The sequence below is a fragment of the Carassius carassius genome, chromosome 9 (assembly GCF_963082965.1).
Source record: "Carassius carassius chromosome 9, fCarCar2.1, whole genome shotgun sequence".
In the NCBI taxonomy this organism is placed as follows: Eukaryota; Metazoa; Chordata; class Actinopteri; order Cypriniformes; family Cyprinidae; genus Carassius; species Carassius carassius.
The window spans coordinates 14,363,648-14,435,736 of NC_081763.1; the positions used below are offsets into that span (position 1 = coordinate 14,363,648).

Sequence of the window (72,089 nt, forward strand, 5' to 3'; positions counted from 1 at the left end):
ACCTTCCAGAGGCTAGTCAGGTGCCTGTGGACCCTCCAGCGTCAGGGCCAGTCACCGCTGACCCTCCAGAGTCGAGTCAGGTGCCAGTGGACCCTCCAGAGTCGAGTCAGGTGCCAGTGGACCCTCCAGAGTCGAGTCAGGTGCCAGTGGACCCTCCAGAGTCGAGTCAGGTGCCAGTGGACCCTCCGGAGTCGAGTCAGGTGATTGTTGAATTTTCAGAGGCTAGTCAGGTGCCAGTGGACCTTCCAGAGGCTAGTCAGGTGCCTGTGGACCCTCCAGCGTCAGGGCCAGTCACCGCTGACCCTACGGAGTCGAGTCAGGTGCCAGTTGACCCTCCGGAGTCGAGTCAGGTGCCAGTTGACCCTCCGGAGTCGAGTCAGGTGCCAGTTGACCCTCCGGAGTCGAGTCAGGTGCCAGTTGACCCTCCGGAGTCGAGTCAGGTGCCAGTTGACCCTCCAGAGGCTAGTCAGGTGCTTGTGGACCCTCCAGCGTCAGGGCCAGTCACCGCTGACCCTCCAGAGTCGAGTCAGGTGCCAGTGCCACCATGGACCCTCCAGAGTCGAGTCAGGTGCCAGTGGACCCTCCAGCGTCAGGGCCAGTCACCGCTGACCCTCCAGAGTCGAGTCAGGTGCCAGTGGACCCTCCAGAGTCGAGTCAGGTGCCAGTGGACCCTCCAGCGTCAGGGCCAGTCACCGCTGACCCTCCAGAGTCGAGTCAGGGGCCAGTCACCGCTGACCCTCCAGAGTCGAGTCAGGTGCCAGTGGACCCTCCAGAGTCGAGTCAGGTGCCAGTGGACCCTCCAGAGTCGAGTCAGGTGATTGTTGAATTTTCAGAGTCGAGTGAGGTTCCGGTTGACCTTCCAGAGGCTAGTCAGGTGCTTGTGGACCCTCCAGCGTCAGGGCCAGTCACCGCTGACCCTCCAGAGTCGAGTCAGGTTCCAGTGGACCCTCCAGAGTCGAGTCAGGTGCCAGTGGACCCTCCAGCGTCAGGGCCAGTCACCGCTGACCCTCCAGAGTCGAGTCAGGGGCCAGTCACCGCCCCTGGTGCCAGTGGTCGAGTCAGGTGCCAGTTGACCCTCCGGAGTCGAGTCAGGTGCCAGTTGACCCTCCGGAGTCGAGTCAGGTGCCAGTTGACCCTCCGGAGTCGAGTCGACCCTCCGGAGGGTCAACTGGCACCTGACTCGACTCCGGAGGTGCCAGTGGACCCTCCAGAGTCGAGTCAGGTGCCAGTGGACCCTCCAGAGTCGAGTCAGGTGCCAGTGGACCCTCCAGAGTCGAGTCAGGTGCCAGTGGACCCTCCAGAGTCGAGTCCGGTGCCAGTGGACCCTCCAGAGTCGAGTCAGGTGATTGTTGAATTTTCAGAGTCGAGTCAGGTGCCTGTGGACCCTCCAGCGTCAGGGCCAGTCACCGCTGACCCTCCAGAGTCGAGTCAGGTGCCAGTGGACCCTCCAGAGTCGAGTCAGGTGATTGTTGAATTTTCAGAGTCGAGTCAGGTGATTGTTGAATTTTCAGAGTCGAGTCAGGTGATTGTTGAATTTTCAGAGTCGAGTGAGGTTCCGGTTGACCTTCCAGAGGCTAGTCAGGTGCTTGTGGACCCTCCAGCGTCAGGGCCAGTCACCGCTGACCCTCCAGAGTCTAGTCAGGTTCCAGTGGACCCTCCAGAGTCGAGTCAGGTGCCAGTGGACCCTCCAGAGTCGAGTCAGGTGCCAGTGGACCCTCCAGAGTCGAGTCAGGTGATTGTTGAATTTTCAGAGTCGAGTGAGGTTCCGGTTGACCTTCCAGAGGATAGTCAGGTGCTTGTGGACCGTCCAGCGTCAGGGCCAGTCACCGATGACCGTCCAGCGTCAGGGCCAGTCACCGATGACCTTCCAGAGTCAGGTCCAATCACTGGGTGGCCTTCTGCTCCGCCCTGTTGGACTCCGGCATCGACCACAGGGGCGTGGTGGTCATCTGCTCCTCCCTGGGGGACTCCGGCGTCGACCACGAGAAGGTGGTGGTCTTCTGCTCCGCCCTGGGGGGCTTCCGCTCTGACCACACGGACGTGGTGGTCTTCTGCTCCGCCCTGGGGGGCTTCCGCTCTGACCACACGGACGTGGTGGTCATCTGCTCCGCCCTGGGGGGCGCTTGCCCTGACCACACGGTTGTGGTGGTCTTCCACTCCGCCCTGGAGGACTCTGGCCTTGACCACAAGGGTGTGGTGGTCTTCTGCTCCGCCCTGGGGGGCTTCATGTTGTTTTTTCCTTTTGTTTTTGGGTTGATTTCTGTCCCTGTTCCTTTCTGGTAGTCTGGCCCTCCGTCCCTCCCCCTGGACCTCCTCCGATCCTCCTCCCTCCTGGTCTCTGTTTTGTGTCATGTCGTGGAGAGTCTGGGAGCCGCTCCGTAGAGGGGGGGTACTGTCACAGTGTCTGGGTTGTGTTCCCTGGGTTTCCACTAGATGTCCTCCTTTCCCACGGTGTCTGTCACTTTATGAACTGTCTGTTCCCTTATTTGGTCACCTTCCTCCTTGTTTGGGTTAATTGATTGGTCCCCACCTGTCTCCAGTTCCCTCATTACCTTCTGTGTATTTATACCCGGTCTGTCTGAGTATGTGTCACGGAGTCCTTGTTTAATGTTTGAAACTCATGTACGTCAGCTCTTGTCCTTGCCTTGTGTTCGTGTCTTGTTTATGTTTGGATTTGGATATTCTGGTTTTGACCCTGCCTGGACTGTTTACCCCTTTTGGATTATCCCTAAATAAACACCTTACCTGCAATTGGTTCCCTCTCCTGTGTGTTCTGTAACACCGATCGTGACACTCTCCCAATAAAACCAATACTATGTGAGCTGCAGGCATGCCTAAATTTAAATTTATTCCTGTGATATCAATTATGGGTGACGTTTGTAGTGTGTATTCTTCTGCAACGATACTTTGAATTGCCACTTGAATATTAGAGTACGCTTGTTTGTTAATTTTCTGCTATTAATGCGATTTTGCCTCTGCAACAATACTTGAACCCTTATTTATGATCGATCAAATTTGTTTTGTTAACATTTTAAGTCTCTTTCTCTCCACAGTAATGTAATCCCACAGCCCTCATATAGGATTTCTCAAAAAAGGTCAGAAAAAACAATGTTTTGGAGAATTGGGTAAGGACTGTATTTGTGCTAGAATAGGTGATTTTGTATCCGCACTGGCGTGTTGGTAAGAACACATAAGACTCAGTTGAACAGTTGAAGTTAGGAGTTTACTGTTGATTAGTTTGAGTGCAGTGAGTGGTCTGAAAATATCAAAGAATAATAAGAAATATTAGATTTAGAGCTGATTAAATAACATCCGCTCAATCAATAATACAGGTTATTAAAGTTGTTGCAGTACACAGTTGTTCACAAGATAACATGAGCTTACTCATGGTATTGGATATGATAGACGCCATTACAACGTGTCAGAGTAACTGCGCATCACATAATATATATACAAATATAAACAGATCATAATATAAATCGCAATCCAGAGATGTTACTCATATTATAATGGCACTCAGACTCAAACTTTGGCGCTAACTTGGACTGCAGCGATGACAAGTAAACAAGCTTGTAACCCAAAGACCTCAAAGCTGCTTTCAAACACAGTGAAATGATCATATGATAACTGGATATAAACAACTTACTTTCTAGGCATTAACTCGCTCACATAAGACCACTAATAAAAGCAAAGGAGAGCATATATTGCCTGTACTTTTTTTTTCATGGCAGACATTTTAATTTACCTTCATATTTTCATTTAATTGAATAATTTCAGTCATTTTAGAAATAATATAGTTTTATCAAGGTTTTTTTGCCTATTAATTCATTGTTCATGTTTACATTTCAGTCATTTGTCTTATAGAATTAAACAATTAAATCTGACACATTTTGAGATTTTAAAATACAAAATGAAATCATTTTATGTTTCTCATAAAGCATATGTTTGTGAATCACCACAGTATGTCATTTAATTCTTTCAGAGACGATGTAGTAATTGCCAAGGCACTGGAAAACTACTCAGACAAATGGAAAAAACACAAGGCAAACTTTACAAGATTCAGGTAAAACAGTAGCCTGGACCATGGGATGTTCTCCTTGTAAGGTTAAACTGAGACATCTGTGGTAAATCTTTGCTGGATAAGAATAAAAGTACTGATATGGATCACACAAACCAGAAAAATACCCTGTAGAAATGCTTATTTGATTCACTCAAAAATGAAAACTATTATCAAAAGATCTGTTCCTTTGAGGTTAGATTTTTTGTCTTTATTACACAAAAACATATTGGGATTTTCTGGCCTATAAACTAAGGGTTCTTCTTGTCTATTTGTTAGTTTTTTACATGACTGCAACACATCAGACTGAGCATCTGTTTCCTTCCAGGTCATTACTTAGTAGCAAATGCCATGCTGTGTCAAAGGCTGTGGTCACACAGAATAACACCAAACTCGGGTCAAATGTTAATTATGATGGACAGAGCAGAAAGCCACTAAAGGTGACACAAGAACTGTTCAACATTTTGCCTAAGGTAGCGTACCAGCATTAAAGTATTGGGTGAATTACCAGTTTGTTTAGTTTGTCTAATGAATTTGGAGTAACATTGTGTGTGTGTTTGTAGGAGCAGCCCTTTGGAAATGCAACCTGGGAGTCATGTGCTGTGGTGGGGAATGGAGGTATTCTGACCAATAGCAGCTGTGGAGAAGAAATAAATTCAGCCCAGTTTGTCATTCGGTTAGTGTTAGATCAAATATAGGTACTAGCCATAATATAGGGCATAATGGAACCTCATTTTATTTCTATCACCAGCAATGCCTAATGCTGGCCTAATCAATCTCTGTCCACCCCTACATTCAGATGTAACCTTCCACCACTGGATAAGAGATATGAGAAAGATGTGGGCAACAAAACCAACCTGGTGACTGCAAATCCCAGCATCCTTCATGAGAAGTGAGTCTGTGATTGGCTGTAGAATCAGTTTTCTTGCTGCTATAAATGCAGCAGTGCCTAATACATCATAAACAGGATGAAGGATTATCAGGTTGTGATTAAAAGGCACTCAAAGAAGGGTTTTCCATGCATCATTGAATTGCAATGCAATTTGTTATGTGGACAGATGAATTACTGGAAGTAAGGCTGGGGGATAAATCAGACAGGCTACGGTTTGTTGGACGTGTATTTTTCTCTGATGCAGACAGACAATGCTATTTAAATGAATTCAAATTTAAAAATTACATTTTAGACAAACTTTCTTATTTGAATAAACTTTACATAAAACAAAATAAACTTTAAAATAAATAAATATTTTTTATTTACTTTTTATTTTTGTAGTTTTGTATTTCCTACAGGTCAGGGGAAGGGAAGAGGTATGTAAAATGGAAACGGAAGTTTCTAAGCAGTTTTTTTTTTCTAAACACTTTTTTTTTCATTTAGAATAGGTCCAACGAGAATTCAGCCTATAGGGATGCCTACATTGGATGGCCAATTTCACATGTATTTTGTGTATTTTCAGAATACAAAAACTGTATTTGTATTTCAATACATTTTTGAAACCCTATTTTGTATTTTTATTTTAAATAAAGTTTTATGTATTTATGCCCATCTCTGGTAACTGCCAACATTCTAATTTTCAAACTGTCCATAGCTGCGCCTCGATAGGCTAACCGATTATAATCACTGAATTCCAAAATCGCATTCCAATGATATACCTGAATTACCTGAAAAAATATATGAAAATAAATAAGTTATTAATAAAGCCTATATTATGAAATTATAAAAACAGTGTTCTTGTTTAGTATGTAGTTAAGGCCAATTATCAGACATCACAAAGTCTTTAAAAAGTTTCTGTAAACACAACTTGCAAGAATAGATTTAATGTATTTATTATTGATATATTCTTTGGCAATGGAATTGCATTTCCTTTTTCACAGATATTTATTCCTTACTAAACATAACTACTACACACATTGTTAATGATCTGGAATCACTGAGAGGAATATTCAGGCTTTTCTTTCTGCACCTCTTCTTTTACAGGTACAGTGGACTTATGGAGCGTCGTCGTCCATTTTTGGAAAGCCTTCGTCCTTATGGACAAGCCTTATTGCTGTTGCCAGCCTTCTCCTACAGTCAGAACACACCTGTATCCTTGCGTGCCTTTTACACACTCGAGGACTTTGGCAGCAACAGCCATCTGCCAGTTTTCCTGAATCCGGAATACTTGAGGATGTTGTCAAAGTTTTGGCGTGAACGAGGCCTTAACTCAGTTCGTCCAAGCACAGGACTCATCGTGGCCAGCTTAGCACTAGAAATCTGTTCAAATGTCCATTTGTATGGTTTTTGGCCTTTTAGTAAACATCCATATGACAGTCAGCGGATCACCAACCATTACTATGATAATCGAGAGAGCAATAAGAATGTGCATTCGATGCCAACCGAATTTGAACATTTAATGAAACTTCACAAGCAAGGCGTGATTCGCATACACCTTGGCGAATGTCAACCCACTCACAATTAAAACATGAGACTGGCTGGAAACTAGGCCTTGCCTGTAATGTACTGTACACCTCTCAGTTTAAGGAGTACTACAGACTACAACAGGCCCCTTGGATGGGTGTCTAGAAAGACACAGCTGTGAATGCGCACTGAATTTATATAGACTATGTAGCTGTGAACATTTGCTCATAGAGGCAGCCATGACCATGCACAACAAAATCATGTTTGGTTATTATTCTTATGGGTTATAATGAAAATTATTTGTTTTTACCATGGGCGAGGCTAGCCCCTTTTTAGGGGTGCTGAAGCACCCCTAAAAAGGAGCTCAGCACCCCTAAAACTTGGCGTGAGAAATGTTGTTATTCTAAAAGTTTTGTTCGTCTTTTCACCAGTATCCTGAATCACCATGGTGGTTCTATACATCTATAATCTATGGTACATCTATAATAAGTGTTTATTTTCGGACTATTTTAGGCCGGCGGGTCCCCGCCGCTGTGGAGTGAGTAGCACAGGACCTGGGTGACTCGTCCATAGTCATAAACGGAGAGAAGTAACGCCGGTTACAATGTTCTTCCGCAAGACGCATGCAGTTCTGTTTATTAACTGCTAGAGCGTGAAACAAAAACAGAAGCGCGACAAATAAACTGCGTACCTGTGTAGTGCGTACGTGTGTCTCTGTTGTTAAAGTTTATCGTTAATTTAATACTCGGGAGTCATGTAAACATGACGTCACGTGCGTCTTTTCTCGTCAGTCGTCATGGAAACATGAAGCGCTGGCGTTTTGAGTGAAAACAAACGACGTATCACTGAAAACACTCACTGTGGCTTTTTAAAAGAATTGTTATTAATTCCTAGATTTATATCTGTTATTTTTCAGTTGTGGCTGACTATCAAACTAGACAATAAAATAAAGTTTCATGTTTTTCTTTTGCTGTATTTATTCATTCATCACACACAGGATTTAACCTGAACCAGGCTTAACTCCTGAACTCCTAGCATTACTCTCTCTCTCTCTCTCTCTCTCTCTCTCTCTCTCTCTCTCTCTCTCTGTGTGTGTGTGTGTGTGTGTCTGTGGCCTGGCAGTGAGCAATGGACATACGACAATTCTTTAAAAGAAAAAAGACAGATTCAGGTGAGAGAGTAGGGACAGTCCATAATGACCTCTGTCTTGTTTTTTTTTCTGCTGAAAAGAGTTAAGTTAAAGTAACAGATAATGCAAACCCGCTGCTGTTGTATCAAATTACTTATCAAGTCAATGGTCCCCTGCTTTTATTTTTTATTTATTTATTTCAAACTCACAAGCTTCTCTTGTGAAAGGAATTTGTCATTTAAAAAAGTTTCTAAGCCCAATAATAATAATAATAATAACATATTGTAACATATGACATATTGGTTTATGAAAGTTCAGACAGGCGTGCATCCAGATATGTTAGAGATGGCCATTTGTAAATAATTTACAGAAGATGAATTACATTTTGTTGTCGTACCTGTTACTTTGTTCAATGACAATAAAGTTGAATCTAATGTAACCAATCTGATGACTGTTGATACAAAAGGAGGCACATGGAGTTAACGGTCAGGAAAACCAGCTGAGTGAAGAAGGTTTTGTGTTTGTTACAGGGGGCTGTCTGTGTGAACTCTCACAATTAAGCTGTTGTTTTGAAAAGGTCTCAAAAAAAGAAAAATTTTTGGAGTTAGTTGAATCAATGTTAAAATTATAAAGTTATTTTTCAATAGACATATTTTTTGTTTTTGTGTGAAAAGAGGGTGAGTGGAGGCATTGGGGCTCATTGGGTGCTCAGCACCCCTAAAGCTCTGACCCTAGAATCGCCCCTGATTTTCGGCACAAATTCTCAGTCATTCTTCTAAATTATTTTTTTAAAACTTTGGCCATGTTTAGCATGAGAATCTATCTCTTTAACACTGTGAACAACTCTGAATACATGAAACACCATTGTACCCCCCCCCCCCCAATACATCCATTACTTTATTGTGCTTTATGCTGTAGCATTACAAAAGAAAATAGAGAACTGAATTCATAACAACAAATCAAAGCAGGGATCATGAGTCATGACAATATTGAAACAAAAAGAAACAAGCATCCTAGTTGGTCCTGGCTGCATGGCCTCTGTAACCATTGACAGTTGATCTGAAACAAAACAGAGGGGAAATGTGTGAGAAATGGTCATGAGTTTATCTCAAGATAAATATTGAAGATTTAGATTCCGCTTTTGCCAGTCTTAGTGCTTCAACTGAGAGCAAGACAGTCTCAGTTGAATGTCTATTTCTGAAGCCAGTAATAATAATTAAAGGAATAGTTTGCCCAAAAATGTATTTAAAAATCTACTGAAAATTTCCTCACCCTCAGGCCATCCAAGATGCTGACGAGTCCGTTCCTCACCAGATCAGATTTGGATCGATTTAGCATTACATCACCTGCACACCAGCGGACCTCCGCAGCGAATGGGCACCACCAGAATGAGAAAAGCTGATCATAACATTAGTAACCAACATGGCTAAAGTCCATCATTTAATGTCTTGTGAGATGAAAAGCTGCACATTTTAAATATATAAATCCATCATTAAGGCGTTTTAACTTCAAACCATTGATTCCATAACTCCATAATTATGGATTATAAACTCATGTTTTGGCTAGAAATTATGGTTTAAATGCCTTAGTACCATAGTCCCACAGATTACAGGTGGATTACTGTAATGTTTTTCTCAACTGTTTGAACTCTAATTCTGATGGCACCCATTCACAGCAGAGGACCCACCCAAGAGCAAGTGATGCAATGCCAAATTTCTCTTCCGATTAATAAACAAACTCCTCCAAATCCAGGATGGACCTCCAACAAATTGTAGTTTTTTGGATGAACAATTCATTCAATGTACTGTTAAATACACAGTTAGATATTTATAGCCACTCACTGTTTAAACAGTATTGCTTTTTTTCCTTGTCAGGGAACATTAATTGTCTGAATGTACAATCACATTAAAGAGTAACTTCATGGTCATTCAAGCTTAAATTTATTTATTTTTGGCAGTTTTAAAGTATATTTTTTAATTGTGACAGTTCTTGATCCAAGGAATATCAGTGTGTATCAGCTACTGTAACATTTGTATTGTTTGTAAATATTAGAGCAAAGCAGGCTTTTGAGTCAATCCAGAAGTACTTTTGAAGAATTCAGGATTATAACCAAAATGCATACTAAATCAAAGTACATAAATGGCTATCATCAAATTCTCAGAAATATTTTAATCCAAATAAATTTTATGGAAACTGGAATCAGAAAAAGAGAATAAGAATAATTGTTGATCAAACTGAATTGAATCAAGATCAGAACTAAATTAAGTAGGGATTCATCGATCCGATACTCAGGATCGGTATCGGCTCCGATACTGGTATTTTCTGCAGATCGGGTATTGGTCAGACGAGATCCATCCAAATAAGACATTGTGCTTATACTATTCTATGTTATTGTTGAGCCCCATGAAAGGCACAAAAACATTATAAAGAACCAAAACGTTTTTGTGCACATATTTCAAGTGTTCTGAAGCAGTTCCATAGTCCAGTGTGAGGTACAGATTAATACTGAAGTCATTAAATTCAAGTTCACATAAACTCTTCTTTCCGCTGCAGCTGTCTGTCATTCTCCATTCAGCAATCAAACTGCATGTCTTTAGTAACTACAGTCAAAACGATGAAACTCTCTTCAAGAGCACACAGTATCTGAGTTTAAAAACTGGTCAAAGAAAAGGCTCAATAAACTAACGCACTGAGTTAATACACTACGTATCAATATCTTTTCTCTTTGTACTAGTGATGTTCGATTTAACTGGTGACTCCGTGTTGTTTCAAGCTCATCATTCTGTGCACGAGATGCACATAAGCGCTTGGTGCTGCTCTGTATGGGCCCTTTTAGTATTATAATACTTTTTTGCGCAATTAAAGAATATTAATAGTCTTTCTTGTTCTGTCCTATTTATCATATGTTGCTTTCTTTATTACTGTGCTGTAGATTTCTATATAAATGTATATACTTGTTTTTTCACGAATGTATTTTACAACAATACAAAGAGCAATGTGCAACATTTTACCAAAATTTAGACTTATGTCACTTATTTGTAAATAAAATATTTCCCTAGATTTTATACAATTATTGTGCATCTGTGATTTTTTGCTGCTGAATTATCCACGAACCTAGTTTATAATAGTGTTTTTATCATAGATTATGATCAAATATTTTTTCATTTGCTCTTTTTCATTAAAATGAAGTTTATATGCAATAGATTGTTTAACACACAGGTTGTGTGATCAGGTCAACACAGAGAAGAATAGAAATTCTAGAATGTGGGATGCTTGATCATATATATATATATATATATATATATATATATATACACACACAAACATATATACACAGTAAAAAACGTTGGGTTATTTGTGTAACCCAACCGTTGGTTTATGCATGTTGGGTCATTATGTTGGGTTATATTAAAATTTGTTGGGTTATTTGTTTATGCCGTTGGGTTATTTTTAGTGATAACCTAACCGTTGGGTTAAAGTTCGCGCCGCTTCGATGGTTCAAATATTAACGGATCAGTCAGTGACGGACAGTCAACGGACATCAGCGACAGCCTGATTGTGAAAGGTGATTAATTTGAGGTTTTATGATGTATATATATAACTTTTATATGAAATAATGTGTACTGAAACGTTAAATATATCTTAGAACTATTTTTTTATGTTTTGGTTTACTTTTGTCTTTTTTTTCCTATTCTCCTGATCAGAGCGATTGTTGTTAGCTATCCCAGTTTATTAGGCTAAGTTACCATTGAAACATTAGCCGAAAAATTAGCGAAACCGTTCAGAAATGTATTAACCTAACGTTAATAAAAATGCCTGGTGAAATATACAGATAAACTAAAGTAACGTTAGGTAAGTTAACGTTAATCAGTTATTACGCTGCACGGACGATTTATCAGCTCGGACCGGCACATAGCGCAGCTCACACCTCAAATTATCACATGACGGACACCACAACAATGCTGTGAGATTCAGTGAGAAACGTTTGATACACTGTATTCTCTTTTATAAAAACAAGTTACAAAAAAACCCACTCGAAAGCGCCCTGCTGTCACCCCAATCACATGACGGACACCACAACAATGCTGTGAGATTCAGTGAGAAACGTTTGATACACTGTATTCTCTTTTATAAAAACAAGTTACAAAAAAACCCACTCGAAAGCGCCCTGCTGTCACCCCAATCACATGACGGACACCACAACAATGCTGTGAGATTCAGTGAGAAACGTTTGATACACTGAATTCGCTGTTATAAAAGTAATTTGCAAAAAACCAAAAACCCACTCGAAAGCGGCGCTGCTGTAAAGCAATCTGCTCTTTCTGCGGATTTTCGTACCAATGCCACACCACTCAAACATAACATTAACATATACATTATGTTAGCTATAACAGACGTTTTTGGGGTCAGGTCAGTTAACCATCATGTTTGTATAAGTTAGGTAAGTTAAGTTAGTCAGTTTACCATCAGAATGAGTTTGAAACGGATGTTTCAAGGTACAGCTGCTTTAATATATTAATGCATGTTGTATTAAATGTAATAAAGGAGTAAGTTAATGGAATAGCATCTAATTATAGTATATGTTATGACAATTTTGCATTTGTATTAAATGTTTTGTACTAAACGTGTTTATACTTGTTTTAGATAAATGGATTCATTTGTTAGGGACAAACTACAACAGTGGAACCTCTGCAATTTAATAGAAACATTTCAAGGTAAGTTAATCTATTTAATTCAGTGATGCTTGATTTATATATATATATATATATATATATATAAGTAATATATATAATATATATACGTTTTTGTTTGTTAATGGTAATGAACTGGTTCCCTCTTGCTCGGACACTTGCCCAAGTCACTGATATATGTTCTAAACAACACTCATATGGCTTGATCTAAATTCAGAGGATATTGTCATATTGCCCAGCCTTAAAATCCTGCTCTATTGTAAATCATTATTAACATAACATTATTGCTCAGAGACATGGATTAAGCCTAGTCCCAGACTAAAATCTTAATCTGTGTCTGTGAAACTGAGTCTATGACTTTCTGCAAATCTGCATTGAAACAATATATATTATGAAAAAGCACTATACAAATTACAACCCGAATCCCGGAAAAGTTGGGACGTTTTTTAAATTTTAATAAAATGAAAACTAAAAGACTTTCAAATCACATGAGCCAATATTTTATTCACAATAGAACATAGATAACGTAGCAAAAGTTTAAACTGAGAAAGTTTACAATTTTATGCACAAAATGAGCTCATTTCAATTTTGATTTCTGCTACAGGTCTCAAAATAGTTGGGACGGGGCATGTTTACCATGGTGTAGCATCTCCTTTTCTTTTCAAACAGTTTGAAGATGTCTGGGCATTGAGGCTATGAGTTGCTGGAGTTTTGCTGTTGGAATTTGGTCCCATTCTTGCCTTATATAGATTTCCAGCTGCTGAAGAGTTCGTGGTCGTCTTTGACGTATTTTACGTTTAATGATGCGCCAAATGTTCTCTATAGGTGAAAGATCTGGACTGCAGGCAGGCCAGGTTAGCACCCGGACTTTTCTACGACGAAGCCATGCTGTTGTTATAGCTGCAGTATGTGGTTTTGCATTGTCCTGCTGAAATAAACAAGGCCTTCCCTGAAATAGACTTTGTTTGGAGGGAAGCATATGTTGCTCTAAAACCTTTATATACCTTTCAGCATTCACAGAGCCTTCCAAAACATGCAAGCTGCCCATACCGTATGCACTTATGCACCCCCATACCATCAGAGATGCTGGCTTTTGAACTGAACGCTGATAACATGCTGGAAGGTCTCCCTCCTCTTTAGCCCGGAGGACACAGCTTCCGTGATTTCCAACAAGAATGTCAAATTTGGACTCGTCTGACCATAAAACACTATTCCACTTTGAAATAGTCCATTTTAAATGAGCCTTGGCCCACAGGACACGACGGCGCTTCTGGACCATGTTCACATATGGCTTCCTTTTTGCATGATAGAGCTTTAGTTGGCATCTGCTGATGGCACGGCGGATTGTGTTTACCGACAGTGGTTTCTGAAAGTATTCCTGGGCCCATTTAGTAATGTCATTGACACAATCATGCCGATGAGTGATGCAGTGTCGTCTGAGAGCCCGAAGACCACGGGCATCCAATAAAGGTCTCCGGCCTTGTCCCTTACGCACAGAGACTTCTCCAGTTTCTCTGAATCTTTTGATGATGTTATGCACTGTAGATGATGAGATTTGCAAAGCCTTTGCAATTTGACGTTGAGGAACATTGTTTTTAAAGTTTTCCACAATTTTTTTACGCAGTCTTTCACAGATTGGAGAGCCTCTGCCCATCTTTACTTCTGAGAGACTCTGCTTCTCTAAGACAAAGCTTTTATAGTTAATCATGTTACAGACCTGATATCAATTAACTTAATTAATCACTAGATGTTCTCCCAGCTGAATCTTTTCAAAACTGCTTGCTTTTTTAGCCATTTGTTGCCCCTGTGCCAACTTTTTTGAGACCTGTAGCAGGCATTAAATTTTAAATGAGCTAATTAAGTGGATAAAAGTGTAAAATTTCTCAGTTTAAACATTTTCTACGTTATCTATGTTCTATTGTGAATAAAATATTGGCTCATGTGATTTGAAATTCCTTTAGTTTTCATTTTATTAAAATTAAAAAAACGTCCCAACTTTTCCGGAATTCGGGTTGTAAATTAATTTGATTTAATATAAAAAAAGATAATTAAAGACTAGTTTACTTTTCATGGACTAAATGATTATTTTTCTGCTTCATTTTAACACAGAGGAAGAAGTCGATGAAGATAGCTTTATGCTACTGGATGACGCAAGCATTGCTGCGCTAATTCCGCGAATTGGTCTCAGGGTTAAATTCAAGAAATTTCTTTCGGAATTTTTGGGAGTAAGTTTACACTAGCTAAACAATGACTGCGTGTTTTCTGACATGTTTTAAGTGCAATAAGGCAATTTCAGGGAAAACAAAAGATCTTTTTGCACATCTTAGATTGATTCATGGCATTAACAATGCTAGCTCCTCCTTCATATGTAGTGGAAATGGCTGTAACCGAACATTCAGTTACTTATGGTCATATAAGAGACACATATTAAAAGAACACATTTGTCAAACAGTATCATCTACAACAGATACAGATTTGCACAACCAACATATTCCAACGCTCTCACCATCAGAAAACATGACTATATCAACAACACTTGATGATTCTGGGGGTGATGAGGAAACCGAGGACTGGGATGATTTAGCAGAGGAAGATATAACCTTCAGAGTGGCATGCTTCCTTGCAAAGCTTAAAGCCCAATCAAATCAAACCTACTCTGCAATTAATTATATGGTGAAGCAAACATCTTCTTTGATCACTGATATTGTAGTTAACTTGCAGACCAAGACAATGGCTCTTTTGCATCGACTTGGTCACTCAGATCACCCTGATGTTAGTACCTTGAGTAATCACTTTGAGAGAGCTGCTGAACCATTGTTGGACCTGGATTCAGACTTTAAACAGATGAAATATTTTTCTCAAACAGGGTTTTTCATTAATTCAGAGACTAAGCATTTTCCAGGCAATTCATATGTCCAGCGTTTGGATGCACTGACTGGCAGTGTGAGACAGATAGCAGTGCAGGACACCTCTCAATATGTTCCTTTGCAGCCTGTCCTTAAAAAAATACTAGAAAGTCCTGGTACCATGGAAAAAATCCTTTCTCAGCAGCAAAATAAAGATGGTGCCCTCATTGATTACATTGATGGTGAGCAGTACAAAACCAGCCACTTGTTTTCAAAAGATCTCTCCATTCCGCTGTCCCTGTATAACGATGATTGTGAAATTGTAAATCCCATCGGTTCCAAGACTTCAATTCACAAACTGGGGCTAATTTACTTCCAAATGAGATGTCTACCACCTGGGCTGCTGTCTTCATTGTCAGCATGCTTTCTGTTAGCGGTGTACAAGTCAGATGACGTCAAGACATATGGCATTGATGCAGTTCTTGAATGCATAGTTAAAGATTTGAGGGATTTAGAACAAAATGGCATTCAAATTGAAACTGAACAATTCAGTGGTACCATAAAAGTTGGTGTTGCACAGGTGTGTGGGGACAATCTTGCCCTGAATTCTCTTCTTGGTTTTTCAGAAAGTTTTGTAGCAAATAGTGTCTGTCGTTTGTGCAAAATTCACATACCAGTTCTCCACAGCCAGACAACAGAGGATCCAAATTTGCTGCGCAATGCACTGAATTATAGTCAGGATTTACAGACTAACAATCCTACAGAAACTGGCTTAAAACGGAGATGTATCCTAGACGAGCTTGCATTTTTCAGTGTTGTTGACAATGTTACACCTGATATCATGCATGATATTTTGGAGGGTGTTGGCCCTCTGGAGGTGAAACTAGTGCTGTCTGAACTTATAGCTGAAGGCCACATTAGCCTGGATACTGTAAACTACAGGTTAACAAGCTTTGATTATGGTTTTGTTGATAAGTGCAATAAACCATCAGTCCTGTCAAGTCATGAACTTAAGAACCACAGCAGTGCCATGCGTCAGACTGCAGCACAAATGTGGTGTCTGTTGCGATTTCTTCCCCTTCTAATAGGTGACTTAATACCACATGGCAACAAGTACTGGGAACTGCTGCTTCTACTGTTGTCTTGTATGGAAATGATATTTTCCCCATCCATGACTGCTGAGGCCACAATATACCTCCGAAGTCTCATTCAAGACCATCATACACTATTCCTAGAGTTGTTCCCTCACTTGCATTTACGACCAAAACACCATTTCATGGTTCACTATCCATCTGCTTTCAGAAAGATAGGCCCACTTGTCAACTTCTGGGCAATGCGATTTGAAGCTAAACATAGCTTTTTTAAAAGACTAAGCCATGTCATTTGTAATTTTAAAAATGTCACAAAAACCATGGCATACAGGCACCAAATGATGCTGTGTTTTCAGCTGATGACAGGCAGGTTGTTCAAGAAGGAAATCGAGATTGGTTCAGGTCAAAAGTCCGTTCTTCAGTCAGTCGAGGGTGTTCAAGATATTACTGGTAGCTTGGAAGATTTTCCTCATTCCAGTGAGGTTTATATCCCCTCATGGGTCAAGGTTAATGGCACTGTATATAGGCCAGGTATGACTGTTTTCATGTCCTGCAATACAGATGGAGATGCTCAGTTTGGGTGTATTAAGAAAATAGTCACTCATGATGAGAAAATGAAGCTAATAGTTCAGAGATGGACAACAGTTTGTTTCAGTCACCATTACTTTGCCTATGTTGTTGATCCTGACCAAGTTTTGGAAGCACTTAGTGTCAGTGAACTGTTTGATTTTCACCCATTACACGCAGTCAGGTCATTTGACTGTGATGATGACCATTAATATATTCTTCTACGTTATCGCCGTTTTTAAGTGTTCCATGCACTTTAAATGAGGGTTTTTTATTTTTTTTATGATCTTTTCTTTTCTTTAAATACACATGTATGGGAATTAGAAAGGGTGAGACCAATTCTGCATAGCTGCACCCATAGAATCTTCAATACAGGTAAAAGATAATTGTCAGGTAAAGGATACTTGCTGATACCATCTGATATTTACCTCTATTTTTTTTTTTTTTTTTTTACAGTCTCTGGGTCAAAGCCCTGTTAACAATTAGTCATGTCACAATCAGTCACCTATAAGGATAAACCCAATAACCCCAACTCAGACAATAGTGGAAAGCTGCCAGACAAGAACAACAAGCAACTCAACCTTTGTAATAACATGTCTTTTAATACACTCGAACTTGAGTTTTTGGCAATTATTTTATGATATATATTTTTAAGAATGAATTGAATGGAATGTTTTAGTTCATGCATTCTCCTTTTCACAGGATATACGAGAAATACTCAGAAAATCTGAAGGATTAACATTAATAACATCCTTAGACCGAGACGGGCACCTAAGCCTCAAGGAGCGACGTCAGATGGTGCGGTTATTGGTTTCTCATTTGATGGAACGTTTTGGGGAAACGTGAGTACAATTAAAATCACTTGACCAATACATTTAAATAAATAAACTAGCCTATTTAAATTATTGTTTATTTGTAAAGCCCATCAGCTGAGATCAAAAAGGAGATGGCTTTGGCACTAAGTGCCCAGTTTCCTTGCCTGAAGAACAATGAGGGACATGGATATGTAAGTTGTGCTGATTCTGATCAGAAGATAATTGAGAGCTGATAAAGAGTATCAGTCCCCACTTTTTTTTTAAGAGTGATTTATTTATATTTCTTTGCCGCAGGAGTCATGGTATACACCTGGTCGTTATCGTCACCCTGCAACAGGTTACCTGGAAGAAAGACTACGCAATGTGAGGAAACGTCTTAGAGCCCCACACAGTCAGAGACAGCACAGCCATCCACAGCCATCACAGAATTCCTCTTCCCGACCAAGTTTTCCACTGCCAGGTAAGAACTAGGGATGTGTCATGATTGTCCGAATCAAGTGCATTTTTGAAGGAACAAGTGAGTGAGATTTTTACTTGCAACTGGACAAGTAGCAGGGCTCAGCAAGAAGGACTGCTCGATGATGCTGAGGACAGCTGATTCATACGCAAGTGTTATCATTTCATATAAATCCAAAGAGTCATGCTTAAAGATGGCCATCTTTAAATATCTGCAAAGAACAGAGCATTAAAATTACATAAATGTAGGCCTATATTACATGTATAGTCTCTCACTTTATTTGCTTCTATTTTAGAACACTTGATGATTATCTAATAAAATCCTCAGAACTGAAGCAATGCTCTTATGGCTACACGTGCTTGAATGGGATGGATTACTCAAATAAGCAAATTCAGTAATTTACATCCTAAATTTTAGCTTCCTAAATTACTTGCCTATATGTTTACAACAACTTTCAACATGGTTCTGTCAATCATAAACAAGGGCCAGAACTGTTATTTTAGGTTAGTAAATGATAAACATGATTTAAATTTTTTTTTTTTGTAAATTATTAATTTAATTGGTGTGTGCCTAAAAAGCTGATCATTTGAATCGGGTGTTTTTGATCAGAGAGAGAAACCATTTGCACTGCTAGGGGTACCCCAGAACCAGGTTTGGGAAACACTAAGATAGATTATTATCACTCAAGTTTTTTTTAGATGTTTTCCCTAATTTTAGTGTTTTATCTACTGTAGATTCTGAGTCATCTTTGACTGAACTTCACACAATGACTGAGTGGCTAAAGAACAACAGAAGCCCTCACAGCCAAGTCGAGGAGTTAATGATACGTACAGCACCTCATCGTGCTGTGTGGATTCGATCCTCTGGTACAAAAACTGTTGAGGAAATAAACAGAGAATATCCCAGACTTTATGATTTTCCTGGAATGGTGAGTATAATTATATGCATTTTGGGGAATTTACTGAAGGGTTGTCTTGGCCTGTAGTAGAAATCCTACATTATTTAGAAAAGTAAAATGCTTCAATTTATATGTTTTGTTTTTGTTTAGATATCACAGGACTTTGGAGTTTTATTCCCTGACAATGCAAACCGCCTTTATGAGTTTTGGGTTCCTGTCTTCACTGACCGGATTTCACTTTTTGCAAGAAAAGAACCCAGGGCTGCTGATGTCCTTCTAGAAAGTCTGGAAACATTGTCAAATGGTAGGGCATCCTATTAAAATCACATAAAGTATACCATTTCTAGTATCTGCACATGTAGTTTTAGATCTGTTGACCAAATTATAGTTTCATATCACTTTATGAAATTTCCAAAATTACTTTTAATATCTAAATATCTATGGTAAGCACTCTCTTTCTGGCATGTTATTGAATAAAAAAGGTACATTTCCTCAGGAATACTGTAATTATTTAAACAAGAAAAACGTAGGGTGAGACTTGATTTGATCCATTGGTTTTTGAAAACTGTAAGCATTCTTTCTGTAAACTTGTCGTTCAAGATGTTCGTGGTGAAGTTGCCTTTAAAACCCTTCCTGCTGTTCTGCCATCATCGCCATACCACACAGATGGGAAAATGGTCCGTCCAACTTATGCTGAAATAAAGCGCAGCTTCATTGACATTAAACCAGTAAGTTAACCCTCTGAGGTCTGAGCTGTTTGCTGGCAGGTGCACAGAATATGTGACATAGTAACATAGTAAAGTCACACTAATGACAGGACTATAAATGTGGTGTTGCAGGCGGTTCAGGAACAGTGTTTTCTGTTAAATAGAAAGTCCTTTGACATGGACTTTATACTTTGTAACTTTACAAATAGTTTACGTGCACAAACAGCTTATGTTAATAATATACACAATACGTAATTACTTAAAATCCAAATAGGCCCATTAAACTGCATTGCTCTGTATTACTCTTTCCTTCAGTGATTCTGGTTATCCACAGGTGTCATGACTAACCATGAGTTAACCTACTTATAGGGTTAGTTCACCCAAAAATCATTAATTCCTCACCCTCAATTTTATTTATGGGTGAACTAACCCTTTAACTACAATACTGCTTCAGTGTTACTTTTACACAGTAAACGCTGCTGAATTTTTCTGCGATTCATTTGTAAATAAATATATTGTATCCATGGAATGTTCGTCACTATATATGCCAACTAATGTATATTTATCTTTTAAGGTTGGAACTAATATGGTATATTACCTAATTAGTGAGACAAGCCCGGATCCACACATCTTGGTCCTCGGAGACAAAGAGAACTCCTCCCAAGTTTTCATCATTTTCAACGGGGAGGCAGTTGAAAAAGAGACCTTACTTCAAGTAGTGGATGTATGCTTCAAAATATTTTACATCGATGACAGTAACTACCCAAAGCCTTCTGCTCCCATTTGGGAGTTTTTACAGCATGCTGTCTATAATATTTCTGGAGGAGTTCCTTCAACACATTGCAACCTCCTTAAAAGCTTTGTTTTCAATGTTACTGATCATCAGTAAGTCTAGTAGCCAAACAACATATAAAGGTGTTTACAATGCATAAAGTGTACAGTATAGCTGTAATGATAAAAACTTCCTAATCATCGGGAAGAAGGAGGCGGGAACCGGCGGACAATCAAATAACATTTAATTATTCAAAATAAACACAAAACAGCGCACCAGCCCCTCACGGACGACTGGTGCGCACAAAATAAAACCAAAACACAACTAAAATCCCAGGCCTGGTCCTCTCTCGTCCTTCACTGTCGTCGCTCCAGTTTTATATCCTTCCATCTCCTCCGTGGGCCTCGAGACCGGTGGGTCGAACAGGTGTAGCTCATCTCCAATCACTCCACCGGCCTCGCTCCCATGTCCCTCGGCCCCGCCCCACTCGTCACATACCCCCATCGCCCCTCGCAGGCCGGGGGGTACTCCCGAGACTGCGCTCTACTCCCCCCCCCTCCCTCCGGGGGGGACCGCTCACGGGGACCTGCGGGAACCTGGGGGTAGGACAGGCGAGGCGAGAGAAAAGGAGATGGAAGGAGGAGCGACAGAGACGAGAGAGGGAAGAGAGGAGAAAAAAAAAAAAAATTTCGGTTCCCAGACGCACCGCTGCTCGGCCCTCCACCAGCTGGGTGATCTCCTCCGCGGTGCCTGGCGGTGGCACTGGACGGCCCTCGGCAGACGGCACGACACTCCTCCGCCGCCCGGTGGACGGCGACGGTTGCTCCGGTTTTGGGCAGCCGGCAGGAGTCCCCCGTTCCCTGCTCCTCCCCGTTCCGGCGGATGGCAGCAGGCTCCGGCCACCTGGCGAACGGCGCCGACTCCTCCGCTCCCTCACGGACGGCAGCCGTCTCTCCACATCGTGGGCGGCCGGTAGCGAGCTCGCCCGTCCCCGGCAACTCGCTCCAGCCCACCGCCTCGAGCGTCCATGGCGGCACACTCCTCGCCTGCTCGTTGGCACCGCGGATTCACCACAGCGGCGAGGGATCTTCAGCAGCGCGTCCCTCCTTCTCCCGGGCTTCGGCACCACTGTAATGATAAAAACTTCCTAATCATCGGGAAGAAGGAGGCGGGAACCGGCGGACAATCAAATAACATTTAATTATTCAAAATAAACACAAAACAGCGCACCAGCCCCTCACGGACAACTGGTGCGCACAAAATAAAACCAAAACACAACTAAAATCCCAGGCCTGGTCCTCTCTCGTCCTTCACTGTCGTCGCTCCAGTTTTATATCCTTCCATCTCCTCCGTGGGCCTCGAGACCGGTGGGTCGAACAGGTGTAGCTCATCTCCAATCACTCCACCGGCCTCGCTCCCATGTCCCTCGGCCCCGCCCCACTCGTCACAATAGCCTTTTTTAATAAGCATGGTTATTTTTTATTAAATTTTTGTACTGTATGTACAGGTATTTTTTTGTGTAGGCACATCTATGTTATGTTTTTAATTTATTTAGATAATAGCCTTTTTTAATAAGTATGTTTATTTATTTTCATTGTAGCACATCTGTGTATGTTTTTAATTTATGAACAGTATAACTTTTTTAATAAGTATGTTTATTTATTTTTATTGTGGAACATCTGTGTATGTTTTTGAATTATGTACTGTATGTGCATGCATGTTTTAAATGTACGTTTTTAATCTATGTAGATAGCATTTTTTAATAAGTATGTTTTTGTTTATTTATTTTCATTGTGGCACATCTGTGTATGTTTTTAATTTATGAACAGTATAGCTTTTTTAACTAGTATGTTTATTTATTTTTTATTGTGGTGGCACATCTGTGTATGTTTTTGATTTATGTACTGTATGTGCACGCATGTTTTAAATTTAATATGCATATTTTAATATTTGCACATAATTGTTTGTTCTATTTACACGTGTATATTTATTATAATCATAATTTAATACTTAAAACATGTTAAAACATTTATTGTGTTTATACTCCAATAAAAAAAATCTATTTGAAAACAATGTCTATTTTATTTATTATAAAAAAGGTCATAAATAAAATAAAATAAACATTTACCCAACTGTTGGGTTATTTTAACCCAACTGGTATTTAACCCAATGCATTGGGTTAAAATAACCCACAGTTGGGAAGGTGCTATACCAATCAGGGACGTGCGGTCAGGGTAGGCAGGGTAGGCAGTGCCTCACCAAAGGAAATGTTGACATTACATTTATTAATTCCAAGAGCTTTATTAATTCACCACATTATTAATTGCATTAATTTTATTCCAAATATTATTTTTTGTAACAAAAAATTTCAGGAATACACATAATATACTCATTTTGCCATTGTTTGCTCCTAAAAACCGTTGTTTCATGCAGGAAATTCAAAAGCCATGGCCATTGAAGCAGAGGTGAGCGGTGCCTCTTTGGTCCATAGAACGTAGTTTATGTAGATTTGCGCATGCGCAGTCAGTTCTCATGCTGTCTTGAATTATCAACATTGAGGCAGAGACCGAGCTTGCTTCATGTCACGTGATCTACTCGCTCTCACTCAATCCGCGCGCTTCCCGAATACTAGCATCTAGTATACTTGCGTGTCGGTGTGTGCGCCTAGCAGTTTGTAGGAGCGAATAAGCTGTTTTTGTACTTTAAAGCTGTACTGCTGACGCAATGTTTTCTGACTGTAGCCTGTAGACCAAAAGTGTGTGTGTGTGTGCGCCGTGGCTGTCTGTGCGCGTTTGCGCATTTTGATGGAGTGACTAGGCTGCCGCGCCGCCTCCTTCTCTGTGTCCCGCACAAAACATTTGTTTGTTGTATAAGTCAAAAGATAGATGTGTCCATTAATTTGATTATTATATTTTATTGTGCATTAGCCTCACATGGCTGACTTTGCTGAATGCAGGCAGCGATCTGATGATGCCTGATATGAACTTGGGTTGCTAAATTAACTGAATGAATATATGAACATATACTCCACACATTGATAGTTCACAGCCTACCCATGACAAGATTTCACCGCACGTTACTGATACCAATCCACAGTTGGGTTATTTGTTGGGTTATTTTTAACCCAACATTTTTAAGTGAGTACACATTTGTGACAATTAATCTACAACTTCCAATTCAAAACACGGGTGTTTTGATCATTGTCTGTGTGTGCAAATTGAAAGATTCAACTTTTCACATCAGAGCTGTGAGTGTAAATTTTAACTTACAAATACAAATATTAATATGACAAGTTCTCACAATCAGATCTTCAACCTCTCGAGTTTAGCTACTGATTTACCTTTATAGAGGATCAGGTCAGGAGAGAGATGAGAAAGTGTAGAGCCTGCGGTAAGCATAACTACTTTCAAAACACTTAGGCCATGTCATGAGTGTAGATTATTTCCACATCTGCATAGTTGACGATTACCGCAATTCACTAGAAATTTAATAAGAGGCGTTTGTAAACCATGTTTTCCGCCAAAATAAAAGCTTGATGCAGTTTGCGTCAAAATAAAAGATCATGTGCTTATCTCTTTCAAGTATAGAAATTGGTACAACTAATTAAGAAAGTTTCCTTTATTTTTTTGTGCATTTGTTTTACAAAATATGGCTATTACTGTCATTGGATTAATATTATAACTATTTATAGGTGTAATGTAAATAGACACTGTAACTAAAAGAGGTTTGAATTTTTCTTTGTTTAATTTGCACACTGAATATGGGTTGGAGCTTATAATTTTGAACTCTCAAAGTGCACCAGATTAATGAATTTAACATTAAAATGCACAAAATTTTCTCACGGGGGAGCATGCCCCCGAAACCCCCTAGAAGGACCGAGGACACACCACCATAGTTGTAACAAAAATCCTGTAAGAAATACTGATATTGCTATGCCAGAGCCGCTTATAGCTTGTTTTAGGATTCACCGCTGTGAAGTATAGTTCAACTGTATTAATAAATATAACATTTTGACTTATTTCATCTGTTAATCTCACTCGTTCCTATACTCACTCATTACATGGCGTTAGTGGTTTTAATGAATAGGAGTTGGTATGCATGTAATTACGGGCGTGCAAAGATGGGTGGTGTTTATGATCATATAGTGGGCCGGTCTGGGCAAAAATGCCCGGGCCGATTTTTTGTCCCAGTCCAGCCCTGCAGCCCAGTTATCACTACGAGCTCAGAATAAAAGCATTTTTATATTTTTTAAGAGCAGATTTCAGGTGTTTTGCCTGTGTGCAAAATGAAATATAATTTGACAGCGTGATACAGCTTATGAATACTGTAAGGAAAAAAAGTCACGACAGCCTTTTAAAACCCTCTGGAGGCGATTAACGCATATACGCGTTTTGAGTCATTTTCTCCTGATATACCTGAAAATTACTTAAATTACACCTTCAGTTTTAATCGTACAGATAAGAGCAATACATCAATCGAATCTGTAAAGGGTCTACTTTTTTTGATACAAACATAATAACAACAAAACTTTGTGCACTTATAAAATAAAGATAACAAACAAGGTGTGCTGTCTGCAGCCTTTGTCTGCGCTGATCTTCATTTACAAACACGTCATTAAAATGAACTGTAACTCCATGAATACTCAACGAAGAGACATGAGAGATATATCTAGAGAAAGCTTGACATGTCTAGTTTTAAACTAAACAAGTGCTGCCGAACAAATATTCTGTGATAAAGTAATCCATATCAAAACAACACGATGTCCTTTTTTCACGTCTCCCTTCATTATATCTAATGTGTATGGAAGGCCAAGAGGGTCAAATACACGTGAATTTTAACGCGTCAACAACACGTTAAATACGTGTATTTCACGCGTAGACAACACCTATTTAACTCGTGTTGTTTACACGTGAAAAATCTGCGAGTATTTAACGTGTATTTGTGAAATAACGGGTCAATGTCATTGGCTGCTGACTTCTGTGAACTTAGAGGGGTGTACCATTCATAGACAGGCAACCACCATTTAACATGCTATAGATCAGCTTATTCAGCCTTATTATTTAGTTTTTTTTCTTTTCTTTTTTTGTATAGCCTATAGAAATAATATATTTAAATTTCAGTTTTATGAAATATTTATTTTTTAATAAATATAAATCAACATTTTGTGGTGATAGTGTTTAGCTCTTGACTCGCCGAAGTATACTATATATAGTGTCCCTTCTTTAATTTTTCAGTACTGTGTGTTAACTTAAAATATGTTGTCAGTACTATTAAAATAAGACCAAATTGAATGGTATTTAGGAGATTATAGTTTTTGCATGACTTATTTCGCATTCAGCTAGACAACCCTGTCCTTGCTGTTATCATAGCCTATGCTTTTTATTAAAAAGGAAAAAACAGCAAGGGACCATGGAAAACGACGTTGCAGGTGTATTTTGTTATGGTATTATTATATTTTTTTTTTGAAACTCAAGAATGTTGGGCACACAAGTACTGTGGCTCTTTTGCCCCATGGCCAAGATGGCCAAGCCAACATCAAAGTTAGTTCACTAACTTTTAATTCTAGTTTCATAATGATATTTCTCCCCATTTTAAAGGGATAGTTCACTCTCAAATTAAATTTCCGCAGTATTTCCCATTTTGAAATTTTTTCGGGTCAAACCGTTCTTGTCTGTGACTCATATAATGGAAGTCTATGGTCACCACCTCAAAGAGCAGGCACAGAGAAGTCCAAATTAAACAATTCCCCATCGTAAGAACACATTGATGACCTAAGACAAAAACAAGCAGTTTGTGTAAGAAAATGAACAGTATTTATATAGTTTTAACCTCTTGTACACAACCACGTCCAACTGATCTGAGTGTGCGAGTGCTTCCTGATGTGACGTGCACGCGCGCTCTGGCTTAGTCTGTGCAAGCGCAGAGAGTGCCGGAAGTGATCTCTCGCGCGTGTACATCACTCATTGTTTACACTTACTGTCTATGGTTTTGTAACGAATTAAACCTTCATAATCATCGGGAAGAAGGAGGCGGGAACCGGCGGACAATCAAATGAGATTTTAATAATCAAAATAAATACAAAACAGCGCGTCAGCCCCTCACGGACGACTGACGCGCACAAATAAAACCAAAACACAAACTAAAATCCAGGCCTGGTCCTCTCTCATCCTTCACTGTCGTTGCTCCTGTTTTATTTCCTTCCATCTCCTCCGTGGGACTTGAGACCGTTGGGTCAAGCAGGTGTCGCTCATTTCCAATCACTCCACCGGCCTCGCTCCTGTTCCCATGTCTCTCGGCCCCGCCCCACTCGTCACAGGTTTACACAGAGATTTCGGAAGTGTTACCTTTCACTTTGAAGATCTAAACATATTTAGACATACAGGAAATTGCAATGGAAGACGATTTCAATATATCCATAGACAACGTTTAATTTTTTTCACAACCATATTTATTTGAACCAGAATACACAGATCAAGTACTCAGGAGCGATCGAGTACTTGATCGTACATCCGCTGCAGCAGCACGTCTTCAAGCATCAGAGAGACAGAGATCTCTTCAAAATTGGTGGTGTTTTAGTAGCAAGTGTTGTGAGATGCCAACAGAAGTGGAGAGCATATGTTGTCACGAATGGAACATAGCAATGCCACAACTACAAGACAATGACGAGGACACACACCTGCCTGACTGAAGTTCCTGAGTTTTCTCCGCTCTTGAAACGCAGCGTTTTGCACGTTGTGTTTAGTTTGCCACGTATAAACTGGAGGTGACGTCCAATGCCAGAGGGACCCAATGGCACGCTGTCAATAGAGTGAGTTATGTGTTGTGTTGTGAATTCTTTATGGTTTTTCTCTTATTGTCCGTAATTTATTCTGCTAATGTGTTAAGTTACGGAAGATGCGCTATACGTAGTTTGAAGCAGATACGATTCTAATGTAAGTGAGGTATTCTCTGCTACGCAAGTGCAGCAGCCGGAGTTTTTGTAGCTGGAGTTTCATAGCGTGTGCAGACTTTCCACTCGTGTGCAGCATCCTTGAGTGCAAGTTAAAGTTACTGACAAAGTAAGTTCATAACACGATTCTATGTTTAATGCGGAATGTTTGTGTGCGCGGCAACTATTTCTGGCATTAAGCCAATACTGCCGCTGTTTTGTGATCTGTATAATTATCAGCGCACTCGCGCTAGCACGGATGCTAATACCACTAATATTTGCAATATGAATATGTTTAAATCTTCCCCTTATGTGTATAATCCTATACTTTACAGTTTGTTATCTGTTGTTATAATAATGCAGCATAATGTGATTTATGCTATTATATTTATTTCCATAGTTTATATTCTTTCTTTCTTAGTATTGTAAGTGGATATATTTGAGTTGTTGATAATGTTTCATTTGTAATTTACTGTTGAATCATAACAGTATGTAGACAAGTCATTTATTTTGTTTATTTTTTTATTACAGAAACTACCTCAGTTGTATACTGTCATGTGTACAAGGTTGAAACTTGCACAAAATAAAAGTGGAAACGAAATCTGATGACTCCTCCCTGATCAGAGTACTGAAGTGGTTAACACCATTAAAAAACTAGCAATCAGTGGGGCAATCCCCAACATGTTGTATTTTTATTATAATCGCAACGATTATAGGGTGCATTATAAACAAATTAATTAATTACAATTACTGCATTATATTTCAGACAGTGCAGATTGGTGGCATATCGTGTGGTAAACAGTAAACAATGAGTGACGTGCATGCGCGAGAGAGCACTTCCAGCACTCTCCGCCCTTGCACAGACTAAGCCAGAGCGTGCGCGCACGTCACACAACAGAAAGCACGTGCGCACTCAGATCAGTTGGTCATGGTTGTGTACAAGAGGTAAAAACTATATAAATACTGTTCGTTTTCTTACACAAACCGCTCGTTTCGTGTCTTAGGTCATCAGTGTGTACTTATGATGGGGAATTGTTTAATTTGGACTTCTCTGTGCCTGCTCTTTGAGGTGGTGACCATAGACCTCCATTATATGAGTCACAGACAAGAACGGTTTGACCTACAAAATATCAAAATGGGAAATTCTGCGGGAAAAAAAAGAAACCTACATCTTGGATGTCCTTGAGGTAAGCTAAAACATACCAAAATTTAATTTGAGAGTGAACTATCCCTTTAAATTATTATTATACAATGAAAGGTTAGATTTTTGTGAATTTTTTTAACAAAAGGATTAACAATGCAGATAAATTTTCACAGCTTCCTTTGATTATATTTACCAAGAGTGCCAATATTTTTGGCCATGACTGTATATATATATATATATATATATATATATATATATATATATATATATATATATATACAGGGGCGGTTTCTCCATTAGGGCGATGCACCACCAAAGCGCGAAAGGGAGGGATTTTTTTCTTTCACATTAAACCACAGTGTGATTCTAGACTGTTTGTGCTGCCTCTAAATAGTCCAATCAGCGTTGAGTCGCGTTTGGTGTAGTACCACCCCTTCGTGTAGTAGCACCCTAAGAGTGCTCTTATTGACTTCCATTCAAAGATATCATGCGTAACCTCAACTTGTGCAAGGATTGGTGGGAACAGTGGCGTCAAATAATATTTAAAAACTATTCTGAATGTTTTTTGAAAAGGAAAGGAAAAAAAAAAACGGGGAGAGGCGGGACAGCTAAGCCAACTCAAATCCAGTTGTCAGTTGAACTTGATCGACATCATGGCAAACGTTACTTCAGCGCAGATTAAGTGAGTAATTAAGTAAGTAGTTTATTTAAGTATGTTATATGCACTTAAGTATGTTAAGACCTATTGTTATTAAAGTGTAATCTCTTTAAGTACACTTAAGTGGCCTTTAATTTAAATTATATGATATTATCTGCAAATGCACTTTTAAAAAAGTATATTTTTAAGATTGGAAGTACACAACAAGTACACTTTTAATACAATTAAGCACATTTCTTTTTCAAAAGGGTTGCCATTTCAAATACTACATTTTAACAATACTACACTTCATTAAAATGTATGTGATCATTTAACCATTATCATGCAATATTTTATTTATCTTGTTTATCATGGGTCACATAATATGCTGCCAGATATTAGCCTGATTTGGGACACATATCACATGACTGATCTGGGCCACACTCCTCCCACCAACAATCGGCCCGGATATTGTTTGCCGGATCCCCGCCGTGCCGTCATTGCTACACATGGCCCAGCTCTGGCTGAAAGGGTACATGCAATTGCCGACAGGAGGCCAGCAGTGACTCCTTTAGGCCACATTTGGGCCTAGTCCGTTTGCTATGTGGGAAACAAAAAGCCATAATATAGAATGCATTTTCTTTCTTGAATTAATTGATTATAATTTTACTTTAATATATATATTTTTTCCTCTGGTATGCACTGACGTAAATGTTTGATTTACGAGAGAGAGACCGCGCGGCATATACAGAGCATAAGCGTTTTGGAGAATGGACTTTTGTTTTTGAAATGTTCTGCAAGCTGTTCTGTACACACATGGGTGTTTCCGCTCATGTTGGCCCAGCGATCCGTTTTTTCTACATCTGTGTTACACCCTTTTAAGGGAAAGACATTCCCATTGGGAACTACTATTGTTTTGTTTTTCTCTCTTGATCTGTTTATGGTTCGTGAGCCAATCTAATGCCTTATGGAATGCATTCTGAGAATGAACCTGCTTAGACCAATTACAAGAAATGGTTGATGTTCTGCACATGAGTTACAGCAACAAATGTGGCAAAAACATCCTCTGTCAAAAATAGGTCAAAAATAGACTCCTCCTTAAACCATAAAAATCTCCCCTTTCATGAACAAAGAAACAATTGACACAGGTGCCTTTAAATGCCAAATATTTATACTCTCTCTCAGACACATAGCACTCCAATTTTTTCTTTTTATTAACAAAATAGCTCTGAACATGCATTTCCAAATCCAAAGAGAGGGTTCTCCAAAACTGGAAATAACTGTACATCACTGGACAATCCAGCTTGGCACATTTTTTCTCCCTCATTTTCAAACATAGTGAAAATATTTATAGAAACACATACCAGTCAGGACAAACAAAGGTAATATTAAACACATTAGGGTTTAATGTGGCCTGATGATAACCAGGAAAGGGCAATAAATAGAAACGCATGCTTCAACATTCACAAACACTCGTCAGTAAGAGTGCCATCAGACTTCACTGTGGCCTGCTGAGAAACTTGCTTTCAAAGCAGTGTCAAACTCTGAAGTTAAGTAGCTTACTATATCAATTTCTTTTTCAGACAGCTGACAAAAGTACAAGAGGGGTTTTTCTTCAGGATCACCTCGGCTAACCCTAACTCCGCAAACGCTCACACAATAAATGTAAACACACAGTGGTGCTCAGATGTGGGGCAGAGGGGTCTCTTATACTCACTCCGTCTGGAGTGCTCCAATATACAGCTGTTACAGACTCCAACACACATCCACACAGTTAAGGTCAAAGTAGTTACATAGAAGAATCCATTTTGTTTAGAGTTTTCCATTGAAAAGAGCGCCTTGGAAATTCCCCTAAAACATTCCCTCCCATGCAAAATCGGATTCGATTTTGACTATGAAAGAAAAGGGAAGTGTATTTTCTCTGGTTGACTACATTACATAGTTTGTTTTGCTACTATTAAAGGCAACAAAATTATAAAAAATCCTACAAAACTTATTTCGTAATAAATCATATGGGCACTGTTGGATAGAATTCCATGTCTTAAAAAAGCTAATAAAAAAAGAAACCAAAATTGATGTTTAAAAATACAAACAAGTCAAGTCTCAAATAGAAACCACAAATCTAATAACACAATCTTCTGGATCAATAAATGCTCCTCAAATTATGATATATAAAGGGTTTTTTCTTTTTTTTAATTCTTTAATCAAATATTAGTCACATGCACTCATGCAATCATTCCTCCGCTGCCTCATCCTCAGCTACACGCAAGCGCACACACGCAGACACACACAACAGTGTTTTATGGTGTGTTCTCCTCAGTCCGCATGACTGCATAGTAGCTGGATGTCTTTGTGACAAACAGTAATTGGTCTCCCATGGCAAATGTCACAAATCGAAAGATCCTACATAAAGGCAAATGTCTCACAAGTTGGAATGTGGCAGTGAGAGAGAATGGAAGACTCTTCACACAGTGTTTATGTGTGTGCGTAACTTAGATATTTATGTTGAATGATCTGAAGAGTGTCACTGTTAAAAACTCAACCTTCATTTGAACCAAGTTAGACCTGCTACTCGGTTTGGCTATATCAAGTCTGTTAGAACCACAGGATGTTCCCATAAATACATGTTCACTAGAGCAGTAGCAACAATACTCAGTGACTTTCTGACAATTCAGTCTGAAAGACAATTAATTTCACATGTTTCTAAAGTACAGGATTCCCACACTTTAAGAGCAAATTAATTTCCATGATATTCTCCTTAATTTATTAATTCATCAATTAATTACTGGATAAAGTTTTTTATAATATCATAATGACTGAACTCACAAAGACATTTTTATCTAAAGAAATAAGCAAGAAAACTGAGCACTGAAATTAATTTACTTTTAATTTACTTTCCTTTTTTATTGAATTATTTTATTAATTTACTATTTTTTCAGGTCTGGATATCACACTTTTAAAAATCCCATGTTGTTTCTAGGACGGTGGGGACCCTGTACATATTTATATGGCTGATAATACTAGTCTGCAAATGCTTTCTTCACCAGTAGGGGATAGTACAAGAACAGAGTAGGAAGTGGATCCATCAACAGAATATCCCAAGTGCTAGAAATACTAGAGATCTCAAAACTATGAGAGAAAGACACTGTACTGCTTCCTCAAACACCCATAGCTATGAATATAAATTGTACTGGATGTGTTTGTGTGTTTGTAAATGTAGATTTACAGCTTATTTCACGGGACTGTTTGTTGGGTCTGGAAGATCACAGTATACCACCATTGCATTGGTGTATCATTGCATTGTTATAGCTTGGCATTGTGATGCAAAAGTTATTGTTTAACACTGGAAAAAGGAAGACAGCTGGTTTGGAATCGGATTGTAGTGTCATCACTCTCCTGAATGAATCCGATAGGAAGACTTTCTCAACTCACTGAATAGTTCCAACTTTGAAAACAGATGGGTATTTCTGGATTATGAGGGAATGTTCTTAGAGCATAACATAATCTTGAGTGCACAAGATTATTTTAGGAAGATCAAGAAATAGTAAGAAAAATCCATCCTATTCTTGGAGTTTCTTTAAGGCACTGAAAACACTTCAAAAAGATATACAGCATTTTTCCAATCGTTAATGTGCAGTCTTTGTAATCTGTGGGATACACAGGACATTTTATGTCTAAAAAAACTTGCAGAATTGGATGATAGTGTGCACCACTCAGTGTAAGGTCAAGTGTGTATGCAAATGTCAGATCCAGACAGATGGCTTGCCTTCTCCTGACTTGCTGCTGCTGCTGCTGCTGCTGCTGCTGCTCCCAACGCTCCCAGATTTTCCATGCTTGGACCGTTGCTTTCGCTCCTTCTGTGGTGCTTTGGTGATGTTGCTCTGAGGCTTCTCGTCTATGTCATTGGTGTTTATCTCATCGTGGTTATTGCTAGCATGGTGCTGCAAGGTATAGGCTTGAATCGCTGCCTCTAACTGTATCACATCTTTGTTGATGGGAGGGGGTCTCACCTCACCTGCAGATGGGAAGTTGTCCTCATTGGAGCCGTACTGCTGCTGCTCCTCCTGTGCGATGTTGGCACGGTTCTGCTTGCACGCCATCTTGGCATTGCTCAGGTCTGTGTATGGCATCGTCTCAGGCTTCACCACAATGTTGTAACCTGGTGGCGCAGAAGGGGTCTTCCAGGAGAAGGGATAACCAACGTAGTCTGCTTCTCGTCCGCAACCCACAACTCCGCCTCCTGGTTCCCCCTCACTGAGTGAAGGCCCACCTACTCCGACAGACACACCCCCTGCCGCAAGCAAGCCGAGCTGGTACTCATCATCAGTGGTTGATTCGTTTCGTTTGCGTAGTGCGTCACGGAGAGTTCCCACTGCGAGGTAAATCATTTCCCACAGGTTTAGCAGCAGGCAAAGGCAGCTGACACCGTACATGATTCGGAGGAAGATGGTCTTTTCGGTGGGACGTGAGATGAAGCAGTCCACATGGTGTGGGCAGGGTTTATCAGAGCACACAAAGATTGGTTCAACGCGAAAGCCATACAACAGGTACTGTCCCGCCAGAAAGCCTGCCTCCAATGCGGAGCGGGTCAGCAGCTGTAGCACATACACTCGCATCAGACCATCGTCTCGAATACGCCGGCGCCCATCATGGCGCACTTTGGATTTGGGTCGCGGTGGCACCAACCCACGACGCGTGTTGTCTATCTCAGGCACTTCGTAGATCATGGGGTCATCCTCGCGTTCCTCTTCCCCATCCTCATGTCCTGGCCGGTGCTGCCGTTCACCAAAGTACATCTTTCTCTGTCTGCGCTGAGTGTATCCGTCCCCTGCTGATTCACTTGCGGCTGGAGCCCCGGCCCCCGTGCCGCCCCGCAGTTCCTCATTGTGGGAGATCTTATTGGCCGCGTAGCCCATATAGAGCAGAGAGGGCATGGCGGACAGAATGATCTGAAAAACCCAGAATCGCACGTGTGAGAGCGGCGCGAAGGCATCGTAGCAGACGTTCTCACATCCTGGCTGGCCCGAGTTGCAGACAAACTTACTCTGCTCATCATAGTATATGGATTCGCCGCCCACCACAGTCAGTACGATGCGGAAGACAACTAGCGCAGTGAGCCAGAGTTTCCCCACCGACGTGGAGTGGTGCTGGATCTCCTCCAACAGACGTGTCAGAAAGCTCCAGCTCATGACGTCTGATGACAACGGGGCAGACAGCGTCCCACACTGCACAGCTCACAGACTCTGTGGACAAACACAGAGTTTATCAAATTAAAATCATACCTTAAAACAATTACATAAAGTATGTGAAGCATAATTATAATATTTTCAGTGTGGTTTTTGATGTGCATTGACACTTAATTAAAAATAGTGTGACTTTTCATAAAAATTTCTCAATATGGTAGACACAGGAATGAAAGTCCCATCTTTCAATGAAAACATCCAGTCAAATGAGCCAGATCTTTTAGCTATTAAGCTATGAAGGAAAAATGTATGATACAACCATTATCAGTTACTGATTTTTCATTAACATTTCAGTGATGATTTGACATTTTATTGAAACATTGTTCTGGATATTAAGCTCTGTCATTTTTGTAGTAGGTATCTGTATATGCATGATTAGAAATATGAATCGAAGAATACTTGAAAGAATAAAAAAAGGTAAAATGCTTCTTTGAACACTGTAGGGATGTGCCGATAATTATTTTCATTTCATTGATTAAAACCAATAAATGGGCACTATTACAATTACTACTTTTCTAAATATAAAAAAATAAAATCAACTGTTTTAAATGCTACATTTCAGGCCTCACAACATTAAAATATACATTACAAAATATAGATTTTCAATTTGAGATTCGCTGAAGATCATGTTTAACAGTGTTATTAAATTAAAGTGTATAAAATTAAAGTGTTTTTAAAAAATAACTAGGTGAACATTAGATGACGAGATAAACAAATGCAACTGATAACAGATATAGGGTACCAATATTCATCTATATATAGTTCATTGTGTATTCTGCTAGATATATTGCTCGATAAAATGTCAACCTAGGGTTAATAGACTCAATGAATGGAACGCTCTCTTTCACACACACATACGCACACACAGTTATCTTGAGCAGTGAGCCTGAACCACACAAATCTTCCCTGAGGGAGAACAGCTGTAGTGAGCGGGTGAGTGTGTGACCTCTCTGGTTTGTCCCTGCTTGTTCTTGGTTTGCTTTTTTTTTTTTATGAATGCTTTGTATTTCTTCTTAAAGATATAAAACAGTTCAAGCATGTAGTTTTAACGTTAAACCCAGATACATGTGCGCTATATCGAATATTTTGTGCGGAGAGTGCAAGATAAAGCACGCTTTTTTGGGACATATAAGTGCCAGGGCGATCATAATATAAAATAAAAAAAATATAAAATATAGGCCTATATATAAAATATAGAAAACAAACATGCTTTCTGCCGTCTCGTCTTGAACAGGAGAGCTTACAAAAATAAGCCGAAACTCAGCGAATACCTCACAGACATGATAAATAAATATATAGAAAGCTTTAAATTACTACTTAACGAAATAATAAAAACAAACAAACAAACAAAAATCTCAATACAATTAGCCTATAATCCGTATAGAAGGAGCGTCTAATGAGGAGATGATGAGTCAGGCAACTTCATCCTTGGCACACAGACTCAGAAAACACTAGTTTATTAGTAAATAATTCAAATATATTTTTACTATTTCCCTCTGTCACATTCATGGTAATTACTTTTTCCGGTGCTTTGCGACATCTTTTGAACTCAATTTGAATGCAGAACTGTTTATCTGCGCTGACGGACTATTTGATATGAATTTGCATCAGCATAGATTTGTGAAGGCACCTTTTCTGCAATGTCGCGCGTCTTACAGACTGCAATTTACAATCGCAACTTCATTGTGCTATTAATCCTTTCAAGACGATTTTCAATAAATTGGTCAGCTCCCGACAGCATCGGGTGTTTTATTAATGGTGATTATTTAAACCAGTCGTCTATTACGATGTCTCTCCATGACAAAAGCAGTTGCATGAATAGGCCTACTAAAGTTTGAAACAAAAATGAAACCATCAACAGAAATACTGAACACGTATTACCCTCCATGTTTAAAAATACAAGCACAGCTGTTTAGAGGTTAATGACGTCACATAATTTACCGGTATTTTGGAATGGATGTGTGAATGGTGCTTTTCCGGAAAAAAGATGGAATGTTGTTGACTGTGTGAACAGCGCATTTTTGAATTTACCGGTAAAGTCGTTCTGGTAATTTTACGGCAATTTACTGGTATTACTGTGTGAAAGAGCTGACTCATGCAGCCATTGGCGTGGTTGTGATTTTTTAAAAAGTGGAACGTAGGCCTATTTTTACGTTTGCACGTGACTGTTTTGAACCCGTGTTTAGACCCGTGTTTCCCCTGTGTCCGACCCGACCCGCACCCGTATCCGAAACAGTTGGATATTTTTCACCCGTTTCAGCCAAATTTGCGGGTCACCCGTCGGGTACCCGAACCCGTGCAGGACTCTAACAGACAGTGTTCAGATTCAGCAAAATGCCCCTGTGACCATGTCAAAGCCAATCTACACCCTTAATCCATGCATCCACACTCCTCTCTCTCTGTCTGCCATCTCATTTGATTACAGTGTGTCCCAACCTTTTTTAGCTTAACCCCCAAAACTGTATGTTTTTGACATCTCTCTTATCTGACACACATATGAGGTCTTGGATTTGTTACTAATGAGTTGAATCAGTTTTGTTTGATTAGGGAAACATCTAAAATGTGCAATGTTGGGGGTTCTCTAGGACCAGGACTAGGAACCACTGACCTAACATAAGGGCCTGCAATAATGCAGTTTGACAGTGGTGTTTGGCTGAATAAATACGTGCTGTGTGCTTTCCACGAAATAAACACAATAAAAAATGACAGCAGTGAGAAAACAGCAGTTAAGAAAGCATCTGATTACAGTGATGTTGATATTTGAACCAGATCTTCAATAAGCACTCCAGTCATGTCATGTTTATTTATATACCGCTTTATACAATAAATTGCCATAAATCAAGCCGCTTACAGTATTAAAAAAATGATTACATTAAAGTGATAGTTTGGTTTGCAGAGATTAAAGCTTTATTTAGCTCAGGAAAGATTTGATTATTGTAACCCAATAAGGTATTTTAAGAGAGATTATTAGGAGATGTCAGGCAGAAATGTTGTGTCACTCAGTTACTTTATCATATAGCTAACTGACTGGTGAATGAAAATTTCTTTATCTTGTCTGTCATCACATTTTATGTGACTTATATATTTCTTTGTATTGTAAAAAATAATTGTAAAATCATTTTAATTATATAATCTTAATATAATTTTCAAAAGCTGAAGTGAGTACCTTATTTTATATATTTGTTAGAATATGTATAGCTCATAATCGTTTGTTGCAGCCCTACATTCATCACATAATATAGTGAATATCATTTAGTATTTTCATTAATATTTTTACAGGATTAGTTCACAAACAAACAAATCCTTTTACAGCCCCAATATTACTAAAACTTAAAATGTTTATAATATTTGTTTTATAGGTTTGATACTGGTTTAATGTTTGATGAGGCTCAAACATTAAACCAGAAAAGTATTCCTTCTGCCTCATAATATAGTGGATATCACAGCAAAAACCATGCTAAACATTAAACAAAAAAAAACAAAGCAAAAAAAAATGTTCATTTTACCTCATAATATAATAGATCATTTAGCATTTCATTAGTATTATTACATACAGTTCACTCATAAATAAATAAATAAATAAATAAGCAAACAAACAAAAAAATAATCCTTTGACAGCCCTTATATTATTAAAACACTAATTTTAACAATACTGTTCTATAGGTTTGGAAAAGCAAAATGAATCCCCTGCCTGGGATTCACTGGTTCACAGCGAACAGTGTCACACAATACAACAAATGCCATGTCTACTGATACACCCAGTCCCATCCAGTTCACAGAAATACTTGATGTCAATTCAGGTCAAACAGCACTGATGTATTTGCCTGTTAAGTCACACAAGCACATGCCGTGAAAGTTGTACTCACACATACTCAACATTGTCTTTCCCTGCCTGCTTTTCCTCTTCTCATTTCTGTATCCTCCTCCTTTCTTCTCTTTTAAAGAGCAGCCCTGTAGATCAGAGACCACTGACCTTACCGCAACAGCAGAGACATACACACACATACTGTATGCGCACACAAAGCGTGTGTCTCCATGAAGAATGCGCAAGGGGGAGACTCTCAGAAAAGCGCACAATAGCCCTTTACCCCAAAAACTGGGTCAGAGGGGGTTGTGGTTTGAGGGGGGGAGTGTTATGGTTTTGATGTGGGAGGCTGCGTGGGTTAATATCCCTGACGGCAGGGGAACAGACAATGATGAGGGGAGAACAAGAGAGGAAAGGCAAAATCAGGGTTATGTTCAGCCTGTAACAAGAAATCAGATTTCCACAACCTCCCTCCTCCACACACACACACACACACACACAAAGACATGCACACTTGTCACAGATAAGTGAGTAAACAATATCTCTCCCATAACCTTATCGCCTACTTCCTCTCTAAAGCCCCTCTCTCTCTCGCACTTTCACAGCACACTGCTGGAAGGAAGGGAACTTCTTAATGCTTGCTCTTGTATTCATCTGCCCATCTTTGGTCATGGCTTAAATTAGAGCTTCCAGCGATCTCCAGCGCTCACATTCTTATCCAGACCCTGTTTTCTCCCTCGTTCTTATCTCCCCCCACTCTTTCTTTATGTGTTTCTCTCACAGTAAATAGTGAGATGAGATTACAGTCACAGGATTTTACAGATACTTCCACAGACAGTTAGAGGGAAAAATCTCATTAAAATTTCACACACATTCCCCAAGTGCGACAAGGAAACAATCATTTAATGTGACTACATTAGTTTGGAGAGAGAGGCGTTCTTGCACTGGAATGTGCAATGAAAACATTTTCCCAGTAATAATGATTTGTTACAAAAATCAGTTATTTGCTGTAGATTATGGCTTGGGAATCGATGTGAAAAAGTTCTCTGGTAAGTCCATATGAAATGTGATGAATTAATTTATGACAAAATCTGATAATGGCATGGAGGTATCTTCATTTCATCCTGCACAATAAAGATCTTAGGTTTTTCTCTATCATATAATCCCTTGGTCTGAGTGCTTGTAACTCTGGGTGAATGATCTCTTTAATTCTGAAGCTCCTAAAATAAACAGATGCAAAAAAACTTTAAAATGAAAATCCAGTTGCTAAATTCAAAGTTTAAGTTCACTTAAAACAATTCTTGCCCAGTGTAGAATTGCACAGACAGACAGCAGGGCTTTATGCTTTTCTTTTTAGGAGCACTTACAGTAAAAGTCCAAAATTTAGGAGCACCTTCTAGACAATAATTAAAAATTGGATAAAAACAATAGCCTTCTCATTACAAGGTGATATTTGAGTCCTTAAAGTGACTTACAATTAAATTTTTCTAAATAAACATGTCATCTTTTAGGTAAAATGTATATATATATATATATATATATATATATATATATATATATATATATATTAGAAGCTTTTCAAAAATTCTAACTAAAAAGACAGAATAAGGACAAGTAGAATAAAAAGAATAAGTTACCAATTAAATTAAATCAGTCTTAACAAAATTGGCACAGAAGAACACAGTGGCTTTTAAGTGTATTTTCAGACATTTAATGTGGTTCAGAGGTGGCATGAGTGCAATTAAATCCATAAATTCAAGTTCAGATTAATGTTTTAAATCAAAAATTTTGAATATAGAAATATTAAATTATTGAAATAAATGAAAAGATAGTTTAAAAATGAAACTAAAACTGCCAGCAGGTGGCGGCAAGACACTGATTTTATCACTGATTCATTTATTTATTTGATTCTTTCAAACGGCTGATTCATTCAGGAATGATGCAAGTGACTGAATAGCCTCTTTCACACAGTAATACCAGTAAATTGCCGTAAAATTACCGGAACGACTTTACCAGTAAATTCAAAAATGCTCTGTTCACACAGTCAACAACATTCCATCTTTTTTCCGGAAAAGCACCATTCACACATCCATTCCAAAATACCGGTAAATTCTGTGATGTCATTAACCTCTAAACAGCTGCGCTTTTAAACATATAGAGTAATACATGGTCAGTATTTCTGTTGATGGTTTCATTTTTTGTTTCAAAGTTTAGTATTCATGCAACTGCTTTTGTTACAGAGACATCGTAATAGACGACTGGTTTGAATAATTATACTCACCATTAATAAAACACCTGATGCTGTAGGAAGCTGACCAATTTAGTGAAAATCGTCTTGAAAGGATTAATAGCACAATGAAGTTGTGATTGTAAATTGCAGTCTGTAAGACGCGCGACATCGCAGAAAAGGTGCGTACACAAATGTAAACTATATGCTGATCCAAATTAATATCAAATAGTCTATCAGCGCAGATAAACAGTTCTGCATTCAAATTGAGTTAAAAATATGTTACAAAGTACCGGAAAAAAGTAATTACCATGAATGTGACAGAGGGAAATAGAATATATATATATATATATATATATATATATATATATATATATATATATATATATATATATATATATATTTGAATTATTTACTAATAAACTTGTGTTTTCTGAGTCTGTGTCCCAAGGAGTTGCCTGACTCATCATCTCCTTATTAGACGCGCCTTCTATAGGCTACGGATTATGATTGTAATAAAATAGTTTTTTTTGTTTGTTTGTTTGTTTTTATTATTATTTCGTTAAGTAATAATTTAAAGCTTTCTACTGATATATGTAACATGTCTGTGAGGCATGTATTCGCTGAGTTTCGGTTTATTTTTGTAAGCGCTCCTGTTCAAGACAAGACGGCAGAAAGCATGTTTATTTTCTTTATTTTATATTTCTTTATTTTATATTATTATCTCGCTGGCACCTATATGTCACAAAAAAGCGTGCTTTATCTTGCAATTTCCGCACAAAATATTCGATATAGTGTACATTTATATTGATGACCTGACTTTGTCCTGTGAATGCATTGCTCTCGGAGACAGTTAACAGTTATTTTATCATACGTCACTGCATCACTAACAGTTTCTCTCAGATGACGACAAATTTCTTCATCCGCCCGGATAAGGAGGAGCGCTTTAATTTCACTGTCGCTTCAGTTGGATGACATTTATTTAATTTTCTTAAACGGTGCGTGAATGCGTCACATTGTTATGATTGGCCCGGAGTAGACGTCTTACGTCACCGCGTTCTGAACTCGTACGTGCTCATACCGGTAATTTTCCTTCTGTGTTCACACAGAGCAGAATTCCGGCAACTTACTGGTAATGTTACAACTTCTCATACTGGTAAATTGCCAGAACGAATTTACCGGTATTTTTTTAAAAGATCCTGTTCACACATGATCTCTTTACGGCAATTTACCGGTAATTTTCCGGAAAAGTCTGATTGACTCACTATATTCATTTAAAATCACATTAATTCATAAACAAAATACATCTGTGTTTGAATGAAGATGCGCAGCGGCTCAGCTGTCTTTGTTTCAAACTATTTTCTACAACGAAACAGAGCAAAATCAGACAATGGTATTATAGTTAGACAACACCATGTAAGTCACTTAATTTTAACTTCTTGTTAAACTGTTGTATTAAATCAGTATCACATTTACAAATTCCATAAAAAATCATTAAAAGCTGTCACTCATCTTCATCGCAATCAATTATAGCTCTCTACACTGCACAATAAATCTCTTATTACACCGTTTACACTTTGCTTATGAAAGGATTCGTGAGATATGTCTGTGCAAAAACACGTAGAAACCTTTGAAGTTTTCCCGAGAACAATCACAAATATGATGATGATCTGGTCAGTCGCACTGGTGGTCCTAACGTCAAATATTTTTTCATAGTCGCACGCAATGTCCACACAGTATATATTATATGAACGCGATATAGATTAGCTTGTCAGTGACCTACGGCTCAGTGTATAAAATGTCACTCCATCTAAAAGCACGTGATGGAGATTTACCGGTACTATTAATCACAGAATCAACTTTACTGACGAGATGCCCTTGTTTGTTGATCAAATAGTACAAAGTAGATGAGTTAAACTAAGATGCAGAGTGTATTCAAAGTGCTGCCATTACTGTCTAGAGAGTGTGTGGAATGCTGTGCTGTGATTGGTTGAGCGGATATATCGCATTCTGCAAAAAAGGCACTGTCGCTTGTCACAGTTTGGAAAAAAGGGAGAAAACATGACCTAATAATTCTGCGAATATTGCATTTTGCATAAAATTTAAAATGTACTTTTCATACCGACCAGAAATTATAAAAAAAAATGTAATGCCATTTATCGCATTTTGGAACCAAACTAAAACATGGTTACATTTTTTTTTTTATAAAAAATTTCTGATATATATATCTGAACTACACATTGTTATATGATCTAAACTCATTGTCATTCACTGTAAACTCACTGTGATCTGACTGGATTGGCCACAGTCAGTGTGTCCGATTCAAAAAGTACCAACTCAAAAGAGTCATTTGTGTCAGAAATTTGACTACACTGGTTGTGGTGTAAGTTTTTGATTTAGTAACAACTCTGAGTCATTCTGTAATTGAACTGCCAAACTACATTGGATGTACTGTAGATTAAATAGCAGTGTTGTGGCGCCACTGAATAAGTAGTTCAGGAGGGATGCACCAATTATACATTTCTCAGCCAATACTGATATTCAAGAATGACATCTGCGATACCGATAGTTTGGTTTTCCTAAGGGATAAAAAATCTCTCCCAACTAATGCTGTAAACTATACAGGGAACCCTCTCATTTGGTACATTATTATGATATTACAGGTTAAAATTAACAACAGAGCCCAAACTATTATTCAACTGCTATTTATTTTCACACTCAAATAAAAACTGTGTACAATTCAATTGCTCATAAACATTGACTGAGAGATTACATGAGACATGAAAGATTTCAGGAAGTTATACCATATATTTCTTTCCATGTTCATGCATGTTTATTAACTTTATCAAATCTGTCACGCAACATCTCGGACTGTTAAAACTGCATTTATTGTTTAAATATTGTGATAAAATGCATAGAATTTCAGAGCTTAAACTTGAACTATCAGAAGTTACAAAGCTCTTTGCAATGCTGGATGGGGGTTGCCTAATGCGTTATCACGTAAACTTCCTATACACAAGAGATATTTTCCTCATACAAGTTGCAGTCCATTTTTTCACCATTGGTTGACAGGATATGTTGTGATTATCGGCTGTTTTTAAACAATCAGCCAATAGCTACTGTGTTCAAAATCACCCCATACCCTCATTCACTATTCCCAACATTTGTCCACTAATATACAGTATAAGTGAATGAAAATTATTGAATTCAGACACTGAGTGCACCAGACCGGCTGCCGTTTTTACATAGTTTGTGCTTGCTGTTTAATATTCCTTTAAAACTTTGCAAACTGGCAGCAAAAGCAGTAATAAAAGATTTATTACAAACTCTGTCAATGAAACTAGCATGTAAAAATCTTAATTAAACTATTTAATAATCAATTAAAATGAAATGTATACCTTTATAATATTACTCTGTGATATGCATGAATTAATTCGGCACGACCTTCACCATGCATTATGGGTATTCTCAAGCTGCTCAGTGCACATCGGTTGTACACTCGTTATTATGGTGCATTATGAGATAAATGAGTGCACTCGATAATGTTCTCTATGGTTTTGACAGCACTACAAATGTTTGTCCCCTTGAATAGTACCCTATTTAAGATTTTAGGGGATGATTTTAGGCACAGCCTAGGAGAATGTCAGTTCATAACTTACATATTAACTAACTAATATTTCTTCACACTGCACATAAGGTACTCCGAGTTACTACATTTGTATGCAGGCGGTTGAGTCCAGTTGTCTAGAGATTATGTATTTGATATGCATCAGTTTGAGTCAGCTGTAAATTTAACTGTACATCCTACTAAGCACTTAAACACAATGTAAAAGCCTTAATTTTGTGTTCAATCGTCCATGGTGAACCTTTAGCACATATGTTATTTTGTCAGATGACGACAGCAATGGCTGAATCAGGTTTAGATTAGTCTTGAATATACAATGCATGCTTATCAGGGGGAAATACTTTGCATATGATCATTTATGTATAGGGAGGTGTACTGGACTGGAAACATAATGTGTTGGAGCACAGCTTGAGGCATTTGTAAGTGTCATGAATACGCAGTTACTCACACATAAACCCTGCTAAATACATAACTAAGAGAAAGAGGGAAAGGTTGTCATACTTCTACTTCCCCAGGCATCCCAGCACCCGCCTGTGTACCTAACACTTTTTAATTAGTGGTGGGAGGGCAGATTTTTAATTAGTGTTAAGAAGGCAGACAGTGCTGTGAAGAACAAATTGGGAGGTTTAAAATGTTTAAAAGATTAAAATGTTTGCTGTTATGATATGAGCTAAATGAGGCATCTATTTTGCGATTATATCATGAATTGAAATGAATCTGAGGGAAAGCATTATATTCTTCCTGCAGAAGCTAAACAAATGTATTCATTGTAAATCTTAACATTGTGATATCTTCAATATAAAACTCTAAACCTGAGTTTACAATAAAAATATTTACGAGCATTTGTTGTGGTTGCTTGCTTGAACGGTGTGCTTATTAAAGGGACGTGAAAACAGCTGGAGGTTACTGCTAGAGCTCATTACCATGCACTACCTATTATGTCTGTAATCCCTGATAAAACCCACAGCACACAGCAGTTAATCGTATAAAGCATCTTACAGCTAAATTAGAGGCAGTATGTTAAATCTTTAGTGCCTAATTATAGACCATCAACGTATTCAATCATCAAATATTAATTTAATTATTAATTTAAAACATTAACATACATGCAGAAAAAACATTACAGACTTTCTCTTTTATGTATGCAAGAGGGATTTTTTTCTGTGCTTACAACCAGTTTGTTTATCAAACTAATGAAATGCTTCTTTACATACCACCGAAAACATACAATAATTCTATGTTAGTCTTTATAATATCCAGGTAAAATAAGACACTTTGTAATTGCTTGCCTTTTTATATATATATATGATCTGTCTGAATCTCATACTAGTTTGTTATTAACATAAGGTTTTAAATATAATGATAAATGATTAACCTTCAAGGGATCGTTCACTCTACAATGAAAATCTTGTCAGGTCATGCAAGATGTATGCAACTTTTTTCTTCAGTAGAACAGTAAAGATGATTTTTGGATGACCTGAGCGCAAGTAAATGAACAGCACATTTTCATTTTTGGTTGAACTATCCCTTTAAGTGTCCCACTCATTGCAACGTCTGCCCAAAACGACTGTATTGTGCATTAAATTCAAAATTGTCCCAAAGATGTATTCAAAAACACTCCAAATTAGCTTTCCAAATCACATTCTCTTCCATTCATCAATTTTGCCCTAAGTATATTGAGGTCTTTATACTCAAGAGTAAACACACACACACACACACACAGACACACACACACACACACACACACACACACATACGCGTGCACACACACACACACACACACACACACACACACACACACTCTCTATCTTCCTTTTCTTGCACATGATAGGTACATATTGAATAAAATTTGTACCTATCATGGTACATAATTTTGATAAAAGCGTCTGTTAAATGCATAAATTTAAATTTAATTTTACATTTAAATTTTCTCCCTTTTCTTGCTTTCTTTCTAACACACAGATGCGTGCAAATAATAATTTCTGTCATACACCAGAGTCAGTTTCAAACTTTTAGAAATTCATCAAAAAAAAAATGACGGTTAGAAAGTCAAAGATGTCATCTCAACATTTATTGATGACTTTAAAAGAAGTTCTTTACATTTAAACACTATGAAATGAGGTGAGATATTAGGTACATGCTGACTGTAGCAGGCACCTCCACACTGAAGCTAGAAGATTAATCAAAAAACCTTCAGGGGAAACATAGCTGTTGATTACATCATGAAAATACCATATAAATTGCAAAGCTTGAGTCAGCTAAATGCATTTTTCCTCAAGGAAGACCGTTTTTCATACTGACACCCTGACAGCTTTGATTGACAGAGGCTTTTAGGCAAAAAATACACATAGGAGATGGAATTATGAAGGTGATAAAGGGAGAAAGAGTGAGAGAATGAAAGGAGAGATATACTGAGCACAAGTGTGAATGGGAGGGGTAGGAATGTTGGAAAGGTGAGATAAAGAGGACTGCCAGGAGGGTACAATGCACAAAATTAAGAGAAGAAATATGAAGAAAAGAACGAGTGTCGAAGAGGATAGATTTTCTTTGATGCTTGAGGTTGCGTGGTCCACATTTAGAGTCCAACTTATAGGAAATATTCCTATAAATTTGGTGACTCATCTTTAGAAGCTTGTTTCTGCAGCAGAATAAAAAAATTATTGTGACATTTTAGCTCATAATTCAGACTTTTTTTTATATATATCTGTTTATATCCAGGGTTTTTGACCAGCCTACAAAAAATTGTTATGTAAAAATATGTTATAGTTATGCTATATTATTACCAAATACTGGAACTAATTGATCATTGGACTTATTGATCTAAGCTTATGCACCTCTGAGGTGCATAAGCTCAGTGATTAATGAGGCCTACAATCAATCAGTTCCAAAGAGAGATGCAAAACCTGTGTTAAATTAAAAAACAAGCTGACAAAAAGATTGAATCCAAGATCTGGTGATTTTTAAAAGGCCAGTCATATTTGACCAGGAACACCAAATTAGGTCTAGTATTTTCAGCAAAGCACAAGGGTTAAGTGAGGGCTGCAAATAAAAGATGAGATGTGTTGCAGTGGAAGCTCTCATTAAGGATAATTCAATAACTTTTTGTGTGCGAACATCTGCTCGGTTTTCCCTAATGTTGGGGTAAAGTGATTAGCGATCCCCTACAGGAGTTTTGCAAAATCATACACACACATACACACAAGTGTTTACACATGTCTGTTGTGTTTTGCGTTCCGCTGCTGTATGTCTAATATGCAGAATCCCCTAAGAGACACTGTTAATTAAACAGACAGACTGGCATGTCCTGCTGAAGCTTTGGGGGAAGCTGGAAGTGTACAATGTATCATTGCACAACTTTGTGAACGGAGTGCCGTTACCTGGAAAGAGATGCTGGATGCAAATCACACATAAGGCATAAAGCTGTGTTGACAACCCAAAGAGACTGGTTGTACCATCAGAGAAAGACAGCACCACAAAGGGAAAAAAAGAAATCAACACAACCATCTTTCACATTATTTTGGCTAAGTGCATGATAAACAAACATGTGGTTCTGAGGCCATTTCTTTTTAATGAATTTGATTCACAAATCTGTCCGAATCAAACTCATGATATTTCTTTCAAAAAGTAACAAAAATGAAAATGTATATTCTCTTAAATTAACCAATACTAATCTTTATTAAAAAAAATAATTATTAGGGGTGTCATGATTCCTCAATTCACGTACACGATTATAATAAAATCCGTGATTTCATTTTGGCGATGTCAGTTAACCGGCAAAATACTGGAAGTGGCACATTTCACGGATGGCAATCCATGAAAAGTATTATTAGACCATTTTGTAAGGCTGTACGAATTATTAAAACCATAAAAAATATGCATATATAAAAAAAAGCTGTGTTATTGTGAATTCACAAAGGCTGTGATTAAATTAAATGAATATATGCTCTGCAGGTTTACTATGCACTTAATTTATATGCATGTAGGTTACATTACAAACTCAATCTTTGTATATTTTGTGAGTCTGAGTTGCTTATAATGTTCATTTGGCAAAAATGTGCACCATTCTATCAGATTTATATGGTAAATCGTTTATAAATGTATGCCAACAGGAGAATGTTACAAATATTGCTACAAGTGTGATTGCATCATATAATAATTGCTGTTAATAATGTTCATCATCTGGCTGACTACGTCTTGTATTAATTTTTCTGAAAAATCCTGTCATATGCACACAAACTGACAGTCACCATTTATAAGCTTCTACTAAATATTGTAGAAACGTAATATTCTGTAAAGTTGCTTTGTAATGATTTGTATCGTAAAAAGCGCTATACAAATAAACCTGAATTGAATTGAATGCATCAACTTTCTAAATATGCTAACTGTTCATCATGACTTTGCATTATTTGATGTTCACATGTTCTTGTTCAAAAAATTACAGTGGCTTTGCATTTCTATCATAAAGAAGTGGACAAATATTAAAGATTAGGTGGACATTTTAATGAAATGTTATTTAGTCAATATTAAACAAGGATTAGGTAATCGTTAGGCCATTGGCATTCTCTGCAGGCATTTGATATAATACATAATGTACATAAGTTATGATTGTATTGTCTTATTACATTATGTATTTTTACCATTTTGTTAAATAAAACCATATGATTACTTGCTTCTGATATTTTATTTGAGCCTATTATCATTGACTCATTGCTATTATATATGTATTTTAAGTCATTTTATATTATTTTAAATAATTAAATTTTTATTACCACAAAAAAGGATCTGATGAATCAATTAATCATCAGAATAATCAGCCGATTACTTGATTACTCATCAGTGACAGACATCATTTTTTATTGTTTATTGTTTTATTTCTTTCATAATCCCTGATGTTATGCCCCTGAAATGTAAATATGACAATAGTTCCTATATTCTTACAATATTTTCCTATTTCTATTTTGTCAGTTTTAGTTCAGTGTACACTACCCTTCAAAAGTTTAGTTTAAGAAGAAATAATTGTATTCAGCAAGTATTAATTAAAGTGACAGTAAAGATGTTTACAGAGTTACAAACAACAACAACAACAAACAAAAAAACAATTACAAATAAATGCTGCAAGAGCAGCAGGGCACTTGTGGTTCAAAATAACTAGCTTCACACAACATTACACTTGGTAGTGTGGTTACATGTGTGTGTGTGTGTTTTTGGAAAACCCAGTTAAGGCAGTGTGCTCTTTACAGCTGAGCTACTTCAGGCAGAAGATTTTAATGGTATAATTCACATTATTTAACAGAATACAAACACACACTGCATAAGACAGTTTTTTGAAGCTCTGTCGTACAGCTGCTGAGTCCATTTGTAAGACAGCAGTGAGGTGACAGAGGCAATCCAGAGGCAAGAGGAGAATGCCAGCACATTTTTATAAATGAATGCAATAATAATGTTGCCCAGCATTTCTATGAATGGTAATGTACACTGATGAAAAAAACAAGTGGCCTGCAGAGATGTCATTTTTAAGCACAGCACGGACAGAGCATGGGCAAAGATATCAGTGTATATTTAAAACAGAGGTCAAACCAAACCTCGCTCTAGCTCTTTCATGTATCTATATTAACACACACAAACACTGGAGCATATTCATCAAACCATGCAGAAACTGTAAATGACTTGAGGGAAGAGAGACAGACTGCTCTGAAAACACACACGCTACAGCTATTTACATACACAATACACACTGCTCTCATTCATGCACAGTACACAGAAAAGGCAAGTATTTTACATCTACAATCCTCAAACACATCATACACATATAAATGCTTTATCTTAAAATAGAAAACTGTTAAGAAATGATCACAGATTGTTTATGTATGTATGTGTCAATGTAAAGGGGTTAAAGGGATTAATCTCCCTGGCAGCCCTTCCCCCAATCCCTTCTTTCTCTCGGCTCTGTCTCTCTTCCCTTATTCTTCTGTGTCTGTGTGTTACTGTTAACATCATCCATCCAACTCCTCCCACCTTTACAATCTTTTCCATCAAACTGGATTTTTGGGGGTTATGCAAAGCATGTTTGCTGGACTGGTAGCTTCCTAACTGGACTGTGTATCTGTGTATCAAATTATAGACACTACAATTTCCCCACAACTCTGCGATTATGAGCCCTTCTCCCACTTTTTCCAAGTCCAGTTTCCTATTGTTTCATGGCAGGCATCTATTGATGATACAGTGAATGACCAGTGCAAGAGCATATCAAAGTGTACATTCAGCAAAAAATATGAATTGATGAATGAAATAAAAAAAACAAAGAGATTGCAGCAAAACAAAAGTTCAGACCAAAGCCACTCAAAAGGATACCACCATGAATTACACTGTGAAACCCAACATAATAAACTGGTCATTAGCAGGTTTATATACACTATTGTTCAAAAGTTTGGGGTCTGAAATATATTTGAATGGTTTTGAAAGAATTCTCTCTAACACTTTATTTTAGGGTCTCTTAGTTGCTTATTAGCATGTATATTACTAGAATATTAGCCATTTATAAGTAGTAATTAAGCACATATTAATTATTCTACTTATTCTACATGACCTTATTCTACAACCCTAATCCTACCCAATACTTAAACTCAACAACTATTACCAAGGGGAAAAGTCATAGTTAATAGTGAATGTGTTCCCTAATCTAAAGTGTCACTGAATTCTCTTTTGCTCACCAAGGCTGCATCTTATTTGATAAAAATACAGTAAGTAATATACAATTATAAAATAAGATTGATCAGCCAGGAGGAACAACAGTTATTTGTGGGTATGATCTAATATTAACTCTAATAAATGCATGTACAAAACATACATAAACACAAATTGTATTGGAGAAAATGGCTCATGATGCAAAGGGTTGTGCAACATTAAGAACAACACACACACAAACACTTATAGAGATTATGGTATTGATTGCTGTCATTTCCGGAGCTTTTGTCTTTATTAGACTGCTGTTAGACTGATGAGAATCAAAGTGATAATCATTACCGGTTACACAAACACACTTAAATACACACATTGGTACACAAGTGGATGGCTCGAATTTGGAAAGCCCACAATGTCTGAAAGTATTAATTTGGAAAATATGATAATAAATAAACATAATCCTCTTGTAATAATACACATGCAAGCATTTGACATTATGTTTAGGATCCATCATCTCCAAATTACAGATTTAGTTTAAATTGCTTACAAAACTGCCCAAGTATCTGTGTTCAGAGCCCACAGGCTTAAACCCCAACAGCTGGGGGCTCTCTGTCTAAATTATGAGATCATTATTTTTTGTACTGATTGCAACATCATGCCTTTGTATTATGCATACAGAATGATGTAAATAGACATTGTTGAAATGATCTGTAAAAATGAATTGAGCTTTTAAATTAAGAGTGTAGATGAGGAAATGTATGAACTGCACTATACAATGGCTACTGACCTGAGAAGCCCATTCATTTTTCAACAACAGGGCTGATGAGACAGAACAGTGAAAATAAAATGTTTCTGCAGTCAATCAACATTCTATAAAATCATCATAAGTGTGTTATATTTCTGTATATTTTTGGCAATAAAAACATGCATGAACAGCAGTGTGGTAAAGCTTATTTTTAATGATATTTCTTAAAATACAAAAAATATGTTAATGTGTATATTTAAGTGCACATGCTTATTTACTACTGTTCAAAACTTTGGCATCAGTAAAAAAAAATTCAGCATGGATGCATTAAATTGACAGTAAAGACATGTACACACACACACACACACACACACACACACACACACACAAAATATGCAGCACAACTGTTTTGAACACTATAATAATAATACAATAATAATACATGTTTCTTGAACAGCAAATCAGCATACTATAATGATTTCTGAAGGATCATGTGACACTGAAGACTGGAGTAATGATGCTGACAATTCAGCTTTACCGTCACAGGAATAATTTACTTTTTAAAATATATTACAATAGAAAACAGTTATTTTAAATTGTCATTAAATTTCACAATCTTTATCAATACAGCCTTGGTGAGTATAAGAGACTTTTCAAAAACATTACTGACCTAAAACCTTTGAACAAATTCAATATGTAATTTATTAGACAGATTCAAACCAATAACTTACGGATCTTTTTGGCTGATTCACTAAAAGAAGTGGCTAAAAAGAGTCATTTGTTTAAGAATGAGACTGTGTCTGAACACAGTAATTTTGATTGTAGCCAATAAATACATGTTTTTATCCTCCTTGTATTATTTTCCTTGAGCTGCACTTAAAATAACTTCACATTCAACTTAAGACTGCAAACACACAATACAAAGTGGGTAATATATTTTTTCCTTTGTCATGGAGCAGCATTGCCACTGAATTGCGATGCGGGAAACAATGCTGTGTACACACAAATAGTACACATAATTAATCAACACACGGGGAGTGAATTAACTGTGAACATTACCTCAGCTCATCTCATTATCTCTCTTTTTATACTCACGCTATCTGGTTCTTATCACCCATGCTTTTGTTACTTTGCCTTTCTTTTCATTTCTTCATTCCAGTCTTTTTTGCTTTCTATACCTGCTTTTAACAGTCTCACTTGATCAGATCACAAGTGGTCAGCCAAAACAGATTTGATTTATACTTAAAATTACATGAATCTCAAATGTACCTCTAATGTACCTAGCTAGCTGAGTATAAAACCTATGTTTTTGAGCAATGATGACATTATGTGCTATGCTGGAGGTGGCACTAAAGCTTTAAATAGGGTTGTGTTCACACGTCACGATGGAGTAAAGATTTAGTGAGGGTCCACAAACATGGCTTTGCTTTGGAGGCAAATTCAGCAAGACTGCACTTTGTTTGACAATTTATTCTGCCCCCCAGAAAAACAAAACAAAACAATTCTCCGTTGGACCTTGTGCATAAATGTGGCCAAAAACTTTCATATTCCAAACATATTGTCGGAAATATTTGTTCTTGCATGTCAACGCTAATATATACACATCTTGGCCCTAAAACATCTTTCACACAGCTGTAAACAGTAGAGCTACACATAGCTTTGGCGTTGACTTCAGTCTGTAGTCACTGCTCTAAAACACACAGCACCATTATTGGTGACATCATCTTCTAGTAGGCACTGCAGGAAAGCCCCTCAACACAAAGCTATGAACACTAACTGAAAGCTGCTGAAGTAGAAGAGGAATATTTACAGATACTTTCCAACTTTGTACTTACTGCATAAAATAGCACCTACAGGTCAGGTCTGACTACTCTCTACACTTTTATGAGGTAAATGATATGGAGCACATAAAATCCTAAATCCGTCGACTCCACAGATTTAACACTTAATAACATGAATTATGCATTAACTTAGTGTGCCATTTTACACATTGACTGTTAAAGCTAATCCAGAGCTGAGGCAGATTAGTGCAGCATCTGCTTGTTATGCAACATACTAACACTTTTGCTTTTGCTCTACTGTACCTTCCTCTCAACCTCCATATTTGTGTCTTTAAGATGATTCTTGCACTAAGGCTTCTTATGCTTAAGTATCTGTCATTTTGTTTGATATTCAGATTGCATAAATAAATTTTTATGCTTTGTTAAATTAATAAAAACATTGTTACCTTGACCTGTTGGTGATTCCTGTTTTAAGGTGCAAAAGCTTAAAAGAACACTACAAAAAAAAACTATTCTTAGTAATTTTTTTTTCATGTACGAAAATATATATATAAATTATTTTTAAAGGTTGTAAATAAACAAAGCTTACTGGAATATGTTTTAAAGAAAATACAGTTTAAGTCAATTAAAAAAAAAAAAAATTTAAAAAGTAAATAAAAAAATATTTTACATATTTACAAAAAATTACCTATTGTTTTCTAAAAACAAAAAATAAATAAAAATTACATTTTTAAGAAATAACGTATGCCAGTGAGGCAAGACTTCATATGGCATAATCTGTTTGTCCTAGCTTGTTTCACATCTCAAATTAATGTATTGTCACATAAAATATTTAAGATATAAAGATACGTCATTTAGATATTTGTACTGAAAAGAAGACGAAAAAAAAGTAAGAAATTATTTTTGCAGTGAAAATAGGAGAAACAGCTTGAGTACAACTAAACAGAATGAGTAAAGGAGAAATATTTTAGTCTCCATGGAAACGATGACTTGCCAAGAGGGGCTTTCTTCAAAACCTGAGCTTTAAGCTTTTGATCAAGGTATGTGTGAGAATCTGTGTCTGTGAGCGTGTTTGAGAGAGCGAGCGCAGCAGATATGTGTTCCTCCACTGACGAATCCCATACCTGCAGATGACTCTACAGTAAATGAGAACCATGTCTAAATAAAAACTAGATTAGACTCAAACAATAGAATTCCATTTCCACGGACACAATCATTCCCAAAGGCAAACGATGCATTTCCATTACAGTTTAGAGCACATTAAAACATAGGAAAAATCAGTTGTTGGCCTGAAGAAAAATATACACAGGAATTGCCCTCTATTTTACAATAAATGCACTGGCAAATGTTTTTTTTTCTTTTTCGCTCATTCTTCTTTACCTTACACAATCTTACAGTATAAACACTCCATCGGACAATATAAATAAACAATGTTTGTGAGTAGGAGAAACTCCTACATCTCACCTAATTTTTTTTATTTTAAAAGGCTGAGTTAAAAGTTGTTTTACTGAGGGGCACTTGTCTTGTTTTGTCTACTTCTGTCTATCTTTCCTTTCCCCTTATTATTCATGTCTTGCCTTAGGAAGAAACCAAGAAGAAAAAGATGTGACAACATAAGGGGAAACATTATAAATACATTGAGCTATTTAAAACTAAAGAGAGATTTAATTTAAGAGGGAATCGAAATGAAAGAGAAGGCCAGGGAGGAAGAGCTAAAGTTGCTGGGTTAGCGTTAGCACGCTAGCATATGTGTCGCCATCGGGCTTTTTCCTCGTCTGGAGCACATGGTGGCCCTGCGCTCTGATTGGTTAAGTCCTTGTGGCCATGGAAACCCAGCCATGGGTGAATGATACCCCCTCTAAACATGACTTGAGGAAAAGACAGGAAACAGGGACATATCTCTCTCTCTCTCTCTCACACACACACACACACACACACACACATTCAGTCTAATACTTTCTGATCTGTGTTGTAGGACTCATGTTTCATGTTGATGATGTAACCAAGGGGTCTGTCACTGTGATCAGAGTTAGAGGTGAACGTAAAGGAGAAACAGATCACATGGAAATAAAAAAAAAAATAATAATGGCAAGAACAGCTTGTTTTTCGGACTTGTACTTTGTTGTTGATTTACACTTGCTGTAAATGAAAAGCAAAACTACCTCTTTTGTCAAAAGAAGTGTTTAGCTAGAAGAGACAGCCTGAGTGAAGTACACACTAAACAATACAATACCTGAATATCTGATTCAAATCAATGACTGTCTGAGACTGTTTGTCTGATTCAAGTAAAGGACCAAAACAAGGGAGTCATTTACTCATGAATCACACTACATTGGTCATGTTGGCCTTTTTTTGGGTTACAGCCAGCAAAGACAACCCAACAAAAAGACATTTATTGTCTATTTAATGTGTTTGTCTGAGCATAAGAGTAAGGATCTTTCTACTGGCCCAGTAAGTAATTCAGATTTATCCATTTTTCCACTGGCCTCAACATAAAGAAATAAACATATTTATCAGTTTCAAATGTCAAATTTTAGATTAGCATTTATCATTTTAAACTTACAAGTTCATTCATTTTATATTAAAATTTAATATTTACTATTTATTATTTAAAAACTATGAAATATTTATTATTAGAAATGAACCCATCACATTCAATTCCGATGTGGTTGGTATATATATATAAAACATTTTTTATTTTATTTTTTGCCAAAGTACTATACATTGCGCAACACTGCAGACACTGCAGATGGAGTCTGCAACGTAATATATTTCCTTAGTATTTCTTACCCTGTTGTCCTCTGTCAACAGAGCCCATCTGATCTTTGACACAGGTTGTGTGTCATCAGAGACTTGTGCATGAGAAAGAGAGTTTTGAAAAAGATGATTAAAGGCAGGCCATGGGAGGGAAAGCTGTAAATCAGGATGGCTTGTTTGTGTGTGTTTTATGTGGCCTCTGTTGTCTCCGTGTGCACTGTCTTTGCAGTCATCCCTTGCTGTCACAAAACATTAATACTGACTGCAGATTTACTCACTCAGCCACAGAAGCTGAGAATGCACACTCACATGTCTGTGTGTTTGTTTGGACGGTAAAGGTTCACTTTGGCACTGGGAATGTCACTGAGGATCTATAACTACACACACACACACACACACAAATAAAAACATGTTGCTTCTATGGTGTGTGTATGTGTGTGTATCACACAGAATGATGAAGTTGTTATGATATGAATAATTTTGATGATTAGGACAGCACCCCTTTGTGGAAAACACACGATGTACACATACAAAAACTCACATAATTACAGACTCTCTTTATAGTGCAAGTATGTTTTGCTTAGACTGTGGTTGCCAAATGTTAAAAATCTACTGTTCGCCACCATTCATTTGAATCTCCATATGGATAACCGATTGACGAAATTACTGAGAGGCTTCAGATCTGGGTGGTAAAAACTGGCCTTGACCAGCCGTAACGAAGCAGTCTGTTTTGTCTCTTTGTGTGTGTATGTACACATTAGAAAGCTGTACACAGGCCAGGTTCCTCAGATCAGGCTCCTGGACTTTAGAGTGCATGAGCGTATGTGTAATTGCATGCCAGAAAGAATGTACTCCTCATCGCTCTTTCACCCCGGTGAAGAGCAACATCCAACCCTTTCTTTAGTATTTTTCCAAATGTCTACTGTGTGTATGCATGTAATATGTCACATAGAAACATTGTTGTATCACACACAGGTCTGCCCGATAGACTTGAGATGAAACAGTTGAACAGAAAACATAGAACGGAAAATAGTGTGTGTGTGTGTCTGTGTGTGAAAGTGGGTGTCTTGACATGCCATTGTGTCTGTATGCATATCATATAGATATACTATATAATATTTATTTACATTTAATTATTTGTATAATTTTATATTTATATAACTACTCATTCATACTAGTAAGGCAAATTATTTTAAAATGTAATGAAAATTTAATAAAATGTAATGTTAATCATAACCCCCCCCCCCCCAAAAAAAAATTAATAAACAGGTGCTTCTTCTTCTTTTTTCTTTAAGTTTTTTAAAGACACTTTTTTCACACAATAATAAATATTGTTTTTTTTATTATTTGAATATGTTTTTGAAGTCACACACACACACACACACACAAATTAATTTGCATACACAAAAAAAAACATAAAAAATCTTGACAATCATAACATTATTAAAGTTTGCAAGCCCATCAGAGCTATAAATCTATCACTGGGCAAATAAACTTGTCAAGCTTTTCATGATTATTTTATCTTTAAGATCATTGCATTTTCAAATAAGATGATCTACAGCTTACATTGGACTATCACTCTCCAGCTTGTAGACAACAGGTAAAAATACCTGGACTGTTCTGCGAACGTTTTTGATGGTTTTGACTGGGTTGTAATTTTCTTTACTGTCTATCTGCCTGATATGAATTTTTAAAATTGACTGATAGCTGCATTAAATCCTATTAACCGTTATTTAAAAAATATAACAGTACAGCAAATATTAAACAAAAGCTAGAAAATGGTAGTAAAAACACCCAAGAGGTATTTTGTGCCTTTACGATCCACCTCACCTCTGCTAATGAAATACTTTATGCTCTAATATCAGCTAATTGCTTTAATCAAATGTTTTGGTGCATAACTGTGACAAATACCTGCAAGGGCTGTTGCTGTGAAGCAGTGAGCCGAACAGCAGTACAGTACAGTGTACATTCAACTTGAAAACATGGTGTCCGCTTAGCAGACATTAAACAGACAGACCCAGACCAAACACTGGATTAAACTAGCTGAACACGAACACTATGAAAGCAATGGAAAAAAAAATACATTTAATTGCCATTCTACGATCGCAAGAGCAATCCTTTCTAAAGCAAAGATACTTTTATGGACATTAATTGATGCCAGAGTAGATAATCTGACAATAGTGAGGGAGAAACTTTCCTGGAGATCTCTTCTTTATTGAAGGTGACTTTAACAAGTATCTTCTGCTTTCAATCAAAACTTTTTTCAGCTGTTTTTATGGTTATGCATTATAGAAATAAGAAATAGAAAGAAAGAAAGAAAGAAAGAAAGAAAGAAAGAAAGTATTAGGAATAAAATATTATTGTTTTATTAACTAGGCTACACAGTAGAAGAGTTGAGCTACTTAAAGTTTAGTGATCAGTAGGCTACATGAATGTTACACAAAGTAAAGAGCAAGAAACACCTCCAGTATCTTCAGAAGTCTTCGCTTTGGTTTACAACGGAACAAGTATCAATTATATAATTGAGGGATACTCATCATAATATCGCCAAAATATGGTAACGCGCTCCAGTTCTGTCATTCACGCGCACGTGCCCAAAATATCTTGTGAGTAAAACACAAATATGACTCTTACCGCTCTGCGAGTCTGTGATGATTATTTTAAGGAGAAGGATATGCCCGGTCAAATGACGGAAGGTCCTAGATTTTTAATCGCTGCCCAAGTCCTCCGCTGTCGGACTCGCCTCCGTCTCCGTCTTGTCACCGTTGAAGACTTCACGAGACCTCAGAGCGTGAACATATTGCTCGGTAACAAACGCTGTTTTACCATGTACTGCGAGTGCTGTTACTGTTCGCGTGCAGTCTGACTAAACACAGTTTGATAAATTCAGTCATTACGAAGAATTCAGTGCCGATACGCACTCCCCGCTGAATTCGTTTTCGGCGCGTCTTGCGCGAGATCGTCTCGTGCCAGTATTTAACTGGCGAAATATTGTCGCGCGCTTGCGGTGTCATTTTCAATCCCGCGCCTAAAGTCGCCCATTGCAGCGAAAACCTGTGAACTATACAACCTACTAACTGTCAACAATAAATGGCTACGATTTCAAGCTGTGTCCACACCTCGTCTCCGTCCTCGTGGGGAGGTTGGGAAACAATGACTGCTTCCACGTACGGCTCACCCAAGATACTTTTTTGGTTGTTTATCATGGAGAAAGGCGAAAGTGCACGACCTTGTCTGAGAGATGCTACGGCGTATTAACACCGAAGGGGAAGCCTGACGGATAGTTGAACACTGACGAAAGGACTTTCTGACAAGGCGAAGGATGATTGACTTGCGCGCGCGCGCACGCGAGAACTCATGCATGATTTTATTTAGGCACGATAAGCCATTGTTCTAACTTACTGTTCAGCTATTTTGTTTTATAAATATTTCGATATCTTAACATTTATTTAGATATAAAATGTATAGGTCAAGAAATAGACCGTTTTATCAGTATTTTTAAGAATATCTGTAGTGAAATATAAGAGAAAATAAAGCAAAATGTGGGACATTGGATTGGTTTTTCACTTTTAAACAGAAAAAAAAAACTTAATTTCATTTTTTACGATTGCTTCCTACACTCATTTATTAGAGAATTTATTGCTTATTAAAGCTGAAGTCTTATTCACATCGCCCCTTCAACTTAATTAAACAAGACTGCCCAGCCCAGTATTCTTATCGACAATTTGAGCTGATCGTTCTTACCCTAAACCGTCTGAACGAGCCATTGTAACCCCTCCATCTGCTTTCAGCTGACATGCAGGCACTATGACAGGAACTTTAACAGGCTGACTGGTTCAGGTGCACAGGCTGACATCTTACACACACACAGTGACATTGGAAATGGGGTTTCCTCCTAACCAGAGGCATCTCTCTCTCTTCCTGTTTTCTTTGTGTTCTCTCTCTCTCTCCCTTTCACACTTGTCAAATGATGACATGCATGGCTTAGGTTGGTTAAAGTCCAGGAGCATTAAATAATCATGGTTGCTAGGATGGCATTGATCCTATCAAATTGTTTCCATATTTTGACTGGGAGGTACTCTGGGTGATTTTGTTGTAGAGCAGGGTTTTCAGCATATGGTGCTCAAAAACAGCCTGAAGTGACACAAAGTGTTAGCTCCAATATGTCTGTTTGTCAAATCATCTTGTGGTGTCTGCCAGTAAATCCCTGGTGTCTTCTCACTCCAACTTGTAGAAAAGGAGAAGAGTAGTAGGTAGAGGGGCAACACTGAGCTGTCGGATCAAGATGGTGACAATGTCACATCAAATCATTCCAATAATCAGTCAGTCAATGTGATTTAACAAATGATCGGAACAGTCACAACTCATTAGAATAACCCCTTTTGTCTCCATTGTGAATGCAAAATGCCAGAGTTTGAGATCTAAAACTTTTCCCAGTCAAATTATGACAAAATGTCATTCAGTATCATGATACTATAGTCATCATAACCAATATTTTAACAGTATCATATTTTATTTGAATTCCTCTTATTACATAAACCTGTTGCTACAAAGTTTAGCAGTTCCTCTCCACTGTGTTTTGAATCACCTTTCCCAGAGGCAGATTTAGTGATTTGGGGCCCTATATATTTACACACATTTATGTAGACCAACCTTGATATTTCCTTTTTTTGTTGTGATGTTTGCTGCTTCACAATGGTGTCCCACAGATGTGTCCAATGTTTCTACATTTTTAATGTCCATGTTATAATAGCTTTCTTTCATGTTGTAGACCACAAAATAGTAATTGATTTACAGTTGAGATAAATGTTTTCACAAAAGAAAAATAAATGCTAATGTTGCTAAAGACACCATCATCTCTGCCTGTTTTCACTCATGCTGCCTTCACGTGCTACCAGAATGATCATAAATAGAAATGTGGTAGTCAAAAACTGCATATGGAAGCTATGTGAAGTTGTCCGCTTGAATCAGTCGAGCTCATTGAGTTTTTTTGCATCTGGCTCCCAAACTCTGGAATAGCCTTCCTGATAATGTTCGGTGTTCAGACAAACTCTCTCTCTTTTTAAATCTAGATTAAAAACTCATCTCTTTGGCCTAGCATTCAAATAATACATCTCATAATTGTAACGGCCTTTAGAGCAGTTACTTTGGTTTTTGAGCAGTAGTACCACTACCATGCTCTAGGGGGCTCTCCAGACTATTCTTTCTCTGGATAAAAGGCAGGAAGAAGTAGAGTAGGAGTATTGTTTGGTTGGAGAGAAGCATGGCCATCCTATGCTGTACTGGTTCTTATTAGATTCTAATTAGTCATGCCAGTATCATCATTTTGTGGTGAAGTGAGTGACTCGTTGCCACGTCACCCTCATTACATATATGGCCAATAGGGTTCTGCCCCTTGGGGTATATAGACTCTTTGGATGCTCCCTGGGATACGTCATTGAAAGCCCGCCCCTTTGTCATTCATTCCAAGAGACCGTGGAGGTATGTGTGTTAGCCGTGTAGCCGGTTGTTTTGATGTTAGTATTAAGTGATGTTTCATTGTGCCTTCATCTGTATCTGTTTAGTGTGACACTCGGCCATCGAGGCTGTGCACGTTCTCGTGGCGACACTCACATTGTGGTAAGTTCTAATGTTAGTTTTTAACTTTGTGTAGTTTGTTTGTTTGAGCGACCTGCAATGCGTTTTAGTGTGGCGTGCCTTCGGTCTCCCATTGGTGTGACGTCTCCTCATAGCTGCGTCGGAGTATCAGCTGTTTATTGACTCATTAACATCAAATGACTGTCATATGATTTCCGTGTGCCTGCGATTGTTTGTGTGCGCGCGCCGAAATTGAATCAGGGTGAGTACATTTACGATCGTTTCTTTTAATCTGCAACTGTTTTTAATTAGATAGTTAATGAATATTTGTGTTTAGGAGTTCTCTTTTGCCCGTGTTAAAGCCAGGCTGAGCAGCTACTTTAGCAACTTGCTGTCAGCAATCCATGCTTCATTGAGCCACGTTTGCTGCTTTGTGGAAGCTGAATATCACTGCTGGACTCCACTTTATCTATTGCTCAGGCAATATGTTGTTTATGTTGTATGAATGTGGCTGGTTTTGTTACCAGTCCTTAGCCGCATGATCATCACTGTTAAATACCTGTGATTTATTACATGGAGTGATAATTAGCCTACCAAACTGGTCCCATCATTTGTGTAGGTTGGACTGATTGTGTGATTTTTGTGTTGTGACCGTTTGAATGGTTTATATTTATATTCTTTGTCTTTATTATAGATGACTATTTATCTTATAACTTGATTTTTGTTTTCATTATTTGTCTCATTGTGATTTGGTTTATCTCTAATCATTTCTATATTTATTTCTTTTCTGTATTCTGCAGGAGCTGGGTTTTCCTGGAGGCAGGCTGGTGGTTTTAGCTGCAGGCCTTCACCCTAAGTAGGGGTTATAAGTGTGGTGTGACTTTTTTATCACTATTTTGTAGTGGAGTGATTCTTCAAAGTGTGTTTGATTGCCATATGCAGCTATAGCTAGCCTGCTTCTCTGTGGTCTCAGCCCCTGCAGTGATCATATTCTTTTTGTTTTGGTTGCCTTTTTGATTACGAAATGACACAATTGATTGTGTTATTTGTTTAATTGCTTTCTTTAATAAAAATTGCCTGTTTCAATGTGAACTCACGTCTCTTGCCTCTCCTGAGTAAACGGACTTGTGTCCTATTTATTAGATTATTTCCCCGGTAATTCGGGGTGGCGTAGTCACTACTAGACGGCCACGTATTGCTACAATTTGATGACTTCGATCAACTGAGATTTGAGATGGTTGAGGGTTACAAGGACACGATTATTGCAATATAAACTGAACTGAAGCCTGGAATGACTGAAGTTAGAATCTGAAATTAACTACAGGACTTTTTTGCTCTTTTCTTGTTTGACAAATCCCCTATTTTCATCTGCACCTGTGGTATGGACAATGACCAGATACGTTTGCTACCATTTATCCTTTTTCACTGTCAACTTAGAAACCATGCATGCATATTTTCAATTGTAGATTCACTGTTTTGATGGTTTTGTGGGACATATTTGATATAAACATTTATGCAATTACTTTGGTGTTTGTACTTGGTTTGTGTCTCTGAGTCTGGTTAATTCCATAATAGTCAATGAAGTCCTCCCATATAAATTTATTTGTGATGAGTCCTTCTGAGAGTTATCGGTTGGAAGGTTACATAATCTTGGACCGCAGTTATATCTGATCAAATGCAAATTATTATTTTTTAGCTTGGGTTGAACAAATAAATTTTTACTTTGTTGGTACAGCATGCAGCTATGCTAATTATGTGTCTATTTGTTTCTCTGTTTTTGCTACGGGGTTAAAAGTAACTAGGATTTACACAAGCTTCAGTCTGGATCCAGAACACCTGAGAAGAGATGATGCTGACCCTCAGAGGAACTCAGATGATGCTAGCCCTGAAACAACATACAGAACTAACACATTTTGCTATAAGTTTGATTGCATCATATAATAATTGCTGTTAATGGTGTTCATCGTCTGTTTGATTGCATCTTTAATTGATTTTTCCATACATTTCTGCCATATAAAGTGACAGTCACCACTGATAAGCCGGCACTAAATATTGTATTATCTTAATTTTCTGTAAAGTTGCTTTGCAACGATCTGTATCATAAAAAGTACTATACAAATAAACTTGGATTGAATTGAATAGCACACGAAGGCACCATGAGACCAGCTATGCAGTTATTTTTAGCACAACGTGTTTCCCATCTGTGTAATTCATAAACATGCATTTACTGCACAGTACAATCAGATTGCATGAGATTGTCCTGTTTTTCTGGTGTTACGAGATTTTTCATTATCCTGCCTTTAAAAACCCTCCTTTCAGTTCAGTTTTGTCAGGTCTACCAGTCAAGTATGTGTGTCTTCCTCCTGTTCTCCATGTTTGGATTTACCCCTGTGATGGATTAATATAAACTCTTTCGATTATTCTCGGCTCTGTGTTTCTTTCGGCAGCGTAGAGTGACTGTAAACCGTCATACACTGCTGCAAGAAATGTTGCTGAAATTTCATTATTTAAAAAAAAAAATATATATATATATTTAAACATTTTTATACACATTCAAACACATATACATTTACAAATTAAGATCATCACAAGTAGATGGTGCATATCAGGTTTAACTGTTCATTACCAGGCCTGGAAAGACAGCTTGAATGTAAGGCTGAAATTGTATGTGCTAGATCTGTTCTTTTTTCTCAGATAATTGTCAGCAAGCTGCTTAAAAATCACAGCCTCTCTAATGTTCATGCTTCAACTCACCTTTATAATGTTTTTTAGCACCAAAATTGATCATATAACTACATTATTACTACTTATTCTTCCGCTGCCTCTTCCTTTTTCCCCCTGCATTTTCTGGTATTTCTCTCTCCAACTTTGATATTCATGACTCGCAGTATCTCTATAGTATGGTTTCGAAAATGAAAGCTTCGACTTCCAGAGTTGATCCGATGCCATCTTGTCTGTTCAAATCATGTTTTGATTACCTTTGTCCTGTTGTTTTGAGAATTATCAATGACTCTCTGTACAACTGATGTTGTGCCAGCAGCACTTAAAATAGCTACTGTCAACGCTGTACCAAAAACTAACAACATGGACTTTGATAATCTGAATAATTTTCATCCCATCTATACATTTTATAACAAATAGTGGCTTCTCAGTTGCTTTCTCATCGGTCCTCTAATGATCTTTTTGAGCCACTTCAATCTGGATTCCATAAACTCCACAGCACTGAAACAGCATTAGTTAAGGTCACTAATGACTTGTTAATGGCTTCTGATTCTGGGCATCTAACTACAGTGATTCTTCTTTATCTTAATGCTGCTTTTGACACTATAGATCCCTCTATTTTAATCACCTGTTTAGAGACTATCTTTGGAGTCCTACCTCTCTGATTGCAAGCAGTTTGTTGTGATGGGTTATTGCAGGTCTGAGGTCGGTGTGGTGCACTCTGGTGTTCCCCAGGGATCAGTTTTGGGCCCTTTACTGAGTATTTACTTTTTTCAATTTGGCCAACTTTTAAGAACAATTGGTCTTAACTTTCACTTATATGCTGATGACACTCAGATCTAAATACAATTCAATCCTGATTTCAATATGCCTGTGTCCTTTTTTCTCTCAGTGTTTTACTGAGATTAAAAAAATGGATGTCTGAATGGATGTTTTCTCTGACTAAACAGTGACAAGACTGAAGTGGTGCTTATTTGTTCACCTCACTAGTTGCGCAAAGCAGAGTCTTTAACCTTAAGTGTGCATGGCTCTGCCTTACAGTTTCAAACTAAACAAAAAAATCTGGGGGTGATATTTGATGTCAACTTAGCATTTGATCCACATGCTTGTAATACAGTCAAAACATATTTTTTTCATCTCAGAAACTTTGCCAAATTACGTCCCGTTGACTTTTTCTGTGGCTGAGAATTTAATCAATATTTTAGTTTTTTCACATATTGATTATTGTAATGCTTTGCTGGCTGGAGCTTCAAAAGCTAACCTAAGTAAATTACAGTTGGTACAAAATTCAGCTGCTAGGATTTTGACTAGGACCAATGCAAGGGAGCACACCACACCTATTTTGGAAAAATTGCACTGGCTTCCTGTTAGTTTTCATATTGATTTAAAAATTCTCAATTCCCACATATATATAATAGACTTTTCTGAACTTGTTTCTGCATTTGATTCATGACATTACCATTAAAATGTTTGGAATTACTGTGTTTTTTTTTACTTTTTTAAGAAATGTATACTTTTGTTTGACATGGATGGATGGAGTTAAAAACTAATTCTATTTGAAATAAACGCTATTTTTCTGAATTTTCTACTCATCAAAGAATAATGTCGCTGTAAGGATTTTCACACTTCATTAAGCAGTACAACCATATTCAACTGTGACAATCATAAAGTTTCTTGGGCAGCAATAGTTAAGTAACAGTAATATTACCTTCTAATATAATAACAAGCACACTTATAAACATTTGTAAAAAAACAAACAAAAAAAAAAAACACATTTACAGTGTAGCTACCAAAAGTAGGCTACTTTTTACACTTTTGTCCATACAATATTGTTTAATGCAAAATTGTACTTAGCCTATGTATTAAATGAACACTTTCGTGCTTGTGTGCGGTTGTAGATTCCTGTTTATTTTGTAAATATAAGCCAAATAGTTTAAGAACAATCACAGCAGGATATGTGATTGAAAAATGATTAGTCCACAGATAGGTACACGTTTATTTCAGTTGTTTAGAAAACAGACACAGTTACAGTATAAAAACATAGCAAGCGTCAAATTAATAGCACAACAAACTGAAATCAATCTATACAGATGAAGTTTTCTGGATCCTAAAATTACACAAAGAATGACTGCAATCATTCAGTCAAGGGCAGCTGCACAAAACGGCAAACTAATAAAAAAACTGAAGCGCCCACTGAAACGGAAAATCTCAGAAATCAAAAATCTTATTTTACATTTGTAAAAAGGAGCATAATAGGTCACTTACGGGGTCATGTGGGTGTATCTAATCATTGGTCTAAACAAAAACTGCAGACTGTTTAGATTATTGAGAAAGCACATTCATTCTCTGCCAGTAAGAGGCATATTTGGAAAGACAGAAATATAATGGTTTCCCCGGTAACAGTTGTAAACAAAGCAGCACTGCACTCATAAACGCTCAGAGCCGATCCTGCCAGAACACTGCATAGGGCCCACGAAAAATATCCTGTATTGATGATGAAAGCTACCCAGCGTAACCCTGTGTGCCTGGTGTCTCCGAAGGCTGTCTAATTCTAAACTTTAAAATACATTTATTTTTATTAACTACAAATTTAAATGAAACTGAAAATAAATGAGTAAGCGGCAGTTCAAACAATAAACTAAAAATGAACTGTTGCTCAATATTTAATAACAGCTTCAGATGCATCAGATTATATTTTCATTTGCTACAAGGATACACAAGAAGCACGTTCAGTGTGGACACACTGACAGTTGTGGTGGTAATAAACACCTTAAACAGCATCTGTTCGCGTGTCCGCATTTAATAGGCATCTCATTTGTGAAAAGCATTTTACATTTTACTCTTGGCTTTGGGGAGCACAAGGCGGTAAGTAAGCCTCTTAACTTTCCCTTTTTTCATCACTTCTGTCAAACATTAGTGTCTCTTACATGGACTGTTACTGTATAAGAAAAGCTGGTCTGACTTTCCATCCTATTGATGCTTCAAGAGGTTTTTTGAAAAGGTTAGGATTTATGGCAGTATTTTTTTTTTGACTTGACAAATGAGCAAACTTGAGCTTAACTCATTTCACCGGAGATTTATCTAGCCTAGTATTTTCAGGATCAGGAAAACTCTATCCACTCTTCCTCTCGTTCTACTGTAGAAGGTACATTCTAGCTTGATCTCTTTCTCCATTTCTTTTTGACCCTGATTCTCTCCCTGCTGCTGCGTGGAGTGGCAGTCTCATGAATGTGTTTAAGTCATTGCACTGACTGCATGGCTATTTCCAGGAAAGCATATGTAATACAAATCTTACTATTATTGTAATAAATTTTATTTTCTGCATATTTTCTCTTTAATTTCTAGTATGATGAGTAATGTAAAAGTACTATCATTCATTATTTTATAGGATAAAAAACATACCAATATTATACCATTTTATACATTTCACCAAAAGGTTACTATTTTTTTTTTTTTTTACAAAATAACCAACTTTTTGTGTTATTGAGATGATGTAAATACATTTACATGCAGTAAATATGATAAACAAAGCATGTTCTGTTTATGTCTCTTATATTACTGTGAGAAACTCGGCCCTCATGTGGTGTCGTGACCTGCTTCAATAAATATGTTCAAAAAACTTTTTTTTTTTTTTTTTGGTAAAATTCTTGAAATAAAGTTTGTGGTTAACACAAGCTCAAAATATTTTTATGTTTTATTCTACAATATAAATACATCAGTAACGGCAACTTGTGATTTTTTTAAAGCTTTCACTTGTTTTGAAAAAGGTGATTGATAACTGGGACAAAGATTAAAACTTCTCACTAGTCTGCTTTTTTTTTACATTCTCAATGTGTTTATAATCACACTCTTGCAAACTGTTCTCAAAATTACAGTTCTTTTTTTTCTTTCTTTTTTTCTTTTTTAAATAAAGACTGCAAGAGTTGTCTGAAGCTTAATGGAGCTAACGTAATAATGCTGTCGTATGTCTATATCCTACGTTTAGCTTTGTACTTCTGGCAATTAATTTAGGCTTCAAATATTTGTTTAATTATGAAGATTATCATGATGAACAAAATGTATCAGAATCATAAACTTTTGTTAGTCACAAAGCTTATTTTCTACAATAATCCAAAAAGCCAATGAAAAATTCCTGTTGGGTTTTGGCTGTGGGAACAAGGGTGATGCTAACTTCCAGGATGGATAACATAATGCTGCTTTTTCCAGTTCGATAAAACTAAATGCAAACCAGGGGTTGTTGAGCTCCAAAAATGGCAAAAAGCAAATAAAAGTACAGTAATCGTAGCTCATCACTACTGCACTTATACAGGACATACAGGTTTGGAACAAGATTACATTGAGTAAACAATGACAGAATTTTTTATTTTTGGGTTAAGTATTCTTTTAAGATGGTACCATGAAACTCTAGAAATATTCCTTCATGAACATTTGAACCAAAGCCTTGTATAGCACTTGACAAGATGGACAACAACATGCTCAATAGAGGTCATTTTTGATTCGTTGGGATAGAGCAGGGGTGACACTTGAGTAGCCAATAAATGTACAAGACATAACAGCTAAATTATATTTCATTGGATGGATTAAAACGTCTGGAGATACAAGGAAAGTTGCCTTATAAATCGTGATCAAAAGCAAAATCTTCTTCTGGAGTCAGGTGAATGTCAGTTTTTGGCTTAGAACTTGGAAATAAGCTGCATGCACATCTTTTGGTGTTGTGGCAATCATGAAGTGTGTATTACAAGATTTCTGACTCATAATGCGATTGTATTATGACAGTTTTCTGACTCCGAGGCAGAATATGTGTGTGCACATGCAGTGTTGACCGTGTGCAGCCCAAGGCATCTGGTCTGATGGCAGCGAATGTGAAATGTGCTGAAACACACACTAACACACACATAACACTTGAGCACGATTTGAAAATCGTTGCTAAAAATAGAACAAACACACAAGTAAGCAAAGACCTTAGGAGAAGACTTTCAGTCAGAATATCATTCACCATTCATCCTGCTAGAAAGTGACCCTGGTATTCAATCCTTTCCTCCAGGTTCTCTCGTTATCTTTTTTCCTTGACAGGCACGTTTGATTTTCAATAAAGAGACCACCTTAGAGCTGCCTGACAATCTTAGCTAAGGACCAAAGTACTTTCCACAGGAGCATCATGTATAGCCTTAAGTGTTGACAGATATATTTTATTATGCAAGTGGTGTGTGCTGTGTATGAAAGCCCGTCACTCATGCTGCCACAACCATTTCACATATTCACATCACACACATTATTGATGCAGGGAATCAGCAATGTAGTCTGAACTGATTATTCATCATCATGTTACTAACAGATATAAGTGTACAAACACTCCGTCTCTGAATTAAAATTATGGATTCCCTCTGACACACGGAAACTTCAGCCCGACTTCGATTAAATACATTTCAGAAAATATAATGTCATTAAAGTTATAAAAATATTTTCATAATTTATTTGAGCTCAAAAAAAAAAAAAGTTGTATGTTTTTATGTTTATATACTTTTAAACGCTTTTTAATTATTCTAATATTATTTTCATATTGACATCAAAGAGTCCTCAAGCTTTGAGTTCAGTCGTGGCCAAAAGTTTTGAGAATTACATAAATATTGGAAATTGGAAAAGTTGCTGCTTAAGTTTTTATAATAGCAATTTGCATATACTCCAGAATGTTACGAAGAGTGATCAGATGAATTGCATAGTCCTTCTTTGCCATGAAAATTAACTTAATCCCAAAAAAACCTTTCCACTGCATTTCATTGCTGTCATTAAAGGACCTGCTGAGATCATTTCAGTAATCGTCTTGTTAACTCAGGTGAGAATGTTGACGAGCACAAGGCTGGAGATCATTATGTCAGGCTGATTGGCTTAGAATGGCAGACTTGACATGTTAAAAGGAGGGTGATGCTTGAAATCATTGTTCTTCCATTGTTAACCACGGTGACCTGCAAAGAAACGCGTGCAGCCATCATTGCGTTGCATAAAAATGGCTTCACAGGCAAGGATATTGTGGCTACTAAGATTGCACCTAAATCAACAATTTATAGGATCATCAAGAACTTCAAGGAAAGAGGTTCAATTCTTGTAAAGAAGGCTTCAGGGCGTCCAAGAAAGTCCAGCAAGCGCCAGGATCGTCTCCTAAAGAGGATTCAGCTGCGGGATCGGAGTGCCACCAGTGCAGAGCTTGCTCAGGAATGGCAGCAGGCAGGTGTGAGCGCATCTGCACGCACAGTGAGGCCAAGACTTCTGGAAGATGGCCTGGTGTCAAGAAGGGCAGCAAAGAAGCCACTTCTCTCCAAAAAAAACATCAGGGACAGATTGATCTTCTGCAGAAAGTATAGTGAATGGACTGCTGAGGACTGGGGCAAAGTCATATTCTCTGATGAAGCCCCTTTCCGATTGTTTAGGGCATCTGGAAAAAGGCTTTTCCGGAGAAGAAAAGGTGAGCGCTACCATCAGTCCTGTGTCATGCCAACAGTAAAGCATCCTGACACCATTCATGTGTGGGGTTGCTTCTCATCCAAGGGAGTGGGCTCACTCACAATTCTGCCCAAAAACACAGCCATGAATAAAGAATGGTACCAAAACACCCTCCAACAGCAACTTCTTCCAACAATCCAACAACAGTTTGGTGAAGAACAATGCATTTTCCAGCACGATGGAGCACCGTGCCATAAGGCAAAAGTGATAACTAAGTGGCTCGGGGACCAGACTGTTGAAATTTTGGGTCCATGGCCTGGAAACTCCCCAGATCTTAATCCCATTGAGAACTTTTGGTCAATCCTCAAGAGGGGGGTGGACAAACAAAAACCCACTAATTCTGACAAACTCCAAGAAGTGATTATGAAAGAATGGGTTGCTATCAGTCAGGATTTGGCCCAGAAGTTGATTGAGAGCATGCCCAGTCGAATTGCAGAGGTCCTGAAAAGTAGGGCCAACACTGCAAATACTGACTCTTTGCATAAATGCTTGTAATTATATTTCAGTACATCACAGAAAACAACTGAAACAAAGATCTAAAAGCAGTTTAGCAGCAAACTTTTTGAAAACTAATATTTATGTAATTCTCAAAACTTTTGGCCACGACTGTAGAATGGCCATCACCTTTACGTATATCATAAAGAATACATCCATAATGACCTCAAACACAGATTCACAGGCCAAATGATTTTAATCACACTTATATAAATGTACGTTTTAAAAGACATTTCAAAAAAACCTTCTTGAAAAAAAGACTTGCCCGTTCTTCACATAATCTTACACTACAAAAACACTTGTCAAATTTAAAAATAAACAAAGAACAAAATTATAAGGGAGCTCTGGTCGGTCCCAGGTTAATTTAGGAAGGTCTGCATTAACAGCAACAGTATTCGATGTCGATATTTCTAGCACTTTACATTTCCATCATACAGAACTGGACTGATTTGTAGTAGGGGCAAGTCTGGTGAAGCTGTAGGGGAATGATGGGATGAGTTAAGTTCGTTTGTCATATCACATCGGGTAGTTGAGCACCACATCTTGTTTGGCCAGCTCCAACAACATGGGGTCATCGAAGAACTTGCTGATACTGACGTCCTCGCTCAAGCCCTGGAGAAACAGAGAGAGATGATTATGATGATGATATATGATGCATATTCAAACTAAACAAGTTGTTTGACTTTACAGAGACATCAAGCGTGTCTTACTTTACGCCTGCGGGTTTTGATCATAAACTCTCTGGCCAGATGAGGGGCCGGCTGAGGCTCTAGAGGACGAATCACAATGCTCTTGTCCAG

At 37.7% G+C, this 72,089-nt stretch overlaps 3 protein-coding genes and 1 pseudogene across 4 annotated transcripts in view; 2 read left to right on the forward strand and 2 right to left on the reverse strand.

Moving 5' to 3' along the window:
- The window catches only part of LOC132149025 (alpha-2,8-sialyltransferase 8F-like), a 21,757-nt gene extending 15,035 nt beyond the window's left edge, over positions 1-6,722 (forward strand). Inside the window, exons 2-7 of the mRNA XM_059557916.1 lie at positions 3,054-3,110; positions 3,962-4,063; positions 4,386-4,530; positions 4,621-4,733; positions 4,857-4,949; positions 6,033-6,722. Of these exons, the coding sequence (XP_059413899.1) occupies positions 3,054-3,110; positions 3,962-4,063; positions 4,386-4,530; positions 4,621-4,733; positions 4,857-4,949; positions 6,033-6,513 (991 nt within the window). The 3' untranslated portion in view covers positions 6,514-6,722. The remainder of the gene's footprint in view (positions 1-3,053; positions 3,111-3,961; positions 4,064-4,385; positions 4,531-4,620; positions 4,734-4,856; positions 4,950-6,032) is intronic.
- Positions 6,723-16,529: 9,807 nt separating this feature from the next.
- On the forward strand, positions 16,530-20,542 carry LOC132148737 (uncharacterized; annotated as a pseudogene).
- Positions 20,543-32,288: 11,746 nt separating this feature from the next.
- Positions 32,289-59,164, reverse strand: LOC132149026 (gap junction gamma-1 protein-like). 2 transcript variants are annotated; one of them, XM_059557917.1, is made up of 2 exons: positions 58,633-59,164; positions 32,289-34,377 (listed from the first exon to the last, which is right to left on the reverse strand). In XM_059557917.1, exon 2 carries the CDS (start codon positions 34,321-34,323, stop codon positions 32,878-32,880), a length of 1,446 nt encoding a protein of 481 aa, XP_059413900.1. In that variant the 5' UTR covers positions 34,324-34,377; positions 58,633-59,164; the 3' UTR covers positions 32,289-32,877. The 2 variants fall into 2 exon arrangements, with proteins under 2 accessions (XP_059413900.1, XP_059413901.1); XM_059557918.1 differs by lacking the exon at positions 58,633-59,164 and adding an exon at positions 38,244-38,590.
- Positions 59,165-71,466: 12,302 nt separating this feature from the next.
- LOC132149033 (116 kDa U5 small nuclear ribonucleoprotein component) overlaps positions 71,467-72,089 on the reverse strand; it is a 13,440-nt gene continuing 12,817 nt past the window's right edge. The window contains exons 26-27 of the mRNA XM_059557925.1: positions 72,000-72,089; positions 71,467-71,901 (exon numbers count right to left, since the gene is read on the reverse strand). The exon at positions 72,000-72,089 is cut by the window's right edge and continues 18 nt beyond it. Of these exons, the coding sequence (XP_059413908.1) occupies positions 71,806-71,901; positions 72,000-72,089 (186 nt within the window). The 3' untranslated portion in view covers positions 71,467-71,805. The remainder of the gene's footprint in view (positions 71,902-71,999) is intronic.

Excerpts from the sequence above, each read along its gene's own strand:
- LOC132149026 (XM_059557917.1), bottom strand. The coding sequence starts at position 34,323 with ATGAGCTGGAGCTTTCTGACACGTCTGTTGGAGGAGATCCAGCACCAC.